The following is a 72,089-nucleotide window of genomic DNA, read 5'->3' as shown; positions in this document are numbered from 1 at the left end:
ACCTCTGTACCTTCGGGCTCTGATCAGTCCCTACACCCAAACGAGGGCATTGCGTTCATCCACCTCTGGCCTGCTGGCTCCCCTTCTTCTGCGGAAGCATAGTTCCCGCTCAGCCCAGTCAAAACTGTTCGCTGCTCTGGCACCCCAATGGTGGAACAAGCTCTCTCACGACGCCAGGACAGCGGAGTCACTCACCACCTTCCGGAGACATTTGAAACCCCACCTCTTTAAGGAATACCTGGGATAGGATAAAGCAATCCTTCTACCCCCCCACCCCACCCCACAGTGGAGTCACTCACCACCTTCCGGAGACATTTGAAACCCCACCTCTAAGGAATACCTGGGATAGGATAAAGTAATCCTTCTACCCCCCCCCCCCCCCCCCCCCCCCAAAAAAAATAATAATAATAATTGTAAAGTGGTTATCCCACTGGCTATAGGGTGAATGCATCAATTTGTGAGTCGCTCTGGATAAGAGCGTCTGCTAAATGACTAAAATGTAAATGTAAAAATGAGAGGAGACCATGCTGGCATGGAAGGAGGGCCGACTCTCTGCTGATATCACTGAGGAACACCGCAAACTCTCTGAAGCGGAGCTTGTCATATTCCAGGTGATCTCCTGCAGTACTGTGAAGTGTCTTAGGCTCAAAGTTGATGACGCTAATTTTAAGTGTAGAGCCTTTAGTGCTTTTTGGATGGTGGCTGAAATGCACCCATTCCAGGTACTGGTTTTTGACTAGTGTCTCATCTCTCAGTTTCCTATGTACTGGTTCACTGTTCCTGCCATCATGAAGGGCTGGATGGACCGGGTGCTCACACTGGGATTTGCCTACACCTCAGAAAAGAGGTACAGCCAGTGCATCTTCAAGGTAGGGCCTATGTAGATCACATTTTCAACCAGCAATGATCAAGAACTCAGATTTTGCTCTTACTGTTACATCAGCTGTTGTACAATGACACAGGAGACATTTACTGCAATGGGCCTTTTTAATAACACAAATGGTTGGTTTACATGCTCCTTCAAGGTTCCTCCCATTCTTTGGTCCATTCATATCAATGTCTCCTCACCTTGTTTCCATCCAGGACAAGAAAGCCATGCTGTCCTTCACCACTGGATCCCAGGCGTCTATGTTCAGTGCCAATGGTATCAATGGAGACATGAATGTCACCCTGTGGCCACTGCAGGTATGTTAGGCTTGGCTGACACTACCAGCATGTAGACTGCTGTACTGCAACGTGCTTTAGCTTTCTATATGTTATCTCCACTGGATGTCTGCTTTTATTATAAGCATTTGACTTCCAGGTTGGAAAGTGCTAATTTTAATGATTGGAGGACTGCTTCAGTTGGACAAATCAATTCATGTTTTATATACTTTAGCATGGTTATTGAATAAGTTCATTCCCTCTCTTTAGAACGGCATCCTGCACTACTGTGGTTTCCAGGTTCTGGCTCCTCAGATCTTCTGGGCTCCACCCCACATCCCCGCTGAGGCTCGGGACAGCATGCTGGAGGCATGGCTGCAAGGGCTTCTGGGAGAAGTACCGCTTACTTTCACACCCTCTGACAGCTTTGATGGTGGGAGGGGCTTCCAGCTCAAAGAGGATGTCCAGGAGAAGCACTCAGCCAATGCGTTTGGCCTGTCTGTCGGAATCCACCTGGGCAAGCCCCTCCCACCCAACAGCCAGATCAAAGCTGGGGTGTGAAGGATACTGGAGGACTGTCATCCCTACACATGCTGCTTATGCTCTAAAATAACAAATAAAGATTGGCTTCCTTAAACTGAATGGTGTTCACTTTAATACCACACTTGTTATTCAATGCTTTAACCTAGGTTTCATAGTTGGTCAACTGACTAACTCGTCTGCAGTCTTCCAAATTTTCTGATGGCATTAAAGTATTTTGTTTAGTTCACTAATCTTGTATGGTAGCCACTGGGTTGAGGCTCACTACTTTACAAAAGCAGCTTCATAACACTCAGTTCCATACTCTCCCCACGCAGACATGCTGTGACCTGTATGCTCTCTCACTGACGGGGTGGCTTGACCCCTCTCCCACATGCCGCTTTGGTTTGGGTCAATCGGCGGGGCCTGTACCCTGCCACTCAAAGCCCTCAGCTTCCATACAGCGGGAAGAAATTGATCCGTTTAGGAGAAGGCTTACCATAGGCAAGGTTGCAGAGGGCTTTCTTTACATTCAGTGCTAAGTTATTGCATTGTGCTATGAATACACTGCTTGTTACTCCGGATTAGGATTTCTGCAACTGTTTAGTGACAATGTACCTCTAGGATTGGTTTGGAGTCAGGGGAGCGCCCTTGTTTTGGTGGGAAGCACTTAATTCCACAGTGGAGGCACATTGGGAACATGGTCCGAGCCCTTGGGTTCATCTGGGACTGCTGTTCCTAGACACAGGAAGGGCGAGCTCAAGCTTATTGCAGTGTTTGCCATAGGGCCAGGAGTTTACCCTGAATGGGTAATTGAGGTTTGTGGCATGTAACCTGTGTCAAGGGTGGGTATATTTGAGCATGTATAGGCTCTGAAGCAGCCATGCTTGTCAGAAATAGTTGCAGGGTTTGGGCCAGGGTATGTTTGTCTGGAGGGAGATCACCAGTCCTGTCCCATCCTGCTCTGCTATTGTTCTCCATGGTTCTCATCTCCCACACGCTGATAGGAAGGCTATTCTCCACAATCAATGAGAGGAAGTGGGTACTCGTGCCAGGATCGGCTGCTCTGGATATCTCAGGGAGGTAAAACACGCACATCCATTCAGAAAAACCTTTCTGGCACAATGTTTGAAGCCTAAATGACTGGTGTTAATCACGCAAACCAACCGTTTTTAAAGGCACTGGTTGAAAATATCCAATAGAAGGCAATAGCAACTCAAAGTAGTGAAAAGTAAGAACAAAAACTTAACAGAAATTACATTAGATCCCTTACATTGAGACGAAACACTGAATTAAATGGATATGACACTTAAGAGCAGTAACTATATATTTCCAGTTTGAATTACTTGGAATAATATATCATAATTTTTACAATCAAAAGACTGCCTATTTGTTTTGACGGGGCATTAAATGAGTTTCTCTGTCTGCGCACGACGTGACCTTAACGAGAAGTCAGTCATAAAAAATTATGACCAAAAACAGGGTACCAGTTATTATTTCTTCGTTGCAAGGATGCAGTCTGGCCACGACCAGATTCAAACCGTTTAAGCCCCTCACCTCCGTCCACCATATGGCCGGACCAATCAGTGTCCTCTGATAATCTGTGGGGCTGGTTTAGTTGATGACGACAATGAAGAGCACCTGTACAGGGTGAAGAAGTCGAAAATCATAACAATGGCTGCTCTTGAGGTTGGTGTTGATGCTGCTATAGCAGCAGTTATATCAGAACTGGAGGTCACAACTTAATTGAAGGAACAGCGAATAACTGCATTAAATGCTTTTCTCTGGGAGAAAACGTTTTCGCTCTTCTCCTGACTGGGTTTAGCCAAGAGCTTGCTTTACCAGCTAGCTCCACCGGTAGTCAATAAGGCAGTGTACGGATACTTACAGAAAGACGCCAACCACTAGGTAAGAACGCAGTAATAACCTGTTAATAGATAATACGTAGCTGCTAAATACTGATATAAAGTTCAATGGATTTTCCTGGTTATGTAGAAACAATTATTCGTTACCAGAAGAACTATCAATAATAGAGGTTAGCTAGCTGTTAACAGTTTGTCTGTGTCGGTAGCTTCCCTCTCGCAGGCGCTTGCTAACTTCACTTTCCCCAAAGTTAGGTAGGTATATGTTTAACATAGAGAGGCTCGTCATTCGCCATTTCATGTAATTGCTTTTATGGTATTATTTTATGTATCATGAAGGCAAATGTAGGGAAAGGTCAAAGGTAAAATAATAATATTAGTAATAAGCATGGATATGTTGTAAAATTGAAAACCTATATGCTTTGGAGTGTTTATGGATTGAGAGCCAGTTGAGGGGTTAATACAGAGCAGAGACATTTGTGTGTTTTTCATGGACTCTCTGCAGCTGGTCTGGGTATGTCTATGACATGTGATGTACATACAACTCCTCGTGATGGCTGTGTGGAGATTGGAGTAATAATGGACCTAGTGTTATCATTTGTTTTGCTTATGACCCTATGACCTGAAACATGGCCACATGCACATAATCTCAAGGGCCAAGGAGGATGGTAAATGATAAATGCCTTAATGTATGTATGTGTATTATTTTTGAGAAAGGGTCTGCCACCAATATAATGAGATAAGAGGAAGAGGTCATATGGAAAAGTTCACATAGCCTTTTTGGAGAAAAACAACATGTGACATCTAGACGTTGAAAGATAAGGGTGGCGTGGCCATGGAAGAAGTTAATCAATTACCCTAAGGGTAGCAACTGTGTATGCTATGTAAGGATGACTATGCGCTTGTATTTGTATAAAAGGAGATCTTTGAGTCAAGGAGAGCCAGTTATTGCTCCATGGAGCAAAGCTCAGGCTTTGTCATTCAATAAAGTCTAAATTCTTAAATTCACAGGCTCCGATGTCTTGAGAGATATTTTTGAGTTGATTATCTAGTCAAATGTTTCTACAACATATTTGGCACCCCAGACGGGACCTGATAGGGATCAGTGACGGTATACATTTGCAGTTGTGAAACGGCTTGGACGGACCATACAAACAAAAGCGGCCGCTTTTAAAAAGGTAAGCCAAGTTCTTACTTAAATAGTATAACGTTTGTGTGGTCCGATCCGGGGCTCGGCAACATCTAAAGAAATACCAAGTAGGTCTCTCCAAATTTAAGAACCAGAAAGTTAGACACTAGGAGCTTTTGAATTTAAGAATACATGTCGCTGTTGTTTGTCTGAACCGTCTGTTCAATTGATTTGATTCTTTTGATTCATTTGATTCATCTTGCTGATCGCTCTGTCTGGGTCATTTCGACACGGGTGGTTGTACAGCTGGTTGAGCGATCAGACAATAACATGTTAAGTCCTGCAGATACCGCTTTAGACGTGTTGGTGGAAGTGAATCGTCTTGAGGACTGCTTAGGTAGGCAGAAATCCTGTGTAATACCGCTCCTTTTTTCTGTGTTGAGGAAGTGTAACAGAAAAAATAGGGCAGAATTGACAGGTCGCTTAGGAAAGCGTAGTAGAAGTCCAGGTGTGTTGAGGAAGTGTAATACCTAGGGGGCTGAATAAATAGAAATCCTGTGGATACCGCTTTGGAGATCTAAAATTAGCATTCCATAGGATTGAACGGGCAGGTGGCTACTTACGGATACCGCTCTGATGAGAAATTCTTTGTTGGAGGTCTGCACAGGTAGGTAGGGAATCATCCTGGGTTGTGATGATGCCAAAATTAGGTAGGGTCTATCAGGTAAAAAAGTTAGGTCATCCGGCGTAGGTGACACCGTAAATTGGAGTAACACCGGTCATCCTGAGTAGGTGAACGGGTTAAATAGCTACAAGGGCTTCAAAATTTTGATAAAGTGTTATATATAGAGTAGGTCTGCTCATCTCATATGGGGAATGGGTTGTTTGGGCGGCTGTGAGTCATTCAACTGTCTGATTCATTTGGGCACAAGTGGCTGCTCATCTATATGAATGAGAATAATAAGAAATCCTGCAGATAACAGCTTATTTTCTGTGTTGAGGAGAGAAGCTGTGTTTGAGGTCGTTTGAAGTGTCGGTGTTTGGTGGAGAAAGGTTGGCGCACCTGTCCTCGACCACTGTTTGAGTATAACCTGGTAGGAAGGACGCACCCGGTCTCACACCAAGAGAGGAAGAGTGAATGGAGCGTGGATATTCATTGACCAACTGAGTGTAGAAAATTCACGTTACCAGGAGGGGTAGAATAAATCCTGTTGGAGGAACAGGTCACGTTTATTGGTGTGGTCATATGACGTCTATGCATTGTATTTTGATAAATCTGTTAGGGTATGTTTCTGACATTATATTTAGAAACTTTAGAGGTGATGCAGTATTATGATAAATTGACTACGTAAAATAATAACTAGGATAGGGTTAACATTCCAAATTTGGGCCTTTTGATAGAATAAAATATTCCTGTAGGTTATACAAAGTAATTAAGGGCGTTTAAGAAAAACATAAATATGGAATAAGAGTGGTATAATGGTGTAAATTAGTCACACTCTGAAGTTTGAATGATGAGATATAGAGGTGTGTTTGATAATTATATATACATTGAAATAATAAGCTTTTCTTGTAAATTATATCTTGGAGTTTCGTACAACAATGCCTGTCATATAATTTTGTAAGATCAGGGAATAGTGACCAGTCTATATGATTCTAGGAGGATTCTATGACTAAGGGAAAGGATTTGGGTAATTTGTTGTTTGTTCCGCTGAGACTAGATGGTGATTAACTGATTTGTGGCAATAAAGAATAATTAGAAACATGAATGGTTTGGTAGATATGAATAAATTGGAATATAATGAACTTTATGTGAGTGCGGTAAATACGAGGGATTGGATAAAATTATAGGTGTTGACTTGCTCAAACACGTAGACAGATGTGGAAATGGGAGAGAGTACATAGGACATGTGGTAGAATTAAGCATTGTAATAACTATCTATTATTTCAGAAGAAGATATATAATTCATTTGGTTGGTTGTTAGATATTTTTCCAAATCAATGAATGTGGGGTTTGACTTGTTGACTGCTAAGTTGATTACGTTGAGCGTGTGAGATCTGTGTCCTTCAAAGCTATTTTCTGATAAAGTGTGGTATGTGCCAGATACTAAAACTACTGACCATTATCATTGGAATAAAGGAGGATTAACTTGTCATTTCGATAAAGCATAGATTCTGCATCGCGGAACAGAGTCTAGGGTTTCTAAGTATAGTTTAGCTATAGTTGTGGGTTGTTTAGATTGAAGGAACAGTCAGGATTATTAGTTATTGTTGAGAGGTGAATAGACTTTACTAAAGGCATGAATTAGTTTCCGGTTAAAAGAGAGTCATACTTGTTTGACTGTATCGAGCTGAAAGAGTTATTTAAAGAAAGTTTGAATAGTTGGATGGAAAACATCTATTTGACAAAATTCTAATTGTTATTACTTTATTCTATGGTTTGCGTCACCAGTGGTGTATGCGAATATTTGGTGAATTGTAGAATGATAATGTATTTTCATTACGTAAACCAGGGGATGCAAGGAGCTTTGGCTTTTATGCTGAGGGAATAGCATCAATTTATAGTGGGTTCTGGATTTGTTGAATAAACAAACTTATGTTTTGAATTAAAGTAATGCAATAGGTTACAATTATAACATTATCAGAAAAAGGCACTATACGCTCATCTGTGGTCCTCTGTAGCTCAGTTGGTAGAGCACGGTGCTTGCAAAGCCAGGGTTGGGTGTTCGATTCCCAAGGGGGGCTAGTATAAGTATAATAATGTATGAGCCCACTAATTGTGAGTCGCTTAGAATAAGAGCATCTGCTAAATGACTAAAATGTTAACGGAGAGGAGACTATGTGGTAGTAATTTCTAGTCATTGAATGAGGTTTTGCTAGATTAAACGAGTGACAATGGTGGAATATGTCTATAAATAAATTGGATTGTGATAAATGGATGATTTCAATATATGATGGTAAACTACAGCAAGTGTTTGGTGTTACTTGTAGCTTACTTAGCAAGGATAGTTAATTCATTCTGATAATGGCGGAGTGATGGTTTAATTGTGTGGCTATGATTTTAGTTGATTACAAGAGAAATAGGATATAGTTTACGACGTATGGAGAAGTGAATGTCTTATATGGTAATAGATCAATTGAACCAAACATGACGTTACTATGGCAATTTAGGATGGTTAATGTTGTTAAGTTCGTTTTTAAACCCTATGATAGAGGTAAATGCAGAACGCTGTTTGAAAGTGGTTTATTAGGTCTGCTAGGAAAAATTGAAGAATTTCCATTTTTGTCTGTGTATGTTGGACATTAGGGCTTGCTGAAACGTGAGAGCGCTATAAGGGATATTATGGGTTACGTTAGGTGTACGGGGATCGCGTGTATTTTGTAGGAAGTCATAGGAGATTGAATATTATGACTGTGGGTCACTTTGGATAAAGGCGTCTGCTAAATGGCATATTATTATTATTATTGTTATCGGCAGGAGATTGCTAGCTAGTTAGCGGTGAAAGCTAGTGTGGTTTTCGTTGGGTGACGTCACTTGCTCTATGAACTGGAAGTAGATGCTTTGTGTGGCACTGGTGGAGCGACGGGTAACAGTGCTTCGATGGTGAATGTTGTCAATGTGTGCAGAGGGTCCCTGGTTCGAATCCAGTGAGGGACAGAAAGCAAATCTTTTACATTGATGGGAATTACTGGTTTCATTGATAACATTATAGGAAAGATGTCCTACCAATCTATGTCGAATAGGATAACATAGTAATTGAAATTGCATATTGGTGAATTGGATGTTTTATTGGTTTATTATTATAAATATAAAATAATTTGTCATCTGTTGAGGTACCGTTATGAGGGAAATTAGCGGTAGAGTATGATAGATATTGTAGAGGGTTTAAAAAATAAGAAATTGGGTGATGAGACAGGTTGATTTGATGTTGAATGGGATTGTTTAATACAAGTAATTATTTCTACTTAGGGGAATGAGAATATGTTATTAGGTAGTATTGCTTTGTGGAGACGATTAACTAATGAAGAACATGTCTCGATAGTTGAATAAGGAACGATATTTGATAATTGATCATTTTATTATGACATTATATAGTTTGTTTAAACAGCAGTGAGTTATGATGATGTTTTATTACTTCAGATAACGATAAATTGTTTATAGTACATTGAACCTGGGGAGGTAGTTGTTGCTGTTGACTTGATGGATTAAGTAGACATCTTTTTATGGGTTTTGGATTATGAAACAATAAGTTTATATTTGGGGGAAAAAACAAAACATCAATGCAACAGTTTGCGACGTTTAAATTACTAAAATGGGGTTATAGGTTTATAGTGGAAGGTGTAGTTAACTTGATAAAATGTGTTATTATCTAGTGTCTTCTAAGTGGGAGTTTTCTTTTAAGGATTGATGGGAGTCTCCTATAATATTAGGTTAGGGGTAAAGTAGGACACGACGTATCAAACAATTTTAAATCGATGCTGGGGTTAATGATTGTTGATGAGATAGGACTGGGGATATATGTATGATGTTTTGTGTGTAATTACTATCTTTGGATTGTTGATTATATGTTAACGACATGTATACTTTCTCTTCCAGGAACATGGGGATTTCTTTATTGGGAGGTTGAAAAAGTCTGTAGGCTAGGGTGGAACTAGTTAGTAAAATTAAGTAGTTTTATTTTTAGGTTGTCATAGGGAGCTACAAAAATAAATAAGGCCTGGCCATTTTTGTTTGTTTATTGTTTTACTATATGGTGTTCAAATAACCACAAACAAACTACTTAGTATGAAATGTTAGTTGTATAGGATTTTTATTTCTATTTGGGGTTTTTTGACAGGATGGAAGTGAAATATCTTAAAGGGGCATACACATGTAATTTGGGTTTTATTTACTGAGGGATAAGTAAATATGTGTGATTTATTTTGAAAAGAGCTGTACTAAGGAATTACAACATTTATGAAAGGTTCTGATGGTTGTTAGAAGTCACTTTAACTCTACCCACATGTACATATTACCTCAACTACCTCAACTAGCCGGTGCCCCCGCACATTGACTCTGCAACGGTACCCCCCTGTATATATAGCCTCCCTACTGTCACTTTATTTTACTGTATATATAGCCTCCCTACTGTCACTTTATTTTACTTCTGCTCTTTTTTTCTCAACACTTTTTTGTTGTTGTTTTATTCTTACTTTTTTGTTTAAAATAAATGCACTGTTGGTTAAGGGCTGTAAGTAAGCATTTCACTGTAATGTCTGCACCTGTTGTATTCGGCGCATGTGACCAATAAAATTTGATTTGATTTGATTTGATTTGAATTCATTGAATGATTTCAATGACCTCTGAAATCTGTCCTGGCTTTATAGTGTGACCTGATCACCCGCACTATGAATTCTAGAGGCATGCTGAATTAGGGGGTTAGATGAAATAAGGATAATTGTGAAGAAGTTTATAATTTGGAAAAATTCTATATATAAATTAGTCTAAACAGGACAAGGATGAAGTGAGAGAGTTAGTCCTGAAGGAGAAGTATTCCTTGAATAGTGTTATGGAATACAGTTAAGTAAAGATATGCTCAAGGGTTGTCATTTTAAGGTTAGTTATTATTTTAGGTTTGATAGGCAATATTGTTTTGTTTTGTTTTTTGTACACATGAACCACGATGTGATGCATGTGTCCAAGGGGGGAAGTTGGGATTACAGAGGTTTTAATGGTTTATTATGGTTTTGTGGGGAAATATGCAAGGTGTATTAAGGATGTGAGCAGTAGTAATAATGTGTTATGGGTTAGGTTAAATCATTTTTGTTTTTGTGATAGGAGGCATGGTGTAGAGGTGGTCTGTCTATGAGATAAGTGGACTACAACAAGCTGGAAGCAGGTGTGCTTCATAATCTCAAGGCTTCTTTTGACGGATGAGAGGACTTAAGTAGCATACTGTGTCTCACCTAACCTAACAATGTTCTTAAGATTTTCTTTTCATGGGTGAAGATAACTATGCCCAACTGAGTAGGATAATCTGAGTATTTTCTGTGCCCTGGAGACTATGTGATGGCAAAAGACTACAGAAGAAAGAGCTGGAAAGACCCTATGTGGAGGGGCCTGTACCAGGGGTTGTTGGCTACCTTAATGATGGTAAAACTGGTGGAGACAGATACTAAGATTGATGTTTCCCACTATAGGAGTGTTCCAACCTCAGCCATGGGGTAGCATTGTTTTTTTTGTGTGTGTCTGTGCTTGTGTCTTTGCAGCAGTAACTCTGAGCTTCCCTATGGGAAGGCTGATAGAAGGACACTTTTCACAGACCGATATCGATAGATTGAGAGGGACTCTGGCTGATCCGGAGACCCTAGTGACGGGGGAAGGTTATCAATTGAGGTGACCATACACATCGTTGTCCAGGTTATACCAACGATGGTATGGATAGAGGGGAGTATCGGGTATCATCTTAACCATTGTACCAGAGTGAGGGAACTGATGATTGAGAGATTCCAGACCTCCAAGATGCACCAGATATCCTCATCATTGATTTCTATGTACTTGACTAGTTACCTGATAATAAGGGGAATGGAGTACTGATAATAATAAAGAGCAGAAGAACAAGACATAGAAGGGATATAGACAGGATTAGAATGTATATTCTTGCACAGGCAGGAACCATAACTAAAAATACAGGAAGGGATCACTATTAAAATACAAGGGTTAAAATATTATTGGTGTGTGAGAAACCAGCACAAAGAGTATGGGGAAGTCACATGGGGTAGTGTGACCTTAAGATAATGAAAGAAAGAGACAGGTGAATCATAGACATAAGGAAAACAGTCAAAGATTTAGATAAACAATTTGATGTAGTATTTGGTGTTAGATTTCCAGGGGAAAGTGTTATTAGAAGAGAGAAGTGTAAGCAATTGTTAGAATAGGAACAAGGAAAGGAAAACACCAGAGTAATGTCAAATAGAGTATGAGCAAAAATATAGGAATGTTACAATAAAACAATTGGGTTATATAGTTTGGAAGAATTCAAGGGAGAATGTGAAACATAATGATTTGTCATGTAGACAATGTTACTAGGGATGTTTTGGATTGGAATATAACTCAACTGAACTGTTATGATCTGTCCTTTCCTGAGGTTACAACGGATGGTGTCATAATGCATTGCAGAGATCAATTGGCTCAGAACGGTGTAAACCTCAATAAAAACCAAAAATCCTCTACTCGGCTGAAGAGGAACAACAAAGGCGTTGAAGATGTTCCTGTCTGACACCACCCCTGCCAGGAGACCTGAATCCAGCATCAAATCAAAGCAATCAAATGCCTTCTCTTTTGTGCTTTTTCTTTCAAGAATGTGAGGAAAGAGGTATATGCAAAGGCAACGTTCTTCCTAGTTTGGGTATACTGGGTTGCACATGGACAAAACAGGATGATGGTGGAGGTGTGGTGGTTCAGGTGTGACATTGGAATTGGGACATTGCTATGGGTAATCCAAGATGAACTATGAAGAACATAATGAAGAACATAATGAAGACGCCAGAAGATTGAGTGCCGGTAGAGGAAGGGAGTGTTAGTTGAGGTAGTATGTTGATTAAGGAGGTATTATACACTACTAAATTTATAGTAATTTGGACAATGCATTAGGGTACTGATCTGATGTAATTATTGTTATGAGGAAGTTAAATGCTAGAATTAGTATAATATAAATATACATTCGGCCAGTATCAATATGTGCCAAGGTGAGAGTTTTAACTTTGAATGATGGAACAAAGGTGACTAATTAAGAATTGTCATTCTAAAGTTGTTTTGGGTAATTCATTTGATTATGAGTATAAATTATAAGTGGACTGACTGATCTGAATAACTTATTAATAGTAATACTTAGTGATGTTGACATGGCAATTACTTGATTAGATTTGGATATTGATTATTTTGATTGTTATAATACTTGTGATATGGGTGATTAATCTTTGTATTGATGGGACATTGGTGGAATGTCCCATAGGGGGGATATATGGTATTATTTTATGTATCATGAAGGCAAATGTAGGGAAAGGTCAAAGGTAAAATAATAATATTAGTAATAAGCATGGATATGTTGTAAAATTGAAAACCTATATGCCTTGGAGTGTTTATGGATTGAGAGCCAGTTGAGGGGTTAATACAGAGCAGAGACATTTGTGTGTTTTTCATGGACTCTCTGCAGCTGGTCTGGGTATGTCTATGACATGTGATGTACATACAACTCCTCGTGATGGCTGTGTGGAGATTGGAGTAATAATGGACCTAGTGTTATCATTTGTTTTGCTTATGACCCTATGACCTGAAACATGGCCACATGCACATAATCTCAAGGGCCAAGGAGGATGGTAAATGATAAATGCCTTAATGTATGTATGTGTATTATTTTTGAGAAAGGGTCTGCCACCAATATAATGAGATAAGAGGAAGAGGTCATATGGAAAAGTTCACATAGCCTTTTTGGAGAAAAACAACATGTGACATCTAGACGTTGAAAGATAAGGGTGGCGTGGCCATGGAAGAAGTTAATCAATTACCCTAAGGGTAGCAACTGTGTATGCTATGTAAGGATGACTATGCGCTTGTATTTGTATAAAAGGAGATCTTTGAGTCAAGGAGAGCCAGTTATTGCTCCATGGAGCAAAGCTCAGGCTTTGTCATTCAATAAAGTCTAAATTCTTAAATTCACAGGCTCCGATGTCTTGAGAGATATTTTTGAGTTGATTATCTAGTCAAATGTTTCTACAACACTTTACATTCACTCAATGCTGCACGTATTTAATCTCATCCAGGAAAATTGTGTTGTAATGGATAAGGTGCATAAAGATGGCAGCCCCCAAGTACTTACAGTGGGTCCTCTTTTAGTGTTATTGGCCTAAAAGTCTACTTCAACATATATCAATCAATCATTCCTTAATTCGTTCATCACATTACACAGTATACAAGTCATTCATGCCTTTAAATACAGTCAAGCATTTTAGTTACAAAACAAAATAACATAGGGATCCTTGAATAATTTAACAATAAATAAACCACAACATGTCAGCTAAAGCAATTCCATTCACAAATGCATGCAACTGTTTTTAATCTTGGCTGTATTAAACACTTTAATGCCTTTTTTAGACTATATGGGATTGATTATATTTGTTTGTAAATTGTTATTGTACTTGTGGTGTTGTTTTTAACTGTTCCAAACGGTCAGAAAAAGATTGTAATCTAACAGAACATGTTTGAGACAAATACTGTAACAAGCACACAGCATGCACTCCTCCTAACCTCCTTCTTGATATCCTTCTTATGTATTATTATAATTAGTATTATTATAGCTAAAATATTATTTAATACATTTCAAGTACATAAAAATTAACTCAGCAAGAGTCTGCATCTTTTTTATACCAATTTATTGAATGAATATTGCACCGTAGCACTCACCTCTGTCAACATGAATTGCTTTGAAAGACTAGTCAAGGATCACATCACCTCTACCTTACCTGTCACCCTAGACCCACTTCAATTTGCTTACCACCCCAATAGATCCACAGACGATGTAATCGCCATCACACTGCACGCTGCCCTATCCCATCTGGACAAGAGGAATACCTATGTAAGAATGCTGTTCATTGACTATAGCTCAACATTCAACAACTTAGTACCCTCCAAGCTCATCATTAAGCTCGAGGCCCTGGGTCTGAACCCCGCCCTGTGCAACTGGGTCCTGGTTTTCCTGACGGGCCGCCCCCAGTTGGTTAAGGTAGGAAACAGCATCTCCACCTCACTGATCCTCAAAACTGGGGCCCCAGAAGGGTGCGTGCTCAGCCCCCTCCTGTACTCCCTGTTCACCCATGACTGCGTGGCCAAGCACGCCTCCAACTCATTCATCAAGTTTGCAGACGACACAACAGTAGTTGGCTTGATTACCAACAATGACGAGACCGCCTACAGGGAGGAGATGATGGCTCTGGGATTGTGGTGCCAGGAAAATAACCTCTCACCCTCTCACTCGTGGACTTCAGGAAACAGCAGAGGGTGCACCCCCCTATCCACATCGACGGAACCGCAATGGAGAAGGAGGAAAGCTTCAAGTTCCTTGGCGTACACATCACTGACAAACTGAAATGGTCCACCCACACAGACAGTGTGGTGAAGAAGGCGCAACAGAGCCTCTTCAACCTAAGGAGGCTGAAGAAATTTGTCTTGGCACCTAAAACCCTCACAAACTTTTACAGATTATTTTCCTATTCCCTGTTTTTGGCACCTGACCACACAACTGGACAGTAGTCCAGGTGCGACAAAACTAGGGCCTGTAGGACTTGCCTTGTTGATAGTGTTGTTAAGAAGGCAGAGCAGCGCTTTATTATGGACAGACTTCTCCCAATCTTAGCTACTGTTGCATAAACATGTTTTGACTATGACAGTTTACAATCTAGGGATACTCCAAGCAGTTTAGTCGCCTCAACTTTCTTAATTTCCACATTATTCATTACAAGATTTAGTTGAGGTTTAGGGTTTAGTGAATGATTTGTCCCAATTACAATGCTTTTATTTTTGAAATTTTTAGGACTAACTTATTTCTTGCCACTCATTCTGAAACTGACTGCAGCTCTTTGTTAAGTGTTGCAGTGATTTCACCTGCTGTAGTAGCTGAAGTGTATAGTGTTGAGTCATCAAAGCCAGTGGCATGTCAGTGGCATGTCATTAGTAAAGATTGAAAAAAGTAAGGGGCCTAGACAGCTGCCCTGGGGAATTCCAGACTCTACCTGGATTATGTTGGAGAGGCTTCCATTAAAGAACACCCTGTGTGTTCTGTTAGACAGGTAACTCTTTATCCACAAAATAGCAGGGGGTGTTAAGCCATAACACACACTACCGGTCAAAAGTTCTTGAACACCTACTCATTCAATGTTTTTTCCTTATTTTTTCCTATTTTCCACATTGTAGAATAATAGTGAAGACATCAAAACTATGAAATAACACTTATGGAATCATGTAGTAACCCAAAAAGTGTTTGAGATTCTTCAAATAGCCATCCTTTGCCTTTGTGACAGCTTTGCACACTCTTGGCATTCTCTCAACTAGCTTCACCTGGAATGCTTTTCTAACAGTCTTGAAGGAGTTCCCACATATGCTGAGCACTTGTTGGCTGCTTTTCCTTCACTCTGCGGTCCGACTCATCCAAAACCATCTCAACTTGGTTGAGATCCAGGGATTGTGGAGGCCAGGTCATCTGATGCAGCACTCCATCACTCTCCTTCTTGGTAAAATAGCCCTTACACAACCTAGAGGTGTATTGGGTCATTGTCCTGTTGAAAAACAAATTATAGTCCCACTAAGCCCAAACCAAATGTGATGGAGTATCGCTGCATAATGCTCTGGAGCCATGCTGGTTAAGTGTGCCTTGAATTCTAAATAAATCGCAGACAGTGTTACCAGCAAAGCACCCCCACACCATAACACCTCCTCCTCCCTGCTTTACAGTGGGAAATACACATGTGGAGATCAAACGTTCACCCACACCGCATCTCACAAAGACACTGCGGTTGGAACCAAAAATCTCCAATTTGGATTCCAGACCAAAGGACAAATTTCCACCGGTCTAATGTCCATTGCTCATGTTTCTTGGCCCAATTACGTCTCTTCTACTTATTGGAGTCCTTTAGTAGTGGTTTCTTTGCAGCAATTCGACCATGAAGGCCTGATTCACACAGTCTCTTCTAAACAGTTGATGTTTGAGATGTGTCTGTTACTTGAACTCTGTGAAGCATTTATTTGGGCTGCAATTTCTGAGGCTGGTAACTATATTGAATTTAAACTCTGCAGCAGAGGTAACTCTGGGTCTTCCATTCCTGTGGCAGTCCTCATGAGAGCCAGTTTCATCATAGCACTTGATGGTTTTTAGCGACTGTACTTGAAGAAACTTTCAAAGTTCTTGAAATTTTCCGTATTTACTGACCTTCATGTCTTAAAGTAATGATGGACTGTCGTTTCTCTTTGCTTATTTGAGCTGTTCTTGCCATAATATACTTTGTCACAACACAACTGATTGGCTCAAACGCATTAAGAAGGAAGAAATGGTGACTACCTCATGAAGCTGGTTGAGAGAATGCCAAGAGTGTGCAAAGCTGTCATCAAGGAAAATGGTGGCTATTTGAAGAATCTCAAATATAAAATATATTTTGATTTGTTTAACACTTTTTCAGTTACTGCATGATTCAATATGTGTTATTTCATAGTTTTGATGTCTTCACTATTATTCTACAATGTGGAAAATAGTAAAAATAAAGAAAAACCTTGAATGAGTAGGTGTTCTAAAACTTTTGACCTGTAGTGTACGTTTTTCCAGCAGTAGACTATGATCAATAATGTCAAAAGCAGCACTGAAGTCTAGCAAAACAGCTCCGACAATAGTTTTATCAACAAAGTCATCAATTTCACTCAGCCAATTATCAGTCATTTGTGTAAATGCCGTGCATGTTGAATTCCCTTCCCTATAAGCGTGCTGAAATTCTGTTGTCAATTTGTTTACAGTAAAATAGCATTGTATCTGGTCAAACACAATTTTTTCCAAATGTTTAATTTGGGTTAGTAACAGGCTGATTGGTTGGCTATTTGAGCCAGTAAAGGGGGCTTTGCTATTCTTGGGTAGTGGAATGACTTTTGCTTCCAGGCCTCCAGGCCTGAGTGCACAGACTTTCTTGTAAGATTGAACATATGACAAATAGGAGTGGTAATATCATCCGCTATTATCATCTGTAATTTTCCAACCAAGTTGTCAAACCCAGGTGGCTTGTCATTGCTGATAGACAACCATTTTTTCACCTCTTCCACACTCACTTCACAGAATTCAAAAATACATTGCTTGTCTTTCATAATTTGGTCAGTTATACTTGGATGTGTAGGGTAGACGTTTGTTGCTGGCATGTCATGCCTAAATTTGCTAATCTTGCCAATGAAAAAGTCATTAAAGTCGATTTAAAAAATACTCTGATCTTGTAGATTACTAATGCAAATATTATGGTTAGGAAAGTATGTGTATAAAAAAAAAACTGTTTGGAGAACTTTTACTCACTAAATATATTGATGAATAAAAAAATACAGTGGTTTGATTTGTCCTGAAATTTGTCATATTCAAGTTTAATCCATAAAATATTGGAAGGTGGAAAAAAAAAAGTGTACAATAGGGATTGAACAATTATCAAATAAATCTACCTTAATTCTCACTATTTATGGAACTGTATGACAACGATCCAGTCGTCGTGAATTGCACACCAGGCTCAAGGTTTAACGTGCTACATGTAGTCGGAGTTCCATAATGATTCAAATAGGCATAAATTATTGCACAACATTAGATAAATATTATCCACTAATGCTAGTGCCCCTCAGGAACAACTTACAAGGACTTGGCAGAGGAAAGAAAGGTAAAAGGAATGGAATGATGAATAAATTTTTTTTTGATATATATATATATATATAAGTGGGTATTACAGAGGGTGGCTCCCGTTAGTGGATAATATTTAACATGATACGAATTGTAAAATAAAATATAGAAAAGCTTGGGCATATAATCAATACTTTCTAAAGCGCATACATCAACTTGGCATATTCAGCCCTACAGAAGACTATAGTTTGGGTCTCCAAATTTCATCCATGCAAATTAGGAGGGCACACAATTAAAATTATGAATAACGGCACAGCTATTTATATACACTACATGACCAAAAGTATGTGGACACCTGCTTGTCAAACATTTCATTCCAAAATCATGGGCATTGATATGGAGTTGGTTCCCCCCTTTGCTGCTATAACAGCCTCCACTCTTCTGGGAAGGCTTTCCACTAGAGTGACCTACCACTTCCCGGCTGAGCCGTTGTTGCTCCTAGACGTTTCCTCTTCACACCTAGACGTTTCCACTTCACAATAACAGCACTTACAGTTGACCGGGGCAGCTCTAGCAGGGTAGAAATTTGACAAACTGACTTGTTGGAACGGTGGCATCCTATGACGGTGCCACGTTGAAAGTCACTGAGCTCTTCAGTAACTTTCAACGTGGCACCGTCATAGGGTGGGGTGGGTGTGGAGCCAGAGACAGCAGGGGTTCAAACTGTAGAAGCAGGGGTTCAAACTGTAGAACCCAGTTCCTACGATTTTATACACCTGTCAGCAACGTGTGTGGCTGAAATAGCCGAATCCACTAATTTGAAGGGGTGTCCACATACATTATTATATACAGAAAAATATTTTTCACTGTAATAGCTACTGTAAATTGGACAGTGCAGTTAGATTAACAAGAATTTAAGCTTTCTGGTCATAAAAGACATGTCTATGTCCTGGAAAGTTTACTGTTACTTACAACAGTCATGCTAATCACATTAGCGCACGGTAGCTCAACCGTCCCGTATACGGGACACCGATCCCGTAGAGCAGAGGTGTCAAACCTCCGGCCCGCGAGATGATTTTGAAAAAAAAAAATTATAATAATAAAAAATGATATATATAATAATTTTGTAAAGTATAAAAATGCGCTGCAATTTTTCAATAAAATAAACTGCTGTTCCAATTGCGTCCACTGGATGGCGCAATAGCAATTGTGTTAAGCAAGCAAACTGTTTATACCGGGGCAGAGCAAATAGGTCAAGCACGTGCAGCCAATGAGCTACTTTGTTTTGCCCGCAATATTTATTACGGCTTCTACTTTTAACATTATGTGCTTTGGCACCCTCATTGCCCCAATATGTCTCTGTCAAAAAAGAGAAAAGTGGACGCAGAGTGCAGAGTGTTCCAAGAAAAATGGTCATCCTATTTATTCACTGAATAGAATGGGAAAGCTGTATGTTTGGTGTGTTCAGAGCATGTTGCAGTGCTGAAAGAATATAACCTTCGTCGCCACTATGTGAGTCTTCATGCCGACAAATATGACAACTTTCAAGGACAGCGGAGATGAGAGAAGGTGAATGAACTGTTGGCGGGTCTGAAGAAACAGCAGTCTGTGTTTACTCACAGCCGAGACATCAGTGACGCTGCAGTGAAAGCTAGCTACCTCATTGCTAATGAAATCGCAGTGGCTTCAAAACCATTTAGTGAGGGTGAATTTGTAAAAACATGCAATTGTGTGCCCTGAAAAGCGGCAGGCTTTTGCAAATATCAGCCTGACAAGAAACACAGTTGCAGACAGGATTTCCGATCTTTCAGTGGATTTGGACAGCCAGTTGAAGCAAAAAGTAAAGTCATTTATTGCGTTTTCGGTTGCAATTGATGAAAGCACGGACATTACAGATGTTGCACAACTGGCCATTTTCATCCGCGGAGTTGATGACACATTGACCGTCACCGAGGAGTTCGTGGAGTTGGTGCCGATGACAGATACAACGACAGCAGCTAATATTTTTACCGCACTCGTCGGCGGGCTGGACAGAGTCGGAGTGGACTGGTCCCGCGCTGTCAGCCTGGCTACAGATGGTGCGCCCTCAATGATCGGGAAAAAAGCAGGCGTTGTGACAAAGTTCAGAGAGAAAGTGCAATCTGCAAATGGAGGACGTGATTTCACTGTATTTTGAACGAGGAGGCTTTGTGTTGCAAGTCATTAAAGATGGATAACGTCATGAAGGTGGTCATCCAAACTGTTAATTTCATCCGATCCAGAAGCCTGAATCACCGTCAGTTTGACAGCCTTCTCAGAGAGAAAGACCACATATATGGCCTGCCATACCACACTGAGGTAAGATGATTAAGCCGAGGTGCTGTGCTGAGGCGTTTCTTTGATTTACGAGAAGAAATTGAACAGTTCATGGAAGAAAAGGGCAAACCAGTGTTAGAATTTCATTCCGCAGAATGGATGCAGGACCTAGCATTTATGGTGGATGTTACAGAGCACCTGAATAACTTGAACAAACAGCTGCAAGGGCGCAACAAAGTTGTCACGCAGTATTATGACAGCATACGTTCTTTCAAGTTGAAGCTGTCATTGTGGGAGACGCAACTTGCCGGTGGTGATGCAGCTCACTTCCCCTGTCTGAAAAATGTGTGCCTCGACCCAACATGTGGCAGACATGAAGCGGTTCAAAGATAAAATAACGGGACTGTTACGGGAGTTTGAGCAACGCTTTCAGATTTATGTTTATATGTTTTTATGTTGATGTGCTATTGTTTTTAATTGATTTTATTTTATTTATATATTGAACCTATTCTTGACTCTGTGGTTCTTGCACTTGTTTGGGGAACAGGATTTCATTATTTTTATCTACATTTCTGCCTGAGAAATGACACCCTGATATAGTTCTGTGATCTGTGAAACAATTATTTTAATCACTAAGGCATTGTGTGTTTGAGTGTTCTTTTTCTTTAGAATTTTCAAATAAACTTGACGTATTTTATGATTAATAGTGATGTTGTGCTTGTACTATATTGGACACACTGTCCTCAGGCTCCAGCTTTATGTTGTATGTTGATCGTATTAAAACAAAGAAAACAATCTGAAGTTGTTGTTTTTAAGTTATATATATACCATGATTTTTCCGGTCCGGCCCACTTGGGAATACATTTTCCTCCATGTGGCCCCTGAGCTAAAATGAGTTTGACACCCCTGGGTTAGACCGTAAACTCTCCTTCCAGACTCACATTAAGCATCTCCTATCCAAAGTTAAATCTAGAATCGGCTTCCTATTTCGCAACAAAGCCTCCTTCACTCATGCTGCTAAACATGCCCTCGTAAAACTGACTATCCTACAGATCCTTGACTTCGGCGATGTCATTTACAAAATAGCTTCCAACACTCTACTCAGCAAATTGGATGTAGTCTATCACAGTGCCATCCGTTTTGTCACCAAAGCCCCATATACTACCCACCATTGTGACCTGTACGCTCTCGTTGGATGGCTCTCACTACATATTCGTCGCCAAACCCACTGGCCCCAGGTCATGTACAAATCACTTCTAGGCAAATCCCCGCCTTATCTTAGATCATTGGTCACCATAGCAACACCCACCCGTAGGATGCGCTCCAGCAGGTATATCTCACTGGTCATTTCCCAAAGCCAACACCCCTGCCGTAGAGGTTAAGTCATGTCTGAATTAGGCCCATATGCATACAGATTACTTGCCTGTCGTTTTTCCCTCGCTGTACTCTCTTTCATTCAGTTTCTTCTTCACATCAGCAAAGAACGGCTCCGCATTGACTGCTTCACATGAGGCTTTCGTTTAGGATGGTGGACCATTCTTGATTAACATTGGAAACTGTGGAGCGAGAAAAACCCAGCATGTTGCAGTTCTTGACCCACTCAAAGCAGTGCACCTGGCATCTTCTACCATACCCCGTTCAACGAGACATAAATATTTTATCTTCACATTCACATTCTGAATGTTACACATACACAATCCATGCCTCAATTGCCTGAAGATAATTGTCTTAGAACAAAATAAATCCTTCTTTAATCGGTCTCCTCCCCTTCATGTACACTGATTGAAGTAAGGGGTCATAGCTTTCACCTGGATTCACCTGATCAGTTTGACATGGAAAGAGCAGGTGTTCCTAATATTTTGTACACTCAGTGCAGATGATCCCAATTTTAGCTCAAAGTCGGTTGCAATTTGAAAAAAATGAAAAGTAGCACATTGAACCATGTCACGTGGCGTATTTTTTAAAAGTATTTGGATAGTGCTCAAACAAAGACGTCATATCTGAATTCCTCCATCTTTATGCACCATTGTTTTGTTTGGTCTTTTTCCTGTATTTTTTAGAAGCATCCAGCTGCAGACAGTGAGCGCTGAGGTCGCCCGGTCTGTGAATGTCTCAGATGGTGTTTTTGCTTCTCAGTTGGTATGTGCGCATGCAGTGTTCTAACGCCATGGACCAAGGCTATATACAGGTCCAATAAGACTGGCCAACCAGGAATAGGGCCATTCCGCCCCTGGCTGAAACCCTCATATTAAACACCAGTGGTATTCACTAAGTTGCTAGGTTATATTTAAGATAATCTTTTACAGCTTTGTCATTATATTTTCTATTCTAAAATCATCGTATTGTATTATTTTATATATTTTACATGCGATAAGGCCACACAGAGGGCCAGAGATAATTACAGACACCTGTGATAATCTGGGTGGAAAAATGCCACTAGATGTCATGTTATAAATTACATAAAATCCTTGACAGTTACCAAACGTCAACTTTGTACGTTACCAGAAATATACCCTCCCTTTGCAACCCTATCTGCACCTATAGCGAACACACCCACAACACATGTAAACACACTGATCTATAATCAGCTCAATTTCTTTTCAACACTCAACACATATAGTTTGGGAGTCCACGAGGACCTGAGGAGTCGAACAAAATCAATTGAGATTCTCCTGGGGAGAGAGAGATATGACAGACTTCTTGATTGATTGACTGACAGACGATTAGCGTGATTGCTGATTGACAGGCAGCTGTGTGAGAGGGTGTGTTTGGTCCAGAGAGTATTACAAGAGCAGCAGTCTCAGCCCTGTCAGTCTCAGCTAGTTTCCCTCCAAGTCACCTTGAACCTTAGCTCATCACAAGCAGAACACCATGCCACACAAAATGGGTGAGTCATTTGTAAGAGTCCTAAACGCTTTTGTGTGTTCCAGATTAGATGCCATTTTCACTTTGTCTTTATGCTAGAAGAAATTAGTTTATTTCATTGAGTAACAAAAGCATTATCTTCAATACTTTGATGTGGCTTATCTGATCTGGTTGCAGCCGAGAAGGTTCTGATCGTGTACGCCCACCAGAGTACTGGGTCATTTAACGCTGCAGCTAAAGATGCAGCTGTGACAGCTCTGACTGTTCAGGGCTGTAAGGTGGAGGTGTCTGACCTCTACGCCATGAAGTTTAAAGCCTCTGCTACTGTTGATGACATCACTGGTAACAGTCTGAATCATGCGTTACTTAATTACAGTAGTGAATGATAAGTGTGTAAGCTTGAGTGCCTATTAAATGCTTAAGGTCACAACAATTTTCTGTTGGCAAGAGCTTTTTCTTTTCTACCTCAACTTGCTTAGTCTCAGTCTGTTATGATTTATCAGGGGAGGTGAAGGATGCTGAGCACTTCCAGTATGGAGAGGAGACCATGCTGGCATGGAAGGAGGGCCGACTCTCTGCTGATATCACTGAGGAACACCGCAAACTCTCTGAAGCGGAGCTTGTCATATTCCAGGTGATCTCCTGAAGTACTGTTAAATGTCTTAGGCTTACGTTGATGAAGCCAATTTTCCTAACCTAATTTTAAGTGTAGAGCCTTTAGTGCTTTTTGGATGGTGGCTGAAATGCACCCATTCCAGGTACTGGTTTTTGACTAGTGTCTCATCTCTCAGTTTCCTATGTACTGGTTCACTGTTCCTGCCATCATGAAGGGCTGGATGGACCGGGTGCTCACACTGGGATTTGCCTACACCTCAGAAAAGAGGTACAGCCAGGGCATCTTCAAGGTAGGGGATGCATGTAGAGCCTATGTAGATTTCATTTTCAACCAGCCATGATCAAGAAATGACTCAGATTTTGCTCTTACTGTTGCATCAGCTGTTGTACAATGACTTTACTGCAATGGGCCTTTTAATAACACCACAAATGGTTGGTTTACATGCTCCTTAAAGGTTCCTCCCATTCTGTGGTCCATTCATATCAATGTCTCCTCACCTTGTTTCCCTCCAGGACAAGAAAGCCATGCTGTCCTTCACCACTGGATCCCAGGAGTCTATGTTCAGTGCCAATGGTATCAATGGAGACATGAATGTCACCCTGTGGCCACTGCAGGTATGTTAGGCTTGGCTGACACTACCAGCATGTAGACTGCTGTACTGCAACGTGCTTTTGCTTTCTATATGTTATCTCCACTGGATGTCTGCTTTTATTATAAGCATTTGACTTCCAGGTTGGAAAGTGCTAATTTTAACGATTGGAGGACTGCTTCAGTTGGACAAATCAATTCATGTTTTATATACTTTAGCATGGTTATTGAATAAGTTAATTCCCTCTCTTTAGAACGGCATCCTGCACTACTGTGGTTTCCAGGTTCTGGCTCCTCAGATCTTCTGGGCTCCACCCCACATCCCCGCTGAGGCTCGGGACAGCATGCTGAAGGCATGGCGCACACGGCTGCAAGGGCTTCTGGGAGAAGTACCGCTTACTTTCACACCCTCTGACAGCTTTGATGGTGGGAGGGGCTTCCAGCTCAAAGAGGATGTCCAGGAGAAGCACTCAGCCAATGCGTTTGGCCTGTCCGTCGGAATCCACCTGGGCAAGCCTCTCCCACCCAACAGCCAGATCAAAGCTGGGGTGTGAAGGATACTGGAGGACTGTCATCCTACACATGCTGCTTATGCTCTAAATAACAAATAAAGATTGGCTTCCTTAAACTGAACGGTGTTCACTTTAATACCACACTTGTTATTCAATGCTTTAACCTAGGTGTCATAGTTGGTCAACTGACTAATTAACTCGTCTGCAGTCTTCCAAATTTTCTGATGGCATTCAAGTGTTTAGTTCACTAATCTTGTATGGTAGCCACTGGGTTGAGGCTCACTACTTTACAAAAGCAGCTTCATAACACTCAGTTCCATACTCTCCCCACGCAGACATGCTGTGACCTGTATGCTCTCACTGACGGACTGGGTATGGGGTGGCTTGACCCCTTTCCCACATGCCGCTTTGGTTTGGGTCAACCGGCGGGGTCTGTCCCCTTCCACTCAAAGCCCTCAGCTTCCATACAGCGGGAAGAAATTGATCCGTTTAGGAGAAGGCTTACCATAGGCAAGGTCGCAGAGGACTTTCTTTACATTCAGCGCTAAGTTATTGCATTGTGCTATGAATACACTGCTTGTTACTCCAGATTAGGATTTCTGCAACTGTTTAGTGACACTGTACCTCTAGGATCGGTTTGGAGTCAGGGGAGCTCCCTTGTTTTGGTGGGAAGCACTTAATTCCACAGCGGAGGCACACTGGGAACATGGTCTGAGCCCTTGGGTTCATCTGGGACTGCTGTTCCTAGACACAGGAAGCACAACTAGGGGCGAGCTCAAGCTTTTTGCAGTGTTTGTGCGAGTGTTTGCCATAGGGCCAGGAGTTTACCCTGAATGGGTAATTGAGGTTTGTGGCATGTAACCTGTGTCAAGGGTGGGTATATTTGAGCATGTATAGGCTCTGAATCAGCCATGCTTGTCAGAAATAGTTGCAAGGTTTTGGCCAGGGTATGTTTGTCTGGAGGGAGATCACCAGTCCTGTCCCACCCTGCTCTGCTATGGTTCTCATCTCCCACACACTGACAGGAAGGCTATTCTCCACAATCAATGGGAGGAAGTGGGTACTCGTGCCAGGATCGGCTGCTCTGGATATCTCGGAGGTAAAACACGCACATCCATTCAGAAAAACCTTTCTGGCACAGCGTTTGAAGCCTAAATGACTGGTGTTAATCACGCAAACCAACAGTTTTTAAAGGCACTGGTTGTAAATATCCAATAGAAGGCAATAGCAACTCAGTCGTTAAGGGGAAAAGTAAGAACACAAACTTAACAGACATTACATTAGACCCCTTACAATGAGACAAAACAGTGAATTAAATGGATATGACACTTACGAGCAGTAACTATTTCCAGTTTGAAGGACTTGGAATAATATTACATAGAATTTTTACAATCAATAGACTGCATATTTGTTTTGACGAGGCAGTAAATTAGTTTCTCTGTCTGGGCACGACGTGACCTTAACGAGAAGTCAGTCATAAACAATTATGACCAAAAACAGGATACCAGTTATTCTTTTTTCGTTGCAAGGATGCAGTCTGGCCACGACCAGATTCAAACCGTTTGAGCCCCTTCCTTCCATCCACCATATGGCCGGACCAATCAGTGTCCTCTGATAATCTGTGGGGCTGGTTTAGTTGATGACGACAATGAAGAGCACCTGTACTGGGTGAAGAAGTCGAAAATCATAACAATGGCTGCTCTTGAGGTTGGTGTTGATGCTGCTATAGCAGCAGTTATATCAGAACTGGAGGTCACAACTTAATTGAAGGAACAGCGAATAACTGCATTAAATGCTTTTCTCTGGGAGAAAACGTTTTCGCTCTTCTCCTGACTGGGTTTAGCCAAGAGCTTGCTTTACCAGCTAGCTCCACCGGTAGTCAATAAGGCAGTGTACGGATACTTACAGAAAGACGCCAACCACTAGGTAAGAACGCAGTAATAACCTGTTAATAGATAATACGTAGCTGCTAAATACTGATATAAAGTTCAATGGATTTTCCTGGTTATGTAGAAACAATTATTAGTTACCAGAAGAACTATCAATAATAGAGGTTAGCTAGCTGTTAAAAGGGTGTGTAGCTTAGTGGGTAAGAGCGTTGTGCCAGTAACCGAAAGGTCGCTGGTTCTAATCCCTGAGCCGACTAGGTGAAAAATCTGTCGATGTGCCCTTAAGAAAGGCACTTAACCCTAATTGCTCATGTAAGTCGCTCTGGATAAGAGCGTCTGCTAAATGACTAAAATGTAAATGTAAAATGTGTGTGTGTCGGTAGCTTCCCTCTCGCATGCGCTTGCTAACTTCACTTTCCCCCACGTTAGCTAGGTATTTGTGTAATATAGAGAGGCTCGCCAGTCGTCATTTCATGTAATTGCTTTACATTCACTCAATGCTGCACGTATTTAATCTCATCCAGGTAAATTGGTCCACAAGTGTTGTAATGGCGAAGATGCATAAAGATGGCAGCCCCCATGTACTTACAGTGGGTCCTCATTTAGTGTTATTGGCCTAAAGGTCTACTTCAATATATATCAATCAATCATTCCTTAATTCGTTCATCTCATTACACAGTATATGTCACGTCTGTCAGTGAGATGCGGTTGAAGAAGTCAGGCGCAGGACACAGACTCTCGGAAACGTACTTTAATCCGATACTGAAAAGATGAACACAGAATAACTCCACGCAGGGAGGAAATAACCCGCTTACAAACGACATACGTGAAGGGATAATTATTGGGCAACAATCAAACATAATGTGGAACAGGTGTAAACAATACAGACAAAACTAGACAGACATCGATAACATCGAATGGCAGCAGCTAGTACTCCGGGGACAACGAACGCCGAAGCCTGCCCGAGCAAGGAGGAGGAGCAGCCTCGGCAGAATCCGTGACAGTATCCCCCCCTTGACGCGCGGCTTCAGCTGTGCGCCGACCCCGGCCTCGGAGACGGCCAGGAGGACGCGGCGCAGGGCGAGTCGGATGACTCCGGTGGAACTCTGTCAACAGGGAGGGATCTAGGATGTCCCTCCTAGGGACCCAGCACCGTTCCTCCGGACCGTACCCCTCCCACTCCACGAGATACTGCAGACCCCCCATCCGACGCCTCGAATCCACGATGGAAAGGACTGAGTACGCCGGAGCCCCTTCGATGTCTAGTGGGGGCGGAGCGGCCTCTCGTACCTCATTCTCCTGGAGTGGACCAGCTACCACCGGCCTGAGGAGAGACACATGGAACGAGGGGTTAATGCGATAATTAATAGGCAGTTTTAAACTATACCATACCTTGTTCAATCTCCTCAGGACTTTAAATGGCCCCACAAACCGCCGACCCAGCTTCCGGCAGGGCAGGTGAATGGGCAGGTTTCTGGTCGAGAGCCAGACCCGATCTCCAGGTGCATAAACCGGACCCTCACTGCGGTGGCGATAGGTGCTCGCCTTTTGCCGTCTGATGGCCCGCTGCAGATGGACAAGCGCAGCATTCCATGTCTCCTCCGAGCGCCGAAACCATTCATCCACCGCAGGGCAGGAGCCTCGATCTGGCTCTGATGCCAGGGTGCCAGAACCGGCTGATAGCCCAACACACACTGGAAAGGCGTAAGATTAGTGGAGGAGTGGCGGAGTGAGTTTTGGGCTATCTCTTCCCAGGGAATATACCCCGACCACTCCTCCTGCCGGTCCTGGCAATAGGACCTCAGAAACCTACCCACATCTTGGTTTACTCTCTCCACCTGCCCATTACTCTCAGGGTGAAAACCCGAGGTAAGGCTGATCGAGACCCCCAAACGTTCCATAAACGCCCTCCACACTCTAGAGGAAACTGGGGACCCCGATCAGACACTATATCCTCAGGCACCCCGTAGTGCCGGAAAACGTGAGTAAACAGGGCTTCGGCCGTTTGTAGGGCTGTAGGAAGACCTGGCATAGGGATGAGACGGCAGGCCTTAGAAAACCGATCCACCACGACCAAGATCGTGGTATTCCCCTGGGAGGGGGGAAGGTCCGTGACAAAATCCACCGACAGGTGAGACCACAGTCGTTGTGGAACGGGTAGTGGTTGTAACTTCCCTCTGGGCAGGTGTCTAGGCGCCTTACACTGGGCGCACACCGAGCAGGAAGAAACGTAAACCCTCACGTCCCTGGCTAAGGTGGGCCACCAGTACTTCCCGCTAAGACAGTGCACCGTCCGACCAATACCAGGATGACCAGAGGAGGGTGACGTGTGAGCCCAATAAATCAGTCGGTCATGGACCTCGAGCGGCACGTACCTCCGTCCCTCTGGACACTCTGGGGGAGTAGGGTCGGTACGTAACGCCCGCTCGATTTCCGTGTCGACCTCCCACACCACCGGTGCCACTAGACAAGACTCTGGTAGTATGGGAGTGGGCTCAATGGACCTCTCCTCTGTGTCATATCGTCGGGACAGGGCGTCTGCCTTAACGTTCTGTGACCCTGGGATATAAGTGATCTTAAATACAAACCGGGCAAGAAACATGGCCCACCTAGCCTGACGAGGGTTCAGTCTCTTCGCTGCCTCGATGTACTCCAGGTTACGATGGTCAGTCAGAATGAGAAAAGGGTGTTTAGCCCCCTCAAGCCAATGTCTCCACACCTTCAGGGCGTGGACCACCGCTAGCAGCTCCCTGTCCCCCACGTCATAATTGCGTTCCGCCGGACTGAGCTTCTTGGAATAGAAAGCACAGGGGCGGAGTTTAGGAGGCGTGCCCGAGCGCTGAGACAGTATAGCACCGATCCCCACCTCGGACGCATCCACCTCAACTTGGAACGCCAAAGAGGGATCCGGATGTGCCAGCACCGGAGCTGAGGTGAACAGGTCCTTCAAATGACTAAACGCCCTGTCCGCCTCAGCCGACCACTGCAAACGCACCGGGCCCCCCTTTAGCAGGGAGGTAATGGGAGCTGCTACCTGTCCAAAACCCCGGATAAACCTCCGGTAGTAATTGGCAAAACCCAAAAAACGCTGCACCTCCTTTACCGTAGTGGGAGTCTGCCAATTACGCATGGCTGAAACGCGGTCAATCTCCATCCCCACCCCTGACGCAGACAACCGGTGTCACAGGAAGGAGATGGACTCCTGGAAAAACAGACATTTCTCTGCCTTCAAATACAGATCATGCTCCAACAGTCTACCCAGCACCCGACGTACCAGGGACACATGCTCGGTATGTGTAGCGGAGTATATCAGAATGTCATCAATATACACCACTACCCCCTGTCCATGCAAATCCCGGAAATTCTCGTCCACAAATGATTGGAAGACTGAAGGAGCATTCATTAGACCGTATGGCATGACGAGGTACTCATAGTGACCCGAGGTGGTACTGAATGATGTCTTCCACTCATCTCCTTCCCGAATGCGCACCAGGTTGTAAGCGCTCCTGAGATCCAATTTTGTGAAGAAGCGCGCTCCGTGTAATGACTCCGTCATACTAGCAATCAGAGGGAGAGGATAGCTGTATTTAATAGTGATCTGATTGAGACCACGGTAATCAATACACGGTCGTAAACCCCCATCCTTCTTCTTCACAAAAAAGAAACTCGAGGATGCAGGGGAAGTGGACGGCCGTTTGTATCCCTGTCTCAAGGATTCGGTGACATATGTCTCCATAGCAGCCGTCTCCTCCTGAGACAGAGGATACACATGGCTACGAGGGAGCGCAGCGCCAACCTGGAGGTCTATCGCACAATCCCCCTGTCGATGAGGTGGTAATTGAGTCGCCTTCTTCTTACAGAAGGTGCGTGCCAAATCGGAATGTGCATTTTGGGCATTTGGTTCAGACTTTCCACCGTCGTTGCCCCTACGGAAACACCTACAAACCGCCCCACACACTGATCAGACCATCCCTTGAGAGCCCTCTGTTGCCATGAAATGTTGGGGTCATGAGATGTTAACCAGGGAAGCCCCAACACCACAGGAAACGAAGGAGAGTCAATTAAAAACAACTGTATAGTCTCCTCATGACCCTTCTGCGTTTTCAACTTCAGTGGCGCTGTGACCTCCCTAATCAATCCCGACCCCAAAGGCCGGCTATCTAGGGCATGGATAGGGAAGGGCACATCGACTGGTAATAAAGGGATTCCTAACTTATATGAGAAATGGCGATCGATAAAATTCCCAGCTGCGCCTGAATCGACTAGCGCCTTATGCTGGGAGTAAGAAGAAACCTCTGGAAACACAACTTGAATACACATATGAACAACAGAGAGCTCTGGGTGAGTTGGGGCCTTACTCACCTGGAATGACTCATCAGTGTGTTGCCTGCTGCCTCGAATCCGAGGAGACCCTCCCCAGCACAGAACCGCCGTGTGTCCTCGGCGGCCACAGTTGGTGCAGGGGACAGCCTCTCTCCTAGCCTCCCTACTACCAGCACCTCCGAGCTCCATAGGGCTCGGCTCGGAAGTGCTGGGGGATGGAATGGATGGCCCCAGCTCCGGACGTCCGCGGGTAGCCAACAGGGTATCCAGGCGAATCGACATGTCCACCAGCTGATCGAAGCTTAGGTTGGTGTCCCTGTAGGCCAACTCTCGACGAACGTCCTCTCTTAAGCTACACCTGTAGTGGTCGATGAGGGCCCTCTCATTCCATCCCGAATTGGCAGCCAGAGTCCGGAAGTCCAGTGCGAATTCCTGCGCGCTCCTCCTCCCCTGTCTGAGGTGGAACAGACGCTCACCCGCCGCCTTCCCCTCCGGGGGATGATCGAACACCGCCCTGAAGCGGCGGGTGAACTCCGCATAGTTCACAGTAGCGGCGTCTATTCCTCCCCACTCGGCGTTGGCCCACTCCAGTGCCTTGCCGGACAGACAGGAGATGAGGACGGACACGCTCTCGTATCCCGAGGGTGCCAGGTGAATGGTTGCCAGGTAAAGTTCCACCTGGAGCAGGAAACCCTGACACCCGGCTGCGGTGCCATCATAAGCCCTCAGGAGCGAGAGCCGAATCCCACTGGACTCCTGATGTGAGACGATAGGAGTGGCCGATGGTGGTGGTATCGTTGGAGGAGATGTGGGCAAACCTCCTCTCTCCCATCGTCCCAAGGTGTTCATCACCCTTTCCATGGCGGCACCAAGATCTTGAAGCATAGCTGCCTGTTGTAGGACGCGCTCCTCGAGTGATCCGGTCGGTGCCGTCGCTCCTGCTGACTCCATGTTGTGGTGTGTGATTCTGTCACGTCTGTCAGTGAGATGCGGTTGAAGAAGTCAGGCGCAGGACACGGAACTCTCGGAAACGTACTTTAATCCGATACTGAAAAGATGAACACAGAATAACTCCACGCAGGGAGGAAATAACCCGCTCACAAACGACATACGTGAAGGGAAACAATCACACACAAGATCCCGATGAGAGACAGGGGTAATTATAGGGCAACAATCAAACATAATGTGGAACAGGTGTAAACAATACAGACAAAACTAGACAGACAACGATAAGATCGAACGGCAGCAGCTAGTGCTCCGGGGACGACGAACGCCGAAGCCTGCCCGAGCAAGGAGGAGGAGTAGCCTCGGCAGAATCCGTGACAGTATACAAGTCATTCATGCCTTTAAATACAGTCAAGCATTTAAGTTACAAAACAAAATAACATATGGATCCTTAAATAATTTAACAATAAATAAACAACAACATGTCAGCTAAAGCAATTGCATTCACAAATGCATGCAACTGTTTTTAATCTTGGCTGTATTAAACACTTTAATACCTTTTTAGACTATATGGAATTGATTATATTTGTTTGTAAATTGTTATTGTACTTGTGGTGTTGTTTAAACTGTTCCAAACGGTCAGAAAAATATTGTAATCTAACAGAACATGTTTGAGACAAATACTGTAACAAGCACACAGCATGCACTCCTCCTAACCTCCTTCTTGATATCCTTCTTATGTATTATTATAATTAGTATTATTATAGCTAAAATATTATTTAATACATTTCAAGTACATAAAAATTAACTCAGCAAGAGTCTGCATCTTTTTTATACCAATTTATTGAATTAATATTGCCCCGTAGCACTCACCTCTGTCATCATGAAGTGCTTTGAGAGACTAGTCAAGGATCACATCACCTCTACCTTACCTGTCACCCTAGACCCACTTCAATTTGCTTACCACCCCAATAGATCCACAGACGATGTAATCGCCATCACACTGCACGCTGCCCTATCCCATCTGGACAAGAGAAATACCTATGTAAGAATGCTGTTCATTGACTATAGCTCAACATTCAACAACTTAGTACCCTCCAAGCTCATCATTAAGCTCGAGGCCCTGGGTCTGAACCCCGCCCTGTGCAACTGGGTCCTGGTTTTCCTGACGGGCCGCCCCCAGTTGGTGAAGGTAGGAAACAGCATCTCCACCTCACTGATCCTCAAAACTGGGGCCCCACAAGGGTGCGTGCTCAGCCCCCTCCTGTACTCCCCGTTCACCCATGACTGCGTGGCCAAGCACGCCTCCAACTCATTCCTCAAGTTTGCAGACGACACAACAGTAGTTGGCTTGATTACCAACAATGACGAGACCGCCTACAGGGAGGAGGTGATAGCTCTGGGATTGTGGTGCCAGGAAAATAACCTCTCACCCTCTCACTCGTGGACTTCAGGAAACAGCAGAGGGTGCACCCCCCTATCCACATCGACGGAACCGCAGTGGAGAAGGAGGAAAGCTTCAAGTTCCTTGGCGTACCCATCACTGACAAACTGAAATGGTCCACCCACACAGACAGTGTGGTGAAGAAGGCGCATCAGAGCCTCTTTAACCTAAGGAGGCTGAAGAAATTTGTCTTGGCACCTAAAACCCTCACAAACTTTTACAGATTATTTTCCTAAGTCCCTGTTTTTGGCACCTGACCACACAAATGGACAGTAGTCCAGGTGCGACAAAACAAGGGCCTGTAGGACTTGCCTTGTTTATAGTGTTGTTAAGAAGGCAGAGCAGCGCTTTATTATGGACAGACTTCTCCCAATCTTAGCTACTGTTGCATAAACATGTTTTGACTATGACAGTTTACAATCTAGGGATACTCCAAGAAGATTAGTCGCCTCAACTTTCTTAATTTCCACGTTATTCATTACAAGATTTAGTTGAGGTTTAGGGTTTAGTGAATGATTTGTCCCAATTACAATGCTTTTATTTTTTGAAATATTTAGGACTAACTTATTTCTTGCCACTCATTCCGAAACTGACTGCAGCTCTTTGTTAAGTGTTGCAGTGATTTCACTCGCTGTAGTAGCTGACGTGTATAGTGTTGAGTCATCAAAGCCAGTGGCATGTCATTAGTAAAGATTGAAAAAAGTAAGGGGCCTAGACATCTGCCCTGGGGAATGCCAGACTCTACCTGGATTATGTTGGAGAGGCTTCCATTAAAGAACACTCTCTGTGTTCTGTTAGACAGGTAACTCTTTATCCACAAAATAGCAGGGGTTTGTAGAATAATAGTGAAGTCATTTTTCTTTGCTTATTTGAGCTGTTCTTGCCATAATATGTACTTGTTATTTTACCAAATAGGGCTATCTTCTGTATACCAACCCTACTTTGTCACAACACAAGTGATTGGCTCAAACGCATTAAGAAGGAAGAAATTCCAAAAATTAACTTTTAAGAAGGCACCTGTTAATTGAAATCCATTCCAGGTGACTACCTCATGAAGCTGGTTGAGAGAATGCCAAGGGTGTGTAAAGCTGTCATCAAGGCAAATGGTGGCTATTTGAAGAATGATGAGAGGGACTGATGGTGTGTGTGTGTGTGTGTGTGTGTGTGTTGAGCAGGTGAGGAGCTTGGAGCTTGGCGTCGGGTAAGTTTGGCTTTATACATAGCTTGGGCTTTGTCGAGTATGGCTTAAACTATGTATTTAGATTGTAGTTAGGTATTGTAGGTAGGTATCGTTGGTTGTTGTAGGTAGTTATTGTATGTAATTATTGTAGGTTAGTGTTGTATTCGGCGGTGCCGGGTGTAGCACGAAGCTAGCTAGCTAGCTAACTCACCACCTGGACTAGCTGGCGAGTAGCTATTAGCAACGGTATAGTTGTTTCACGCCTGAGAGTGCCTGTAATTACGCTAGCTGGCTGCCTACAATAATTACATACAATAATTGCCTACCATTCAGCTGTTTTCTAACCTCAATGTCTGAACCGTTAACGTTAGGCAGCAAGTGGCTACTGTGCTCGAAAATTAGCAATCTTGTTGCAACCTGGATAGCTACTTGTAAACAATATCTGGAACGACCGAGCGAACAGACGCGAACTGGCTGAGTCAATTCAGTGGCTAGCTTTGCACTTGGCTAGCTAACAGTAGCTGCTAGGGGTAAGTCATAACCTACACTTGTGTTTTGTTTTTTACATATTGATAGCCCGAGTCGCTCTAGGAATTCGGGACATGGGTGACTAGTTAACGTTAGTTTGGCTCTCTCTGTGTGTTCGTGCTGTGAAAGGAGGGGTTCTTCTTTGTCTGAAAGCAATGGCTAGCTAGTTTGCTAACTATTCTAGCTAACTAACTGGCTGAATAAGTTGACGACGGACTCGCTCAAGCTGTCGGGACTAACCCACAACGTTAGACACGGACGATCTGCTTGTGTGTTGATACACTGGTGGTTGTTGTGGCTGAGTATTGGCGCTAAACCCTGCTGTTGGAGACCGGCATGCTAGCTGGCTGTGGCGTCTTATGACGAGGTGCCCGGACGTTTTTCACTGAATAATACTGCACCTAGTTAGCTAGCTGAATAAACTAGGTTAGTCTATTCCTAGAAAACATTGAACCGCTGTAGTTTACAACAATTATAGTTTCTGAGGTGGAAGTTGAGAGAGTTATATTTGGGAGTTGTGGTGAGGGAGGCCCCGCTCTCTCCTTTCCCAGATGTTTAGTTCATTTTATTCCGATCTCCTCTGCATTATTGTAGCCATCTGCTGCAGCCTGTCAACTATGCCTCTGCCTATCCCTGTTCTCTCCTCTCCGCACAGGCTACACAAACGCCTCACACCGCGTGGCTGCTGCCTCTCTAACCTGGTGGTCCCTGCACGCACAACCCACGTGGAGTTCCAGGTCTCAGGCAGCCTCTGGAACTGCCGTTCTGCTGCCAACAAGGCAGACTTCATCCCAGCCTATGCTACCCTCCAGTCCCTCGACTTCTTGGCGCTGACGGAAACATGGATTACCACTGAAAACACTGCTACTCCTGCTGCTCTCTCCTCGTCTGACCATGTGTTCTCGCATACCCCGAGAGCATCTGGTCATCGGGGTGGTGGCACAGGAATCCTCATCTCTCCCAAGTGGACATTCTCAATTTTTCCCCTGACCCATCTGTCTGTCTCCTCATTTGAATTCCATGCAGTCACAGTCACTAGCCCATTTAAGCTTAATATCCTTGTCATCTATCGCCCTCCAGGTTCCCTTGGAGAGTTCATCAATGAGCTTGACGCCTTGATAAGTTCCTTTCCTGAGGATGGCTCACCCCTCACAGTTCTGGGGGATTTCAACCCCCCTACGTCTATATTTGACTAATTTCTCTCTGCCTCCTTCTTTCCACTCCTCTCCTCTTTTGACCTCACCCTCTCACCGTCCCCCCCTACTCACAAGGCAGGCAATACGCTTGACCTCATCTTTACTAGATGCTGTTCTTCTACTAATCTCACTGCAACTCCCCTCCAAGTCTCCGACCACTACTTTGTATCCTTTTCTCTCTCCCTCTCCTCCAACACTACTCACTCTGCCCCTACACAGATGATAATGCGCCGTCGCAACCTTCGCTCTCTCTCTCCCGCTACTCTCTCCTCTTCCATCCTATCATCTCTTCCCTCTGCTCAATCCTTCTCCCTCCAACCTCCTGATTTTGCCTCCTCAACCCTCCTCTCCTCCCTTTCTGCATCCTTTGACTCTCTATATCCCCGATCCTCCCGGCCGGCTCGGTCCTCCCCTCCAGCTCCGTGGCTTGATGACTCATTGCGAGCTCACAGAACAGAGCTCCGGGCAGCTGAGCGGAAATGGAAGAAAACTAAACTCCCTGCAGAGCTGGCATCTTTTCACTCCCTCCTCTCTACATTTTCTTCATCTGTTTCTGCTGCTAAGGCCACCTTCTACCACTCTAAATTCCAAGCATCCGCCTCTAACCCTAGGAAGCTCTTTGCCACATTCTCCTCCCTGCTGAATCCCCCCCCCCCCCCTCCCTCTCTGTGGATGACTTCATCAACCATTTTGAAAAGAAGGTTGACGACATCCGATCCTCGTTTGTTAAGTCAAATGACACTGCTGGTCCTGCTCACACTTCCCTACCCTATGCTTTGACTTCTTTCTCCCCTCTCTCTCTCCAGATAAAATCTTGCGACTTGTGACGGCAGGCCGCCCAACAACCTGCCCGCTTGACCCTATCCCCTCCTCTCTTCTCCAGACCATCTCCGGTGACCTTCTCCCTTACCTCACCTTGCTGATCAACTCATCCTTGACCGCTGGCTATGGCCCTTCCGTCTTCAAGAGAGCGAGAGTTGCACCCCTTCTCAAAAAACCAACACTCGATCCCTCTGATGTCAACAACTACAGACCAGTATCCCTTCTTTTTTTTCTCTCCAAAACTATTGAGCGTGCCGTCTTTAGCCAACTCTCTTGCTATCTCTCTCAGAATGACCTTCTTGATCCAAACCAGTCAGGTTTCAAGACTGGTCATTCAACTGAGACTGCTCTTCTCTGTGTCACAGAGGCTCTCCGCACTGCTAAAGCTAACTCTCTCTCATCTGCTCTTGTCCTTCTATACCTGTCTGCTGCCTTTGATACTGTGAACCATCAGATCCTCCTCTCCACCCTCTCCGAGCTGGGCATCTCCGGCGCGGCTCACTCTTGGATTGCGTCCTACCTGACCGGTCGCTCCTACCAAGTGGCGTGGCGAGAAGCTGTCTCCGCACCACGTGCTCTCACCACTGGTGTACCCCAGGGCTCAGTTCTAGGCCCTCTCCTATTCTCACTATACACCAAGTCACTTGGCTCTGTCATATCCTCACATGGCCTCTCCTATCATTGCTACGCTGACGACACACAACTAATCTTCTCCTTTCCCCCTTCTGATAACCAGGTGGCGAATCGCATCTCTGCATGTCTGGCAGACATATCAGTATGGATGACGGATCACCACCTCAAGCTGAACCTCGGCAAGACGGAGCTGCGCTTCCTCCCGGGGATGGACTGCCCGTTCCATGATCTCGCCATCACGGTTGACAACTCAGTTGTGTCCTCCTCCCAGAGTGCAAAGAGCCTTGGCGTGACCCTGGACAACACCCTGTCGTTCTCCGCTAACATCAAGGCGGTGACCCGATCCTGTAGGTTCATGCTCTACAACATTCGGAGAGTACGACCCTGCCTTACACAGGAAGCGGCACAGGTCCTAATCCAGGCACTTGTCATCTCCCGTCTGGATTACTGCAACTCGCTGTTGGCTGGGCTCCCTGCCTGTGCCATTAAACCCCTACAACTCATCCAGAATGCCGCAGCCCGTCTGGTGTTCAACCTTCCCAAGTTCTCTCACGTCACCCCGCTCCTCCGCACACTCCACTGGCTTCCAGTTGAAGCTCGCATCTGCTACAAGACCATGGTGCTTGCCTACGGAGCTGTGAGGGGAACGGCACCTCCATACCTTCAGGCTCTGATCAGTCCCTACACCCAAACGAGGGCACTGCGTTCATCCACCTCTGGCCTGCTGGCTCCCCTATCTCTGCGGAAGCATAGTTCCCGCTCAGCCCAGTCAAAACTGTTCGCTGCTCTGGCACCCCAATGGTGGAACAATCTCCCTCACGACGCCAGGACAGCGGAGTCACTCACCACCTTCCGGAGACATTTGAAACCCCACCTCTTTAAGGAATACCTGAGATAGGATAAAGTAATCCTTCTTAAGTGCCATGCATGTTGAATTCCCTTCCCTATAAGCGTGCTGAAATTCTGTTGTCAATTTGTTTACAGTAAAATAGCATTGTCTCTGGTCAAACACAATTTTTCCAAAAGTTTAATTCGGGTTAGTAACAGGCCGATTGGTTGGCTATTTGAGCCAGTAAAGGGGGCTTTGCTATTCTTGGGTAGTGGAATGACTTTTGCTTCCAGGCCTCCAGGCCTGAGTGCACACACTTTCTTGTAAGATTGAACATATGACAAATAGGAGTGGCAATATCATCTGCTATTATCATCTGTAATTTTCCACCCAAGTTGTCAAACCCAGGTGGCTTGTCATTGCTGATAGACAACCATTTTTTCACCTCTTCCACACTCACTTCACAGAATTCAAAATTACATTGCTTGTCTTTCATAATTTGGTCCACAGCGACGTGAGAGACTGATCAACAACTACAGGAAGCATTTGGTTGGAGTCATTGCAGCTAAAGGTGGCACAACCAGTTATTGAGTGTAAGGGGGCAATTACTTTTTCACACAGGGGAATTGGGTGTTGCATAACTTTGTTTATTAAATAAATGAAATAAATGTGTAATTGTTGTGTTATTTGTTCTATTATGTTCCCTTTATCTAATATTAAGTTTTGGTTGAAGATCTGATAACATTCAGTATCACAAATATGCAAAAGTAGAGAAAATTAGAAAGGGGGCAAATACTTTTTCATAGCACTGTATACATATATGTGGGTATTACTGAGGGTGGCTTCTGATAGTGGATAATATTTAACATGATACGAATTGTAAAATAAAATGGAGAAAAGCTTGGGCATATAATCACCGTACCTTCACCGCTATGCAATATGGTTTCCGAGCTGGTCATGGGTGCACTTCAGCCACGCTCAAGGTCCTAAACGATATAATAACTGCAAATCGATAAAAGACAGTACTGTGCAGCCGTCTTCATCGACCTGGCCAAGGCTTTTGACTCTGTCAATCACTGCATTCTTATTGGCAGACTAAATAGCCTTGGTTTCTCAAATGACTGCTTCGCCTGGTTCACCAACTACTTCTCAGATGGAGTTCAATGTGTCAAATCTGAGGGCCTGTTGTCTGGACCTCTGGCAGTCTCTATGGGGGTGCCACAGGGTTCATATCTCGGGCCGACTCTATTCTCTGTGTATATCAATGATGTCGCTCTTGCTGCTGGTGACTCTCAGATCCACCTCTACGCAGACGACACCATTTTGTATACATCTGGCCCTTCATTGGACACTGTGTTAACAAACCTCCAAATGAGCTTCAATGCCATACAAGACTCCTTCCGTGGCCTCCAACTGCTCTTAAACGCTAGTAAAACTAAATGCATGCTCTTCAATCGAACGCTGCTTGCACAACTACAAATACCTAGGTGTCTGGTTAGACCGTAAACTCTCCTTCCAGACTCACATTAAGCATCTCCTATCCAAAGTTAAATCTAGAATCGGCTTCCTATTTCGCAACAAAGCCTCCTTCACTCATGCTGCTAAACATGCCCTCGTAAAACGGACTATCCTACAGATCCTTGACTTCGGCGATGGCATTTACAAAATAGCTTCCAACACTCTACTCAGCAAATTGGATGTAGTCTATCACAGTGCCATCCGTTTTGTCACCAAAGCCCTATATACTACCCACCATTGTGACCTGTACGCTCTCGTTGGTTGGCCCTCACTACATATTCGTCGCCAAACCCACTGGCTTCAGGTCATCTATAAATCACTTCTAGGCAAATCCCCGCCTTATCTTAGATCATTGGTCACCAGAGCAACACCCACCCGTAGGATGCGCTCCAGCAGGTATGTCACACTGGTCATCCCCAAAGCCAACACCTCTTTTGGCCGCCATTCCTTCCAGTTATCTGCTGCAAATGACTGGAACGAACTGCAAAAATCTCTGAAGCTGGAGACACTTATCTCCCTCACTAACTTTAAGCATCAGTTGTCAGAGCAGCTTACCGATCACTGCACCTGTACACAGCCCATCTGTAATTAGCCCACCCAACTTCCTCATCCCCATATTGTTATTTACATTGTTATTTATTTTGCTTTTCTTCATCCCAGTATCTCTATTTGAAAATCATCTTCTGCACATCTATCACTCGTGTTAATACTAAATTGTAATTATTTTGCATTATGGCCTATTTATTGCCTTACCTCCATAACTTACTACATTTAAACACACTGTATATAGATTTTCTATTGTGTTATTGACTGTACATTTTGTTTTTGTTTATTCCATATGTAACTTTGTGTTGTTGTTGTTTTTATCGCACTGCTTTGCTTTATCTTGGCCAGGTCGCAGTTGTAAATGAGAACTTGTTCTCAACTGGCTTACCTGGTTAAATAAAGGTTAAATAAAAAAATTTAAAAATACTTTCTAAAGCGCATACATCAACTTGGCATGTTCAGCCCTACAGAAGACTATAGTTCAGGTCTCCAAATTTCATCCATGCAAATTAGGAGGGCACACAATTAAAATTATGAATAACGGCACAGCTATTTATATACACTACATGACCAAAAGTATGTGGACACCTGCTTGTCAAACATTTCATTCCAAAATCATGGGCATTGATATGGAGTTGGTTCCCCCCTTTGCTGCTATAACAGCCTCCACTCTTCTGGGAAGGCTTTCCACTAGAGTGAACTACCACTTCGCGGCTGAGCCGTTGTTGCTCCTAGACGTTTCCTCTTCACACCTAGACGTTTCCACTTCACAATAACAGCACTTACAGTTGACCGGGGCAGCTCTAGCAGGGTAGAAATTTGACAAACTGACTTGTTGGAACGGTGGCATCCTATGACGGTGCCACGACAGCAGGGGTTCAAACTGTAGAAGCAGGGGTTCAAACTGTAGAACCCAGTTCCTACGATTTTATACACCTGTCAGCAACGTGTGTGGCTGAAATAGCCGAATCCACTAATTTGAAGGGGTGTCCACATACATTATATATACAGAATAATCTTATTTCACTGTGGAAAAGGGTCTGCAATACATGTCATGTTGGTATGATTTTCAGTTTGCTTCCTTTTGGCTGGTTTGACATTCGTCTCCAAGGATCATAAGGAAAAATCATCTGTGTCTTTACAATGTCCTTCTCTAAACGGATTACTAATTTACTGATCTATTATCAATTTATAAATTACAATGCATGGAGAATACATAATATGGTTTTTCCACTTGTAACCGTCAGGTTCCTGCGACCTTATTCATGGTTTCCTTACGCATAAACATGGTGGCATTAAGTCAAGTCCAAAATACAGTGTTTCTGTAGACACACCTCCAAAACACCTTCATTTATTTGAGCTCCACCTAAAATGAAAAGTGTATGACTAGCATTCTATTCTCATGCTTAAGTTCAAGGTCAGAATATGTATAGAGAGAAAAGTGCATGAAAAGGGAATTGCATTCAATTTATGCAAGCTTAACCTCTTAACGATCAGACCCTTTTTTCAATTTTCACCTAAAATGACATACCCAAATTTAACTGCCTGTAGCTCAGGACCTGAAGCAAGGATATGCATATTCTTGATACCATTTGAAAGGAAACACTTTGAAGTTGAAATGCAAGAGAAAGGCCACATTATAATATTGCAGTTTAGGCGCAATTTAGATTTTGGTCACTAGATGGAAGCAGTGTGTGTGAAAAGTTTCAGATTGATCCAATGAAGCATTTTAATACTGGACTATTTTGTATCAAGTCTGGTCAATTGATACATTTTCAAATACATAACTATAGAGAACATACAAAAATGATATGGTAATACAAAATGTAAGTTTACACACTCCCAGGAATGTCATACATGATGGATCATTAGCTTATACACTAACTTTCTAGATGGCCGGGCGGGGTGTGTTTGGAGCCAGAGACAGCAGGGTTTCAAACTGTAGAACACAGTTCATACATTTGAATATAAAAATGGATTTTATCAAACAAAACTATGCTACATTTTATCTCTGGGACCCTTAGGATGACAAATCAGAGCAAGATATGTAAGTCAATTTTATCAATCAATTTTATTTTATATAGCCCTTCTTACATCAGCTAATATCTCGAAGTGCTGTACAGAAACCCAGCCTAAAACCCCAAACAGCTAGTAATGCAGGTGTAGAAGCACGGTGGCTAGGAAAAACTCCCTAGAAAGGCAAAACCTAGGAAGAAACCTAGAGAGGAACCAGGCTATGAGGGGTGGCCAGTCCTCTTCTGGCTGTGCCGGGTGGAGATTATAACAGAACCATGCCAAGATGTTCAAAAATGTTCATAAGTGACAAGCATGGTCAAATAATAATCAGGAATAAATCACAGTTGGCTTTTCATAGCCGATCATTAAGAGTTGAAAACAGAAGGTCTGGGACAGGTAGGGGTTCCATAACCGCAGGCAGAACAGTTTAAACTGGAATAGCAGCAAGGCCAGGCGGACTGGGGACAGCAAGGAGTCACCACGGCCGGTAGTCCCGACGTATGGTCCTAGGGCTCAGGTCTCTCAGTTGGCTTTTCATAGCCGATCATTAAGAGTTGAAAACAGCAGGTCTGGGACAGGTAGGGGTTTCGTAGCCGCAGGCAGAACAGTTGAAACTGGAATAGCAGCAAGGCCAGGCGGACTGGGGACAGCAAGGTGTCATCATGCCCGGTAGTCCTGACGTATGGTCCTAGGGCTCAGGTTCTCAGAGAGAAAGAGAGAACGAGAGAATTAGAGAGAGCATACTTAAATTCACACAGGACACTGGATAAGACAGGAGAAGTACTCCAGGTATAACCAACTAACCCCAGCCCCCCGACACATAAACTACTGCAGCATAAATACTGGAGGCTGAGACAGGAGCGGTCCGGAGACACTGTGGCCCCATCCGAAGAAACCCCCGGACAGGGCCAAACAGGAAGGATATAACCCCACCCACTCCGCCAAAGCACAGCCCCCGCACCACTAGAGGGATATCCCCAACCACCAACTTACAATCCTGAGACAAGGCCGAGTATAGCCCACAGAGGTCTCCACCACAGCACAAACCAAGGGGGGGGCGCCAACCCAGACAGGAAGATCACGTCAGTAACTCAACCCACTCAAGTGACGCACCCCTCCCAGGGACGGCATGAAAGAGCACCAGCAAGCCAGTGACTCAGCCCCTGCAACAGGGTTAGAGGCAGAGAACCCCAGTGGAGAGGGGAACCGGCCTGGCAGAGACAGCAAGGGCTGTTCGTTGCTCCAGCCTTTCCGTTCACCTTCACACTCCTGGGCCAGACTACACTCAATCATATGACCTACTGAAGAGATAAGTCTTCAGTAAAGACTTAAATGTTGAGACCGAGTCTGCGTCTCTCACATGGGTAGGCAGACTGTTCCATAAAAATGGAGATCTATAGGAGAAAGCCCTGCCTCCCGCTGTTTGCTTAGAAATTCTAGGGACAATTAGGAGGCCTGCGTCTTGTGACCGTAGCGTACGTATTGGTATGTACGGCAGGACCAACTCGGAAAGATAGGTAGGAGCAAGCCCATGTAACGCTTTATAGGTTAACAGTAAAACCTTGAAATCAGCCCTTGCCTTAACAGGAAGCCAGTGTAGGGAAGCTAGCACTGGAGTAATATGATCAAATTTCTTGGTTCTAGTCAGGATTCTAGCAGCCGTATTTAGCACTAACTGAAGTTTATTTAGTGCTTTATCCGGGTAGCCGGAAAATAGAGCATTGCAGTAGTCTAACCTAGAAGTAACAAATGCATGGATTAATTTTTCTGCATCATTTTTGGACAGAAAATTTCTGATTTTTGCAATGTTACGTAGATGGAAAAAAGCTGTCCTTGAAACAGTCTTGATATGTTCGTCAAAAGAGAGATCAGGGTCAAGAGTAACGCCTAGGTCCTTCACAGTTTTATTTGAGACGACTTTACAACCATCAAGATGAATTGTCAGATTTAACAGAAGATCTCTTTGTTTCTTGGGACCTAGAACAAGCATCTCTGTTTTGTCCGAGTTTAAAAGTAAAAAGTTTTCAGCCATCCACTTCCTTATGTCTGAAACACAGGCTTCTAGCGAGGGCAATTTTGGGGCTTCACCATGCTTCATTGAAATGTACAGCTGTGTGTCATCCGCATAGCAGTGAAAGTTAACATTATGTTTTCGAATAACATCCCCAAGAGGTAAAATATATAGTGAAAACAATAGTGGTCCTAAAACGGAACCTTGAGGAACACCGAAATGTACAGTTGATTTGTCGGAGGACAGACCATTCACAGAGACAAACTGATATCTTTCCGACAGGTAGGATCTAAACCAGGCCAGAACTTGTCCGTGTAGACCAATTTGGGTTTCCAGTCTCTCCAAAAGAATGTGGTGATCGATGGTGTCAAAGGCAGCACTAAGGTCTAGTAGCACGAGGACAGATGCAGAGCCTCGGTCTGACGCCATTAAAAGGTCATTTACCACCTTCACAAGTGCAGTCTCAGTGCTATGATGGGGTCTAAAACCAGACTGAAGCATTTCGTATACATTGTTTGTCTTCAGAAAGGCAGTGAGTTGCTGCGCAACAGCTTTTTCTAAAATTTTTGAGAGGAATGGAAGATTCGATATAGGCCGATAGTTTTTTATATTTTCCGGGTCAAGGTTTGGCTTTTTCAAGAGAGGCTTTATCACTGCCACTTTTAGTGAGTTTGGTACACATCCGGTGGATAGAGAGCTGTTTATTATGTTCAACATAGGAGGGCCAAGCACAGGAAGCAGCTCCTTCAGCAGTTTAGTAGGAATAGGATCCAGTATGCAGCTTGAAGGTTTAGAGGCCATGATTATTTTCACCATTGTGTCAAGAGATATAGTACTAAAACACTTAAGTGTCTCTCCCGATCCCAGGCCCTCGCAGAGCTGTGCAGATCCAGGACAGCTAAGCCCTGGAGGAATACGCAGATTCAAAGAGGAGTCCGTAATTTGCTTTCTAATGGTCATGATCTTTTCCTCAAAGAAGTTCATGAATTTATCACTGCTGAAGTGAAAGCCATCCTCTCTTAGGGAATGCTGCTTTTTAGTTAGCTTTGCAACAGTATCAAAAAGAAATTTTGGATTGTTCTTATTTTCCTCGATTAAGTTGGAAAAGTAGGATGATCGAGCAGCAGTGAGGGCTCTTCGGTACTGCACGGTACTGTCTTTCCAAGCTAGTCGGAAGACTTCCAGTTTGGTGTGGCGCCATTTCCGTTCCAATTTCCTGGAAGCTTGCTTCAAAGCTCGGGTATTTTCTGTATACCAGGGAGCTAGTTTCTTATGACAAATGTTTTTCGTTTTTAGGGGTGCAACTGCATCTAGGGTATTGCGCAAGGTTAAATTGAGTTCCTCAGTTAAGTGGTTAACTGATTTTTGTCCTCTGACGTCCTTGGGTAGGCAGAAGGAGTCTGGAAGGGCATCAATGAATTTTTGTGTTGTCTGAGAATTTATAGCACGACTTTTGATGCTCCTTGGTTGGGGTCTGAGCAGATTATTTGTTGCGATTGCAAACGTAATAAAATGGTGGTCCGATAGTCCAGGATTTTGTGGAAAAACATTAAGATCTACAACATTTATTCCATGGGACAAAACTAGGTCCAGAGTATGACTGTGGCAGTGAGTAGGTCCAGAGACATGTTGGACAAAACCCACTGAGTCGATAATGGCTCCGAAAGACTTTTGGAGTGGGTCTGTGGACTTCTCCATGTGAATATTAAAATCACCAAAAATTAGAATATGATCTGCTATGACTACAAGGTCTGATAGGAATTCAGGAAACTCAGAGAGGAACGCTGTATATGGCCCAGGAGGCCTGTAAACAGTAGCTATAAAAAGTGATTGAGTAGGCTGCATAGATTTCATGACTAGAAGCTCAAAAGATGAAAACGCCATTTTTTTTTTTGTAAATTGAAATTTGCTATCGTAAATGTTAGCAACACCTCCGCCTTTGCGGGATGCACGGGGAATATGGTCACTAGTGTAACCAGGAGGTGAGGCCTCATTTAACACAGCAAATTCATCAGGCTTAAGCCATGTTTCAGTCAGGCCAATCACATCAAGATTATGATCAGTGATTAGTTCATTGACTATGACTGCCTTTGAAGTGAGGGATCTAACATTAAGTAACCCTATTTTGAGATGTGAGGTATCACGATCTCTTTCAATAATGGCAGGAATGGAGGAGGTCTTTATCCTAATAAGATTGCTAGGGTGAACACCGCCATGTTTAGTTTTGCCCAACCTAGGTCGAGGCACAGACACAGTCTCAATGGGTATGGCTGAGCTGACTACACTGACTGTGCTATTGGCAGACTCCACTAAGCTGGCAGGTTGGCTAACAGCCTGCTGCCTGGCCTGCACCCTATTTCACTGTGGGGCTAGAGGAGTTAGAGCCCTATCTATGTTGGTAGATAAGAGGAGAGCACCCCTCCAGCTAGGATGGAGTCCGTCACTCCTCAGCAGGTCAGGCTTGGTCCTGTTTGTGGGTGAGTCCCAGAAAGAGGGCCAATTATCCACAAATGTTATCTTTTGGGAGGGGCAGAAAACAGTTTTCAACCAGCGATTAAGTGCTGAGACTCTGCTGTAGAGCTCGTCACTTCCCCTAACTGGGAGGGGGCCAGAGACAATTACTCGATGCCGACACATCTTTCTAGCTGATTTACACGCTGAAGCTATGTTGCACTTGGTGACCTCTGACTGTTTCATCCTAACATCGTTGGTGCCGACGTGGATAACAATATCTCTATACTCTCTACACTCGCCAGTTTTAGCTTTAGCCAGCACCATCTTTAGATTAGCCTTAACGTCGGTAGCCCTGCCCCCTGGTAAACAGTGTATGATCGCTGGGTGATTCGTTTTAAGTCTAATACTGCGGGTAATGGAGTCGCCAATGACTAGGGTTTTCAATTTGTCAGAGCTAATGGTGGGAGCCTTCGGAGTCTCAGACCCCGTAACGGGAGGAGTAGAGACTAGAGAAGACTCAGACTCAGACTCCGACTCGCTACATAATGGGGAAAACCGGTTGAAAGTTTCTGTCGGCTGAATGAGCGACACCGGTTGAGCATTCCAACAGTATTTCCCTCCAGAAGCCATGAGAAAGTTGTCCGGCTGCGGGGACTGTGCGGGGGGATTTATACTAACGTTACTGTCTGTACTTACTGGTGGCACAGACGCTGTTTCTTCCTTTCCTACACTGATATTACCCTTGCCTAACGATTGCGTCTGAAGCTGGGCTTGTAGCGGCGAGAATTCTCCTGTATATTATGAGTACAGCGACTGCAATTAGAAGACATCATGTTAATGTTACTACTTAGCTTCGGCTGTTGAAGATGTTGATGAACCATGTCCAGATAAAGCGTCCGGAGTGAAAAAGTTGAATAAGGGAAAAAAGTTGCGATGGAAAAAAGGAAAATAACGTAAAGTTGGCAGCTAAAACGCACAGGAAAATGACTCTTCTGTCTCGGGATAAACGTCCGGGGTGAAAAAGTTTAACGAAAAAAGATGAGTGAGGACAAAACTAAAAAGTTGGTAAATTTGTTGAACACAGAGATTGATTAAACGTTTATTAAAAGTAAAACGTGAATAGTTTGTCAGGTAGCCAAGTAGCAACAAACAGCACAGCAGCACGGAGACAATGCGGAAGCGAGACGGAAGTCACGTGTTCTTGGGGTCATAGGCAGCATTCCTCCTCCTCCAAACACGGCGAGTTGAGTTGATGCCAAAGAGCTCGATTTTGGTCTCATCTGACCACAACACTTTCACCCAGTTCTCCTCTGAATCATTCAGATAAATAATAAGTACATTATTTACCGTCAGAGGTGAATATATCAAACCAGTTGCAGTGATAATTTTTGTTGTTGTTTTGCACTCTCCTCAAACAATAGCATGGTCTTTTTTCACTGTAATAGCTACTGTAAATTGGACAGTGCAGTTAGATTAACAAGAATTTAAGCTTTCTGGTAATATAAGATACTGGGATTTGCCTACACCTCAGAAAAGAGGTACAGCCAGGGCATCTTCAACGTAGGGGATGTAATCCCATGATCACTTATCTAATAATTTCTGGATAACAATTAAATAACTAGTGTCCTGGGGAAATTAGCTGTAGGAAGAGGTTTGAACTTGTTGTTAGTTGAACTAGTTAACCGCCTGGTCTGATTTCACCGGCAAGTAGAGACTCAATCCATGCAAAGCTAGCTGAATAGAAGGGCCTGTGTAGATTGAATTTTCAACCAGCCTATTTTGCTCTTACTGTTACATCAGCTGTTGTACAATGACACAGGAGACATTTACAATAATGGGCCTTTTAATAACACCACAAATGGTTGGTTTACATGCTCCTTCAAGGTTCCTCCCATTCTGTGGTCCATTCATATCAATGTCTCCTCACCTTGTTTCCCTCCAGGACAAGAAAGCCATGCTGTCTTTCACCACTGGATCCCAGGAGTCTATGTTCAGTGCCAATGGTATCAATGGAGACATGAATGTCACCCTGTGGCCCCTGCAGGTATGTTAGGCTTGGCTGGCATGTAGATTGCTCTACAGTAATGAGCCTAAGCTTTCATCTGTTATCCCCACTGGATCTTTGCTTTTGACTTTCAGATTGGCAAGTACTAATATTGATGAAGGATAGCATAATTTGACCAAATCAATTAATGTGTTAATATCTACTTGAGCATGTTTATTCTCCCCCTGTAGAATGGCATCCTGCACTACTGTGGTTTCCAGGTTCTGGCTCCTCAGATCTTCTGGGCTCCACCCCACATCCCCGCTGTGGCTCGGGACCGCATGCTGGAGGCATGGCGCACACGGCTGCAAGGGCTTCTGGGAGAAGTACCGCTTACTTTCACACCCTCTGACAGCTTTGATGGTGGGAGGGGCTTCCAGCTCAAAGAGGATGTCCAGGAGAAGCACTCAGCCAATGAGTTTGGCCTGTCTGTCGGAATCCACCTGGGCAAGTCCCTCCCACCCAACAGCCAGATCAAAGCTGGGGTGTGAAGGATACTGGACGACTGTCATCCTACACATGCTGTTTATGCTCTAAATAACAAATAAAGATTGGCTTCCTTAAACTGAACGGTGTTCACTTTAATACCACACTTGTTATTCAATGCTTTAACCTAGGTTTCATAGTTGGTCAACTGACTAATTAACTCGTCTGCAGTCTTCCACATTTTCTGATGGCATTCAAGTATTTTGTTTAGTTCACTAATCTTGTATGGTAGCCACTGGGTTGAGGCTCACTACTTTACAAAAGCAGCTTCATAACACTCAGTTCCATACTCTCCCCACGCAGACATGCTGTGACCTGTATGCTCTCTCACTGACGGACTGGGTATGGGGTGGCTTGACCACTCTCCCACATGCCGCTTTGGTTTGGGTCAACCGGCGGGGCCTGTACCCTGCCACTCAAAGCCCTCAGCTTCCATACAGCGGGAAGAAATTGATCCGTTTAGGAGAAGGCTTACCACAGGCAAGGTCGCAGAGGGCTTTCTTTACATTCAGCGCTAAGTTATTGCATTGTGCTATGAATACATTGCTTGTTACTCCAGATTAGGATTTCTGCAACTGTTTAGTGACAATGTACCTCTAGGATCGGTTTGGAGTGAGGGGAGCTCCCTTGTTTTGGTGGGAAACACTTAATTCCACAGCGGAAGCACACTGGGAACATGGTCCGAGCCCTTGGGGTCATCTGGGACTGCTGTTCCAAGACACAGGAAGCACAACCAAGGGCGAGCTCAAGCTTTTTGCAGTGTTTGTGGGAGTGTTTGCCATAGAGCCAGAAGTTTTCCCTGAACAGGTAATTGAGGTTTGTGGCATGTAACCTGTGTCAAGGGTGGGTATATTTGAGCATGTATAGGCTCTGAATCAGCCATGCTTGTCAGAAATAGTTGCAGGGTTTGGGCCAGGCTATGTTTGTCTGGAGGGAGATCATCAGTCCTGTCCCATCCTGCTCTGCTATTGTTCTCCATGGTTCTCATCTCCCACACGCTGACAGGAAGGCTATTCTCCACAGTCAATGGGAGGAAGTGGGTACTCGTGCCAGGATCGGCTGCTCTGGGTATCTCAGGGAGGTAAAACGCACATCCATTCAGAAAAACCTTTCTGGCACAGCGTTTTAAGCCTAAATGACTGGTGTTAATCATGCAAACCAACAGTTTTTTAAGGCACTGGTTGAAAATATCCAATAGAAGGCAATAGCAACTCAAAGTCGTTAAGGGGAAAAGTAAGAACACAAACTTAACAGACATTACATTAGACCCCTTACAATGAGACAAAACACTGAATTAAATGGATTTGACACTTAAGAGCAGTAACTATATATTTCCAGTTTGAAGGATTTGGAATAATATTACATAGGCAGTCTTTTGAATGTAAAAATTATATTTGTTTTGACGGGGCAGTAAATGAGTTTCTCTGTCTGGGCATGACGTGACAAGTCAGTCATAAACAATTATGACCAAAAACAGGGTACCAGTTACCGCAAGCTTATGTTATTTTTTTCGCTGCAAGGATGCAGTCTGGCCACGACCAGATTCAAACCATTTGAGCCCCTCCCTTCCGTCCACCATATGGCCGGACCAATCAGTGTCCTCTGATAATATGTGGGGCTGGTTTAGTTGATGACAACGAAGAGCACCTGTACTGGGCGAAGAAGTCGAAAATCATAAAATGTGGTCCTCTGTAGCTCAATTGGTAGAGCATGGCGCTTGTAACGCCAGGGTAGTGGGTTCGATCCCCAGGACCACCCATACGTAAAAATGTATGCACATGACTGTAAGTCGCTTCGGATAAAAGCGTCTGCTAAATGGTATATTATTATTATATTATAACAATGGCTGCTCTTGAGGTTGATGTTGATGCTGCTATAGCAGCAGTTATATCAGAACTGGAGGTCACAACTTAATTTAAGGAACAGTGAATAACTGCATTAAATGCTTTTCTCTGGGAGAAAACGTTTTCGCTCTTCTCCTGACTGGGTTTAGCCAAGAGCTTGCTTTACCAGCTAGCTCCACCGATAGTCAATAAGGCAGTGTACGGATACTTACAGTAAGACGCCAACCACTAGGTAAGAACGCAGTAATAACCTGTTCATATATAATACGTAGCTGCTAAATACTGATATAAAGTTCAATGTATTTTCCTGGTTATGTAGAAACAATTATTAGTTACCAGAAGAACTATCAATAATAGAGGTTAGCTGGCTATTAACAGGGTGTCTGTGTTTTTAATATTGGCTGTATTAAACACTTTAATACCTTTTTAGACTATATGGAATTGATTATATTTGTTTGTAAATTGTTATTGTACTTGTGGTGTTGTTTAAACTGTTCCAAACGGTCAGAAAAATATTGTAATCTAACAGAACATGTTTGAGACAAATACTGTAATAAGCGCACAGCATGCACTCCTCCTACCCTCCTTGATATCCTTCTTATGTATTATTACAATTAGTATTATTATAGCTAAAACATTCTTTAATACATTTCAAGTTCATAAAAATTAACTTGGCAAGAGTATATTGTCCTGCTGATAGCCCATCAAAGATGGAATAGGTAAGGCTGCCAAACGATTTACACTTGGCCCACAGCTTTTTAACGTATTTACAATGCACTTTCACTGACTCTGTGGTTAATAGAAGAGGGTACCAAGCTTTCTGCAGGTCAACATTTTCTTTATCAACAATTACGTTGAGTGAAGGGCATTCACGTCGGCCATTTACAGTGAGCACATAGGCCTATACTCCGCCCAACCATGATTGTGACCATAATCTCCTCACCCTCTACAACAAGCCTTCTCCGCCTGACTCTCTACCATTGCCACCAGATTCTTCTTGCTATTGTTGTTATCTGTTCAGTAACATTCCAGTCTCACAACAACTGAAATAAATAATTTCATATAATCATATACATATAATCCTTAAGAAGCGCCTTCTTTTGTCATTTTTTTCCACGTGACAATAGAAGGCGCTTCTTACGGATTCTGTGTAATTACAGGGTTAAAAAAATGACAAAAGAAGGCGCTTCTTACGGAACAACTCAAAAGGTTAACGGTTTATGCATTAATTCCAAAGGTTAGGTCAATGGTTTAGGGAAGGCTTAAAACAAAATAATTAAAAACGACACGCTATTACCATCTGGTATCATCAGTATTCACCGTATTCTCCCAACTTGCTAGTTCATTGTGAACTGCGGTAGCACAAATCAGAATCTATTCCTATTGATCAGTCTGTTCTCCTACCATGGCTTAGATGACTGACCTCAGCTTTCCCACCTAGCCGAGCTATTAGACTATCCTTTTGTAAATTAATTGAGGTTTGAATGTTTCTGTCCAAGAGTCTCTCTCCTCTCACACTACAGAGTCCTGCATCTGGCAAATAAATGTATCATTAGCCTACGGGTGGTCCCGGAGTTGAGCGAGAACATGGGTAAATAAAATATTGCAATAACACTTGATTTTCAAAAAAAATAGGATACTTGTGCCTTACAACCCTACATAAGCAATCTAAGTGATAAATTGACTGTTTTCGAAATTGTATTAGCATTATTAGTTGGCTAATTCAGGATTTCGTTCAAGTGATGAACAGAATATTTTTGCTAATGAAATTGGTTATTTCTTTGCCTAAAGTTGTTTTAGTAAAATTACTTGTCTAATTCAGGCTTTTGTTCATAGACCATACACAGGCCATATAGACCTACAGTTAAAACGCGTGCAGCTGGAAAATAAAATATAATTTTAAAAAAGAAAGAAAAAAGTAACGACGATCAGAAAGGATGTGTCGGTGCTTATTTCTTTTAAACCAAAGCCATGAATGAGTGAGTCAGAATAGCCTACTAAATAGACCAAGCCTAAACTAATCAATTAAATTGCCTAAATAAACTAGTAAATGTAATAAATGAAATAAATCAATTAAATATCTCAGGTCTTGAAAATATGGGCAACCTTTTTCCCCTCCGTATACAACATGGGCACGATCCCGACTTAGACATTTATGCCTTTCCTATGCACACCTTTCCTACGCACTTCTCAGTGTTTGGTATTCAGACGTACATTTTTTAGTCCCGTGATGCGCTATGCATGTGCAGCTACCTTGCGCGCTAAAAATATATATCATTCAACTGCTGAAAACCCTCCCACTTGCTGGCCAACAGATTTTCTTGTGGAGTTTTTATTCAATGGGATTTTCAGTACATTTATCTTAAGTCATCCCTTTTGTCGAGAGACTCAATAGAATACATAGAGAGAACGGGTCAGAATATAAGAATCAATGAAAGAAAGCAATCTATGCATATTCGTCTCCATTTCAGCACCAACTGGTATTGTATTTTGTATTTATTAAGGATCCCCTCACTCGTCCTGCAGTCCAGCAATATTAAGGCAGTTATATACAATTAAAGATATTACATGACTTTACATTTCATAACACTTTTCAAAACACATTAAGTGTGTGCCCTCAGGCCACCGCTCTACTACCACATATACAGTGAGGGAAGAAAGTATTTGATCCCCTGCTGATTTTGTACGTTTGCCCACTGACAAAGAAATGATCAATCTATAATTTTACTGGTAGGTTTATTTGAACAGTGAGAGACAGAATAACAACAAAAAATCCAGAAAAACGCATGTCAAAAATGTTATAAATTGATTTGCATTTTAATGAGGGAAATAAGTATTTGACCCCCTCTCAATCAGAAAGATTTCTGGCTCCCAGGTGTCTTTTATACATGTAACGAGCTGAGATTAGGAGCACACTTAAAGGGAGTGCTCCTAATCTCAGTTTGTTACATGTATAAAAGACACCTGTCCACAGAAGCAATCAATCAATCAGATTCCAAACTCTCCACCATGGCCAAGACCAAAGAGCTCTCCAAGGATGTCAGGGACAAGATTGTAGACCTACACAAGGCTGGAATGGGCTACAAGACCATCGCCAAGCAGCTTGGTGAGAAGGTGACAACAGTTGGTGCGATTATAGGCAAATGGAAGAAACACAAAAGACCTGTAAATCTTCCTCGGCCCGGGGCTCCATGCAAGATCTCACCTCGTGGAGTTGCAATGATCATGAGAATGGTGAGGAATCAGCCCAGAACTACACGGGAGGATCTTGTCAATGATCTCAAGGCAGCTGGGACCATAGTCACAATTGGTAACACACTACGCCATGAAGGACTGAAATCCTGCAGCGCCCGCAAGGTCCCCCTGCTCAAGAAAGCACATATACAGGGCCGTCTGAAGTTTGCCAATGAACATCTGAATGATTCAGAGGAGAACTGGGTGAAAGTGTTGTGGTCAGATGAGACCAAAATCGAGCTCTTTGGCATCAATTCAACTCGCCGTGTTTGGAGGAGGAGGAATGCTGCCTATGACCCCAAGAACACCATCCCCACCGTCAAACATGGAGGTGGAAACATTATGCTTTGGGGGTGTTTTTCTGCTAAGGGGACAGGACAACTTCACCGCATCAAAGGGATGATGGACAGGGCCATGTACCGTCAAATCTTGGTTGATAACCTCCTTCCCTCAGCCAGGGCATTGAAAATGGGTCGTGGATGGGTATTCCAGCATGACAATGACCCAAAACATTTTTTGAAATATTTAGGACTAACTTATTCATTGCCACCCATTCTGAAACTGATTGCAGCTCTTTGTTAATTGTTGAATCATCAAATCCAGTGGCATGTCATTAGTAAAGATTGAAATAAGTAAGGGGCCTAGACATCTGCCCTGGGGAATGCCAGACTATGTTGGAGAGGCTTTCATTAAAGAACACCTTCTGTGTTCTGTTAGAAAGGTAACTCTTTATCCACAATATAGCAGGGGGTGTTAAGCCATTTTACATTTACATTTTAGCAGACTCTTATCCAGAGCGACTTGCAGTTAGTGAGTGCATACACTACTTATTTTTTATTTTTCATACTGACCCCCGTGGGAATCGAACCCACAACCCTACCAACTGAGCTACATCCCTGCCGGCCATTCCCTCCCCTACCCTGGACGACGCTGGGCCAATTGTGCGGCGCCCCATGGGTCTCCCAGTCGCGGCCGGCTACGACAGAGCCTGGATTCGAACCAGGATCTCTAGTGGCACAGCTAGCACTGCCGCCACTCGGGAAGCCATAACACATACCTTTTTCCAGCAGCAGACTATGATCAAAAATGTCAAAAGCAGCACTATTGTCTAGTAAAACAGCTCCCACAATCTTTTTATTATCAAAATCATCAATTTCACTCAGCCAATTGTCAGGCATTTGTGTAAATGCCGTGCATGTTGAATTCCCTTCCCTATAAGCTTGCTGAAAGTCTGTTGTTAATTTGTTTACAGTAAAATAGCATTGTATCTGGTGAAACACAATTCTTTCCAAAAGTTTACTACGGGTTGGTAACAGGCTGATTGGTTGGCTATTTGAGCCAGTAAAGGGGGCTTTGCTATTATTGGGTAGTGGAATTACTTTTGCTTCCAGGCCTCCAGGCTTGAGGGCACACACTTTCTTGTAAGATTGAATTTATGGCAAATAGGAGTGGCAATATCATCCGCTATTATCATCTGTAATTTTCCACCGAAGTTGTCAAACCCAGGTGGCTTGTCATTGCTGATAGACAACAATTTCTTCACCTCTTCCACACTCACTTTACAGAATTCAAAATTACAATGCTTGTCTTTGTGATTTGGTCAGTTATACTTGGATGTGTAGGGTCGGCGTTTGTTGCTGGCATGTCATGCCTAAATTTGCCAATCTTGCTAATGAAAAACTAATTAAAGTAGATTTAAAAAATACCCTAATCTTGTAGATTATTAATGCAAATATTAGGGTTAGGAAAGTATGTATATAAAAAAAACTGTTTGGAGAACCTTTACTCACTAAATATATTGATGAATAAAAAATACAGTGGTTTGATTCCTCCTGAAAGTTGTCATATTCAAGTTCAATCCATAAAATTATTGGAAGGTGGAAAAAAATAGGGGTTGAACAATGACCCTATAAATCTACCTTAATTCTCACTAATTATGGAACGGTCCAGTCGTTGTGAATCGTGCACCAGGCTCAAGGTTTAACCTGCTACATGTGGTCTGAGTTCCATAATTATTCAAATAGGCAACATGTCACAAATTATTGCACAACGTTAGCCTAATATTATCCACTAATGCTAGCGACCCTCAGGAACAACTTACAAGGACTTGACAGAGGAACGAAAGGTAAAAGGAATGGAATGATGAAAAAAATATATATATACAGTGGGGAGAACAAGTATTTGATACACTGCCGATTTTGCAGGTTTTCCTACTTACAAAGCATGTAGAGGTCTGTAATTATTATCATAGGTACACTTCAACTGCGAGAGACGGAATCTAAAACAAAAATCCAGAAAATCACATTGTATGATTTTTAAGTAATTCATTTGCATTTTATTGCATGACATAAGTATTTGATCACCTACCAACCAGTAAGAATTCAGGCTATCACAGACCTGTTAGTTTTTCTTTAAGAAGCCCTCCTGTTCTCCACTCATTACCTGCATTAACTGCTCCTGTTTAAACTTGTTACCTATATAAAAGACACCTGTCCACACACTCAATCAAACAGACTCCAACCTCTCCACAATGGCCAAGACCAGAGAGCTGAGTAAAGACATCAGGGATAAAATTGTAGACCTGCACAAGGCTGGGATGGGCTACAGGACAATAGGCAAGCAGCTTGGTGAGAAGGCAACAACTGTTGGCGCAATTATTAGAAAATGGAAGAAGTTCAAGATGACGGTCAATCACCCTCGGTCTGGGGCTCCATGCGAGATCTCATCTCGTGGGGCATCAACGATCATGAGGAAGGTGAGGGATCAGGAACCAGAACTACACGGCAGGACCTGGTCAATGACCTGAAGAGAGCTGGGACCACAGTCTCAAAGAAAACCATTAATAACACACTACGCCGTCATGGATTAAAATCCTGCAGCGCACGCAAGGGCCCCCTGCTCAAGCCAGCGCATGTCCAGGCCCGTCTGAGGTTTGCCAATGACCATTTGGATGATCCAGAGGAGGAATGGGAGAAGGTCATGTGGTCTGATGAGACAAAAATAGAGTTTTTTGGTCTAAACTCCACTCGCCGTGTTTGGAGGAAGAAGAAGGATGAGTACAACCCCAAGAACTCCATCCCAACCGTGAAGCATGGAGGTGGAAACATCATTCTTTGGGGATGCTTTTCTGCAAAGGGGACAGGACGACTGCACCGTATTGAGGGGAGGATGGATGGAGCCATGTATTGGCCAACAACCTCCTTCCCTCAGTAAGAGCATTGAAGATGGGTTGTGGCTGGGTCTTCCAGCATTACAAAGACCCGAAACACACAGCCAGGGCAACTAAGGAGTGGCTCCGTAAGAAGTATCTCAAGGTCCTGGAGTGGCCTAGCCAGTCTCCAGACCTGAACCCAATAGAAAATCTTTGGAGGGAGCTGAAAGTCCGTATTGCCCAGCGACAGCCCCGAAACCTGAAGGATCTGGAGAAGGTCTGTATGGAGGAGTGGGCCAAAATCCCTGCTGCAGTGTTTGCAAACCTGGTCAAGACCTACAGGAAACGTATGATCTCTGTAATTGCAAACAAAGGTTTCTGTACCAAATATTAAGTTCTGCTTTGCTGATGTATCAAATACTTATGTCATGCAATAAAATGCAAATTAATTACTTAAAAATCATACAATGTGATTTTCTGGATTTTTGTTTTAGATTCCGTCTCTCACAGTTGAAGTGTACCTATGATAAAAATTACAGACCTCTACATGCTTTGTAAGTAGGAAAACCTGCAAAATCGGCAGTGTATCAAATACTTGTTCTCCCCACTGTTCAGGTCTACTCTCCTGAGTGGCGCAGTGGTCTAAGGCACTGCATCACAGTGTTAACTGTGCCACTAGAGATCCTGGTTCGAATCCAGGCTCTGTCGCAGCCGGCCGCGACCGGGAGACTCATGGGCGGCGCACAATTGGCCCAGCGTCGTCCAGGGTAGGGGAGGGAATGGCCGGCAGGGATGTAGCTCAGTTGATAGAGCATGGCGTTTGCAACACCAGGGTTGTGGGTTTGATTCCCACGGGGGGGCAGTATAAAAAAAAGATGTATTCACTAACTGTAAGTCGCTCTGGATAAGAGCGTCTGCTAAATGACTAAAATGTAAATGTACATATGAGATGAGTAGTGCAAGGTATGTAAACATTATTAAAGTGACCGTAAACATTATTAAAGTGACTAGTGTTCCATTTCTTAAAGTGGCCAGTGATTTCAATAGGCAGCAGCAGCCTCTAATGTGCTAGTGATGGATATTTAACAGTCTGATGGCCTTGAGATAGAAGCTGTTTTTCATTCTCTCGGTCCCAGCTTTGATGCACCTGTACTGACCTCGCCTTCTGTATGATAGCAAGGTGAACAGGCAGTGGCTCGGGTAGTTGATGTCCTTGATGATCTTTTTGGCCTTCCTGTGACATCGGGTGCTGTATGTGTCTTGGAGGGTGGGTAGTTTGCCCCCGGTAATACGTTCGGCAGACTGCACCTCCCACAACCGCAGGGCTCTCCAGCACGACAGGATGCTCTCAATTGTGCATCTGTAAAAGTTTGTGAGGGTTTTAGGTGATAAGCCACATTTCTTCAGCCTCCTGAGGTTGAAGAGGCTCTGTTGCGCCTTCTTCACCATACTGTCTGCGTGGGTGGACCATTTCAGTTTGTCGGTGATGTGTACGCCAAGGAACTTGAAGCTTTCCACCTTCTCCACTGCGGTCCCGTCGATGTGGATAGGGGGGTGCACCCTCTGCTGTTTCCTGAAGTCCACAACCATCTCCTTTGTTTTGTTGATGTTGAGTGAGAAGGATTACTTTATCCTATCCCAGGTATTCCTTAAAGAGGTGGGGTTTCAAATGTCTCCGGAAGGTGGTGAGTGACTCCGCTGTCCTGGCGTCGTGAGGGAGCTTGTTCCACCATTGGGGTGCCAGAGCAGCGAACAGTTTTGACTGGGCTGAGGAGGAACTATGCTTCCGCAGAGGAAGGGGAGCCAGCAGGCCAGAGGTGGATGAACGCAATGCCCTCGTTTGGGTGTAGGGACTGATCAGAGCCCGAAGGTACAGAGGTGCCGTTCCCCTCACTGCTCCATAGGCAAGCACCATGGTCTTGTAGTGGATGCGAGCTTCAACTGGAAGCCAGTGGAGTGTGCGGAGGAGGGGGGTGACGTGAGAGAACTTGGGAAGGTTGAACACCAGACGGGCTGCGGCATTCTGGATGAGTTGTAGGGGTTTAATGGCACAGGCAGGGAGGCCAGCCAACAGCGAGTTGCAGTAGTCCAGACGGGAGATGACAAGTGCCTGGATTAGGACCTGTGCCGATTCCTGTGTAAGGCAGGGTCGTACTCTCCGAATGTTGTAGAGCATGAACCTGCAGGAGCGGGTCACCGCCTTGATGTTGGCGGAGAACGACAGGGTGTTGTCCAGGGTCACGCCTAGGCTCTTCGCACTCTGGGAGGAGGACACAGCGGAGTTGTCAACCGTGATGGCGAGATCATGGAACGGGCAGTCCTTCCCCGGGAGGAAGAGCAGCTCCATCTTGCCAGGGTTCAGCTTGAGGTGGTGATCCGTCATCCATACTGATATGTCTGCCAGACATGCAGAGATGCGATTCGCCACCTGGTTATCAGAAAGGGGAAAGGAGAAGATTAGTTGTGTATCGTCAGCGTAGCAATGATAGGAGAGGCCATGTGAGGATATGACATAGCCAAGTGACTTGGTGTATAGGGAGAAAAGGAGAGGGCCTAGAACTGAGCCCTGGGGGACACCAGTGGTGAGAGCACATGGTGCGGAGACAGCTTCTCGCCACGCCACTTGGTAGGAGCGACCGGTCAGGTAGGACGCAATCCACGAGTGAGCCGCGCCGGAGATGCCCAGCTCGGAGAGGGTGGAGAGGAGGATCTGATGGTTCACAGTATCAAAGGCAGCAGACAGGTCTAGAAGAACAAGAGCAGAGGAGAGAGAGTTAGCTTTAGCAGTGAGGAGAGCCTCCGTGACACAGAGAAGAGCAGTCTCAGTTGAATGACCAGTCCTGAAACCTGACTGGTTTGGATCAAGAAGGTCATTCTGAGAGAGATAGCAAGAGAGTTGGCTAAAGACGGCAAGCTCAATAGTTTTGGAAAGAAAAGAAAGAAGGGATACTGGTCTGTAGTTGTTGACATCAGTGGGATCGAGTGTTGGTTTCTTGAGAAGGGGAGCAACTCTCGCTCTCTTGAAGACGGAAGGGACATGGCCAGCGGTCAAGGATGAGTTGATCAGCGAGGTGAGGTAGGGGAGAAGGTCACCGGAGATGGTCTGGAGAAGAGAGGAGGGGATGGGGTCAAGCGGGCAGGTTGTTGGGCGGCCTGCAGTCACAAGTCGCAGGATTTTATCTGGAGAGAGAGGGGAGAAAGAAGTCAAAGCATAGGGTAGGGCAGTGTGAGTAGGACCAGCAGTGTCATTAGACTTAACAAACGAGGATCGAATGTCGTCAACCTTCTTTTCAAAGTGGTTGACGAAGTCATCCACAGAGAGAGAGGAGGGGGGGGCGGGGAGGATTCAGGAGGGAGGAAAATGTGGCAAAGAGCTTCCTAGGGTTAGAGACAGATGCTTGGAATTTAGAGTGGTAGAAAGTGGCCTTAGCAGCAGAAACAGATGAAGAAAATGTAGAGAGGAGGGAGTGAAAAGATGCCAGGTCGGCAGGGAGTTTAGTTTTCTTCCATTTCCGCTCCGCTGCCCGGAGCTCTGTTCTGTTCGCAGTCATGGGTGAACAGGGAGTACAGGAGGGGGCTGAGCACGCACCCTTGTGGGGCCCCAGTGTTGAGGATCAACGAAGTGGAGGTTTGTTTCCTACCTTCACCACCTGGGGGGGGGCCCATCAGGAAGTCCAGGACCCAGTTGCACAGGGCGTGGTTCAGACCCAAGGCCTCAATCTTAATAATGAGCTTGGAGGGTACTAAGGTGTTGAATGCTGAGCTATAGTCAATGAACAGCATTCCTACATAGATATTCCTCTTGTCCAGATGGGATAGGGCAGTGTGCAGTATGATGGCAATTTCATCGTCTGTGGATCTATTGGGGCGGTAAGCAAATTGAAGTGGGTCTAGGGTGACCGGTAAGGTAGAGGTGATATGATCCTTGACTAGTCTCTCAAAGCACTTCATGATGACAGAGGTGAGTGCTACAGGGCGATAGTCATTTAGTTCAGTTACCTTTGCTTTCTTGGGTACAGTAACAATGGTGGTCTGCGCATGCTCTGAGGACGCGGCTAGGGATGCCGTCTGGGCCGGCAGCTTTGCGGGGGTTAACATGCTTAAATATCTTAATCACGTCGGCCATGGAGAAGGAGAGGCCACAGTCCTTGGTATTGGGCCTCGTCAGTGGCACTGTGTTATCCTCAAAGCGGTCGAAGAAGGTGTTTAGCTTGTCTGGAAGTGAGACGTCGGTGTCGGCGCTGTGTCTGGTTTTCTTTTTGTAGTCCGAGATTGTCTGTAGATCCTGCCACATACATCTCGTGTCTGAGCTGTTGAATTGCGACTCCACTTTGTCTCTATACTGATGTTTTGCCAGTTTAATTGCCTTGCAGAGTGAGTAGCTACACTGTTTATATTCTGCCATATTCCCAGTCACCTTGCCATGGTTGAATGCGGTGGTTCACGCTTTCAGATTTGCGCGAAATCTGCCGTCTATCTACGGTTTCTGGTTAGGGTAGGTTTTAATAGTCACAGTGGGTACAACATCACCTATACACTTCCTGATAAACTCAGTCACTGTTTCAGTGTATATGTCTAAATTATTTTCGGAAGCTACCCGGAACATATCCCAGTCCGCGTGATCAAAACAATCTTGAAGCGTGGATTCTGATTGGTCAGACCAGCGTTGAATAGTCCTTAGCATGGGTACTTCCTGTTTGAGTTTCTGCCTATAGGAAGGGAGAACAAAATGGAGTCGTGGTCAGATTTGCCAAAAGGAGGGCGGGGGAGGGCCTTATAACCATCCCGGAAGGTTGAATAGCAATGGTCGAGGATTTTAGCAGTGCGAGTACAACAGTCGATATGTTGATAGAACTTCGGCAGCCTAGTCCTCAAATTTGCTTTGTTAAAATCCCCGGCTACAATAAATGCAGCCTCAGGATATATGGTTTCCAGTTTGCATAAGGTCCAGTGAAGTTCTTTGAGGGCCGTCGTGGTATCGGCTTGAGGGGGGATATACACGGCCGTGACTTTAACCAAATAAAATTATCTTGGGAGATAATACGGTCGGCATTTGATTGTGAGATATAATAGGTCGGGTGAACAGAAGGACTCGAGTTCCTCTATGTTACTACAATTACACCATGAGTCGTTAATCATGAAACACACACCTCCGCCCTTCTGCTTCCCGGAGAGATATTTATTCCTGTCTGCGCGATGAACTGAGAACCCATCTGGCTGGACCGATTCCGACAGAATATCCCAAGAGAGCCATGTTTCCGTGAAACAGAGTATGTTACAGGCCTTGATGTCTCTCTGGAAAGAAATCATTGCCCGTAGTTCGTCGACTTTGTTAACTAAAGATTGAACATTAGCGAGTAGAATACTTGGAAGCGGTGGGTGGTGTGCGCACCTCCTAAGTCGGACCAGCAGGCCGCTCCGAGTGCCTCTCCTTCGCAGGCGATGTTTTGGGTCAGCCGCTGGAATCAGTTCAGTTGCCCTGGGGAGAGCAAACAAAGCATCTGCTTCGGGAAAGTCGTATTCCTGGTCGTAATGCTGGTGGGTGACCGCCGCTCTGATATCCAATAATTTTTCCCGGCTGTATGTAATGATGCAAAACACTTTCTGAGCTAATAATGTAAAAAATGAATGTACACTGATTGAAGTGTATTTAACAGGTGACATCAGTAAGGGGTCATAGCTTTCACCTGGTCAGTCTATGTCATGGAAAGAGAAGGTGTTCCTAATGTTTTGTACACTCAGTGCAGATGATCCCAATTTTAGCTCGAAGACGGCTGCAATTTGAAAAGAACGAAAAGTGGCACATTGAACCATGTCACGTGGCATATTTTATAAAGTATTTGGATAGTTTTCAAACAAAGACGTCATATCTGAATTCCTCCATCTTTATGCACCATTGTTTTGTTTGGTCTTTGTCCTGTATTTTTTAGAAGCATCCAGCGGCAGACAGTGAGCGCTGAGGGCGCCCGGTCTGTGAATGTCTCAGATGGTGTTTTTGCTTCTCAGTTGGTATGTGTGCATGCAGTGTTCTAACGTCACGGACCAAGGCTATATGCAGGTCCGACCAGACTGGCCAACACAGATCCGATCAGACAGGCCAACACAGGTCCGATCAGACAGGCCAACACAGGTCCGATCAGACTGGCCAACACAGGTCCGATCAGACTGGCCAATACAGCTCCGATCAGACTGGCCAACACAGGTCCGATCAGACTGGCCAACACAGGTCCGATCAGACTGGCCAACACAGGTCCGATCAGACTGGCCAACACAGGTCCGATCAGACTGGACAACACAGGTCCAATCAGACTAGCCAACACAGGTCCAATCAGACTGGCCAACCAGGAATAGGGCCAGTCCGCCCCTGGCTGAAACCCTCATATTAAACACCAATGGTATTCACTAAGTTGATAGGTTATATTTAGGATAATCTTTCACAGCTTTGTCATTATATTTTCTATTTTAAAATCATCGTATTGTATTATTTTATATATTTTACATGTAATAAGGCAACACAAAGGGCCAGAGATAATTACAGACACCTGTGATAATCTGGGTAGAAAAATGCCACTAGATGTCATGTTATAAATTACATAAAATCCTTGAAAGTTACCAAACTTCAACTTTGTACGTTACCAGAAATATACCCTCCCTTTGCAACCCTATCTGCACCTATAGCGAACACACCCACAACACATGTAAACACACTGATCTATAATCAGCTCAATTTCTTTTCAACACTCAACACATATAGTTCGGGAGTCCACAAGGACCTGAGGAGTCGAACAAAATCAATTGAGATTCTCCTGGGGAGAAAGAGAAATGACAGACTTCTTGATTGATTGACTGACAGACGATTAGCGTGATTGCTGATTGACAGGCAGCTGTGTGAGAGGGTGTGTTTGGTCCAGAGAGCATTACAAGAGCAGCAGTCTCAGCCTTGTCAGTCTCATCTAGTTTCCTTCCAAGTCACCTTGACCCTTAGCTCATCACAAGCAGAAGACCATGCCACACAAAATGGTTGAGTCATTTGTAAGAGTCCTAAACGCTTTTGTGTGTTCCAGATTAGATGCCATTTTCTATTTGTCTTTATGCTAGAAGAAATTAGTTTATTTCATTGAGTAAGAAAAGCATTATCTTCAATACTTTGATGTGGCTTATCTGATCTGGTTGCAGCCGAGAAGGTTCTGATCGTGTACGCCCACCAGAGTACTGGGTCATTTAACGCTGCAGCTAAAGATGCAGCTGTGACAGCTCTGACTGCTCAGGGCTGTAAGGTGGAGGTGTCTGACCTCTACGCCATGAAGTTTAAAGCCTCTGCTACTGTTGACGACATCACTGGTAACAGTCTGAACCAATGCTTTACTTAATTACAGTAGTGAATGATAAGTGTGTAAGCTTGAGTGCCTATTAAATGCTTAAGGTCACAACAATTTTCTTTTGGCAAGAGCTTTTTCTTTTCTACCTCAACTTGCTTAGTCTCAGTCTGTTATGATTTATCAGGGGAGGTGAAGGATGCTGAGCACTTCCAGTATGGAGAGGAGACCATGCTGGCATGGAAGGAGGGCCGACTCTGCTGATATCACTGAGGAACACTGCAAACTCTCTGAAGCGGAGCTTGTCATATTCCAGGTGATCTCCTGCAGTACTGTTAAGTGTCTTAGGCTTACGTTGATGAAGCCAATTTTCCTAACCTAATTTTAAGTGTAGAGCCTTTAGTGCTTTTCGGATGGTGGCTGAAATGCACCCATTCCAGGTACTGGTTTTTGACTAGTGTCTCATCTCTCAGTTTCCTATGTACTGGTTCACTGTTCCTGCCATCATGAAGGGCTGGATGGACCGGGTGCTCACACTGGGATTTGCCTACACCTCAGAAAAGAGGTACAGCCAGGGCTTCTTCAAGGTAGGGGATGCATGTAGGGCCTATGTAGATTATATTTTCAACCAGCAATGATCAAGAAATGACTCAGATTTTGCTCTTACTGTTACGTCAGCTGTTGTTCAATGACACAGGAGACATTTACTGCAATGGGCCTTTTAATAACACCACAAATGGTTGGTTAACATGCTCCTTCAGTGTTCCTCTTCTGTGGTCCACTCATATCAATGTCTCCTCACCTTGTTTCCCTCCAGGACAAGAAAGCCATGCTGTCCTTCACCACTGGATCCCAGGAGTCTATGTTCAGTACCAATGGTATCAATGGAGACATGAATGTCACCCTGTGGCCATTGCAGGTATGTTAGGCTTGGCTGGCATGTAGATTGCTCTACAGTAATGAGCCTAAGCTTTCATCTGTTATCCCCACTGGATCTTTGCTTTTGACTTTCAGATTGGCAAGTACTAATATTGATGAAGGATTGCATAATTTGACCAAATCAATTAATGTGTTAATATCTACTTGAGCATGTTTATTCTCCCCCTGTAGAATGGCATCCTGCACTACTGTGGTTTCCAGGTTCTGGCTCCTCAGATCTTCTGGGCTCCACTCCACATCCCCGTTGAGGCTCGAGACAGCATGCTGGAGGCATGGTGCACACGGCTGCAAGGGCTTCTCGGAGAAATGCCGCTTACCTTCACCCCCTCGGACAGCTTTGGTGGTGGGCAGGGCTTCCATCTCAAAGAGGATGTCCAGGAGAAGCACGCAGCCAATGAGTTTGGCCTGTCTGTCGGAATCCACCTGGGCAAGCCGCTCCCACCCAACAGCCAGATCAAAGCTGGGGTGTGAAGGAAAATTGAGGAATGTCCTGCTCTTCTCTATACATGCTGTTTATGCTCTAAACCACAAATAAATATTTGTTTCCTTAAACTTAATGGTGTCTACTTTAACAAGTGTGGTGTTAAATGCTTTTTCCTAGGTAGCTTAAGTAGTCAACTGGGTAATTCAAACGTCTTTTGAAATAGTTTGACTAAATTCAGGCTTTTACAGTTCTTTCATCTACATCATTACTTTTGTAGTTTACGTGTCAGTTCTATACCCTCTCCACACAGACATGCTGCTGACCTTTATGCCTGCTCCCACTGAAGGGCTGGGTGTGGCTTGAGGCTTCAGACCCTTCTCTGCCAGAGAAGAGGCTTTGGTTTGGGTCACTACGAAGGGCCTGTACCCTGCCACTCGAAGCCCTCCACCTCATACAGAGAGGAAATGGTGCCATGTAGACGGTCTGACATGTAGTCGCTAGGAGACGGAGTCTCACAATCTGACTTTAAATCAGGGTGATGTTCAGCAGTTACTGCATTGTGGTATGACTACTCCGCTTGTTCATTCCAATTTAGGCTTTTTGCAGTAAAGTAATCCTGAATGTGACCTGGTATCTGCTAGATTTCATTCTTGAGTCTGGAACTGCTGCTTTGTCAGAACAAAGCGACAATGAAGGGGCTGTGCCACATTACGCTGGGGCGATCTCCCTGTTCCTAATTGAACAAATATGATACATTTCATGTAGGACTGCCCCAGACCTGTTTCCATCCAGTCGTTCCATAATGAACGCACAAGCCTTAGGAGTTCAGACATTCGCCTGAATAGGGTGCATAAATCACAAATGTTCAAAACGTTATAACCCTTCCACACTAAAACAAGTGACAGACAACTGCAACCTGTTAAATGGTCTTGTGGCCAACAAGTAGCAACTAATGTGCATTATTCAGCCCATAGAACGCTAGCTAAAAACTTCAGCTTGCTATCAAATATTTGTTTTATACACGGGGGGGAGAAATATAAAGGCAACAATTTACAGTTCATATAAGGAAATCATTCAATCGAAATACATTTTGCCCTAATCTATGGATTTTACATGACTGGGAATACAGATGTACATCTGGTCAGATACCTAAAGGTAGGGGCGTGGGTCAGAAAACCAGTCCGTATCTGGTGTAATCATTTGCCTCATGCAGCGCGACATCTCCTTTGTATAGAGTTGATCAGGCTGATTGTGGCATGTTGTCCCGCTGTGCGAAGTTGCTGGATATTGGCGGGAACTGGAACACCGTCAATCCAGAGCATCCCAAATATGCTCAATGGGTGATATGTCTGAGTATGGAAGAACTGGGACATTTTCAGCTTCCAGGTATTGCGTACAGATCCTTGCGACATGAATGGCACGACATGGGCTGCAGGATCTAATCACGGTATCTCTGTGGAATAAAATGTGATTGTGTTCATTGTCAGTAGCTTATACCATAACCCCACCGCCACCATGTGGCACTCTGTTCCCGTTGACCTCAGCAAACTGCTCACCCACACGACGCTATCTGCCCGATAGTTAAAACCGGGATGCATTCGTGACGAGCACACTTCTCCAGCATGCCAGTTGATGTCGAAGGTGAGCATTTGCCCACTGAAGTCGGTTACGCCGAACTGCAGTCTGGTCAAGACCCTAGTGAGAAAGACGAGCACGCAGATGAGCTTCGTTGACGGTTTCTGGCAGTTTGTGCAGAAATCCTTCGGTTGTGGAAACCCACAGTTTCATCAACTGCCTTGGTGGCTGGTCTCAGACGATCCCGCAGGTGAAGAAGCTGGATGTGGAGGTCCTGGGCTGGCATGGTCTGCGGTTGTCTGGCTGGTTGGACGTACTGCCAAATTCTCTAAAATGACGTTGGAGGCGGTTTATGGTTAAAAAAAAGTAGAACAATTTCTCTGGCAACAGCTCTGGTGGACTTACCTGCAGTCAGCATGCCAATCCCTCAACTTGACATCTGTGGCATTGTGTTGTGACAAAACTGCACATTTTAGCGTGTCCTTTTGTTGTCCCCAGCACAAGGTGCACCTGTGTAATGGGGGGGGGGGGGGGGTCCCCCCTTACACAGACAGAGATTTATTTGTATTTACAGATGGCATACAAGTTTGTTATTAAGGCACATGAAAGTTCACATTCCAGAAGGCATTTCTGCCCAAAAATAAAATAAAAAAAGTCCCATTTGTTGGCATTGGGAAATGACACAAAGTGAACATCTCATTAAATGACTTACAGCTTTATGTTTTACGTTGTGTTTCACTTTGAAGACTATGAGTGGCATTGGCCCCTAGTGAAAGTAGACAGTTGACATAGCTTATAATCAATATTGATGAATCAGCAATACACAAATTGGCTTAATTATTTATTTACTAACTAAATAACACAGAATACATAAACACACACACACGGTATAGGTAATTGATTACTAACGTAATACAATGAAAACAGGTCCATAGTGGACTGGACTAACAATAGCATGACTGCTTGGTCAGGGGAAAGAGGGGTCAGTAGAAGAGGGTGAAAGGGAGAGACAGAGATTCAAACTATCGTTGTTACATTTGGAAACTACGCTCACAGTAATCATAAAACAAAACTGATTTGAGCTTTAAGTCCTGCAGTGTGAAGAAGGCTTAAGAGGCCTCATTGATTTATGACTCCCATGTGATGTTTGGAGCCAGTGGGAGCACCCTCGTTTCGGCTGAACGCAACCCATTGCCACACGCCCCTCCATGGTTCACCACACAGCAGAAGCGCACTTGGAACATGGTCAGAACGCATGGGGTTAACTGGGAAGGCTGTTCCAGAACATACAGTGCCTTCGGAAAGTATTCACACCCTTGACTTTTCCACATTTTGTTACCTTACAGCCTTATTCTAAAATGGATTTAAAAAAAAATATATATATATCCTCAGCAATCTACACAAAGTACCCCATAACTACAAAGTGAAAACAGGTTTTTATAAATTTGGTAAATTCGTTTTTTTAAAAACCTTTCAAAAAATTATACAGCTGCACCATCGAGAGCATCCTGACTGGTTGCATCACCACCTGGTATGGCAACTGCTCGGCCTCCGACCGCAAGGCACTACAGAGGGTAGTGCGTACAGCCCAGTACATCACTGGGGCCAAGCTTCCTGCCATCCAGGACCTCTATACCAGGCGGTGTCAGAGGAAGGCCATCAAAATTGTCAAAGACTGTTCTCTCTGCTACCGCATGGCAAGCGGTACCGGAGTGCCAAGTCTAGGTCCAAAAGACTTCTCAACAGCTTCAACCCCCAGGCCATAAGACTCATGAACAGCTAATCATGACTACCCAGACTATTTGCACTGCCCCCCCACCCCCACCCCCCACCACATATTTTTACGCTGCTGCTACTCTGTTAATTATTTATGCATAGTCACTTTAACTCTACCCACATGTACATATTACTTAAACTACCTCAACTAGCCGGTGCCCCCACACATTGACTCTGCACCTGTACCCCCTTGTATATATAGCCTCCCTACTGTTGTTTTATTTTACTTTTTTATAAAAAAATTAAATGCACTGTTGGTTAAGGGCTGTAAGTAAGCATTTCACTGTAATGTCTGCACCTGTTGTATTCGGCATATGTGGCCAATAAAATTTGATTTGATTTGATATTATTCTACATTGTAGAAAATAGTAAAAATAAAGCAAAACTCTTGAATGAGTAGGTGTGTCTAAACTTTTGACTGGTACTGTAAATTAGCAACAATTTCTAAAAACCTGTTTTTGCTTTGTCATTATGGGGTATTGTGTGTAGATTGATGAGGGGAAAAACAAATTGAATCAATTTTAGAATAAGGCTGTAACGTAACAAAATGTGGAAAAAATCAAGGGGTCTGAAAACTTTCCGACGGCACTGTAGGAAACAAAACCGCACAGTTAAGGGGGAGCTGATGCTTTTTGCAGTGTTTATGTGAGCGAGAGAGTGTGTTTATGACGTAGGACCAGGAGTTTTCCCTGAACGTGTAATTGAGTTTTCTGGCATCTAATATTCGCCAAATCAAGAGTAGGTATACTTAAGCATGTACAGGCTCTGAAGTAGTCATGATTGTCAGAAATAGTTGAAGTGTTTGGGTAAGGTATGTCTAGAGGGAGATCCCCAGTCTCCAGTCCTGTACCCATACTGCTCTGCTATTGTCCTCTATAGTTCTCTTCTCCCACACTTCTCCCCACAAGGAAGTGGGTACTCTCTTGCTAGGCCAGAGCCCGGCTGTCTCGAAGAGCAGATCTGGATCTCTCAGGGAGCCAAAATACAAACATCCATTCAGAAAAACCTTTCTGGCACTGTTTGAAAATATCCAAAAGGAACCAATAGTATCTCAAATTAAGCACACAGTAGAACCTTCACTGATACTGACATTATAGTAGACCCCTTACAATGAGCCAAATCACTGAATTAAATGGATGTGACACTTATAAGAGCAGTAACTATGTATCAGAGGAGAGGTTTGAATGTCTGTTTATTAGATAATGCAGCGATGAACCATATAAGTGTGTTGTGATTGATCTGTTTTCCGCTGGCCACGGGGTGTTTTGACAGGACAGTAAATTAATCCCTCTGTTTGTGCCAGACATGAAAAAGGGTTAACAACAGGTCAGTCATTAAAAATGATGACCCGCCACAGCAGGCTACCAGGAGAGAGAGAGATTAAAAATAAAGAGAGTGAAGCAGAGATGGAGAGAGAGCAATGGAGTTGACGAAAGAGAGTAAGGGAGAGCGATGGGGAGAAAGAGATGGGGAGAGTTGGGCAGGAGTGGACTGAGAAAAAGTGAGGGAGAGAAATGGAGGTGGAGAGGTGAAGACTGAGGGAGATTTATATGACCCATGTGTTATCCTTTCACTCTTGTCAGAAGACACATTAAAACACAATCAATTACCCCCTGAGAAAGAAAACCAGGGGTCGTGTGTGCACACACACACCATCCATTTAGAGAGGTAGGCCCAGATTCCGACCCGAGTGTAGCACTCGTAAATTGAACATAGTTCCCTTTTTATGCACTGTTCTCTCTCTGCGTATTCTGACCTTGAATTTAAGCATGAGAATAGCATGATATTCACCCACTATTCGTTTGAGGTGGAGCTTGAATAAATGAGGTTGTGGCGGAGGTGTATCTACAGATATGCCGTATTCTGACCTTTTTCCACTTGGAACCGGCAGGTTCGCTCGGCCTTATTCATGGTTTCCTCGCGCACAAAGGTGGTGGAATTATGAGAGAGTTAAGTCAAGATCAGAATACAGCGTATCTGTAGACACAACTCCACCACACCTTCCTTTCATTGATCTCCACCTCAAATGAATAGCTGGTGAATAGCATGCTA

General features: G+C 43.9%; 3 protein-coding genes and 1 pseudogene across 4 annotated transcripts in view; all 4 read left to right on the top strand.

Moving 5' to 3' along the window:
* The window catches only part of LOC311143810 (NAD(P)H dehydrogenase [quinone] 1-like), a gene marked incomplete at both ends in the record, with an annotated part of 3,864 nt that extends 2,160 nt beyond the window's left edge, over window positions 1-1,704 (top strand). The window contains 4 exons of the mRNA XM_084179688.1: window positions 517-611; window positions 756-869; window positions 1,084-1,185; window positions 1,414-1,704. Coding sequence (XP_084035814.1) covers window positions 517-611; window positions 756-869; window positions 1,084-1,185; window positions 1,414-1,704 — 602 coding nt within the window. The remainder of the gene's footprint in view (window positions 1-516; window positions 612-755; window positions 870-1,083; window positions 1,186-1,413) is intronic.
* A 21,512-nt stretch (window positions 1,705-23,216) lies between these two features.
* On the top strand, window positions 23,217-24,956 carry LOC311143809 (NAD(P)H dehydrogenase [quinone] 1-like; the record flags this gene model as incomplete). The annotated part of the gene is made up of 6 exons (XM_084179687.1): window positions 23,217-23,220; window positions 23,376-23,540; window positions 23,702-23,832; window positions 23,990-24,103; window positions 24,327-24,428; window positions 24,657-24,956. The coding sequence occupies 6 exons, from the start codon at window positions 23,217-23,219 to the stop codon at window positions 24,954-24,956; spliced, it is 816 nt and encodes a 271-aa protein (XP_084035813.1).
* A 2,404-nt stretch (window positions 24,957-27,360) lies between these two features.
* On the top strand, window positions 27,361-49,783 carry LOC311143808 (NAD(P)H dehydrogenase [quinone] 1-like; the record flags this gene model as incomplete). The annotated part of the gene is made up of 4 exons (XM_084179686.1): window positions 27,361-27,384; window positions 48,755-48,808; window positions 49,191-49,292; window positions 49,484-49,783. 4 exons carry the CDS (start codon window positions 27,361-27,363, stop codon window positions 49,781-49,783), a joined length of 480 nt encoding a protein of 159 aa, XP_084035812.1.
* Window positions 49,784-53,209: 3,426 nt separating this feature from the next.
* On the top strand, window positions 53,210-66,733 carry LOC311143807 (NAD(P)H dehydrogenase [quinone] 1-like; annotated as a pseudogene). The gene is made up of 6 exons: window positions 53,210-53,213; window positions 65,184-65,348; window positions 65,511-65,639; window positions 65,797-65,910; window positions 66,141-66,242; window positions 66,434-66,733. The product of its transcript is annotated as an NAD(P)H dehydrogenase [quinone] 1-like (transcript).
* Window positions 66,734-72,089: the final 5,356 nt, after the last annotated feature.

Source organism: Coregonus lavaretus, assembly GCF_964263955.1.
Source record: "Coregonus lavaretus genome assembly, chromosome: 16".
Lineage (NCBI taxonomy): Eukaryota > Metazoa > Chordata > Actinopteri > Salmoniformes > Salmonidae > Coregonus > Coregonus lavaretus.
The sequence above is the reverse complement of the archived record's forward strand: the minus strand, read 5'-3'. Positions and strand labels throughout refer to the sequence as shown.